The sequence below is a fragment of the Lynx canadensis genome, chromosome D3, assembly GCF_007474595.2.
Source record: "Lynx canadensis isolate LIC74 chromosome D3, mLynCan4.pri.v2, whole genome shotgun sequence".
Lineage (NCBI taxonomy): Eukaryota > Metazoa > Chordata > Mammalia > Carnivora > Felidae > Lynx > Lynx canadensis.
The window spans coordinates 56,163,243-56,235,331 of NC_044314.2; the positions used below are offsets into that span (position 1 = coordinate 56,163,243).

The 72,089-nt window shown below is 43.1% G+C and overlaps 1 protein-coding gene across 1 annotated transcript; it reads right to left on the reverse strand.

Annotated features, from left to right (window-relative positions):
- Window positions 1–26,386: 26,386 nt before the first annotated feature.
- On the reverse strand, window positions 26,387–30,672 carry TMEM200C (transmembrane protein 200C). The gene has a single exon (XM_032595395.1). It carries the CDS (start codon window positions 30,583–30,585, stop codon window positions 28,675–28,677), a length of 1,911 nt encoding a protein of 636 aa, XP_032451286.1. The 5' UTR covers window positions 30,586–30,672; the 3' UTR covers window positions 26,387–28,674.
- Between the last annotated feature and the right edge of the window lie 41,417 nt (window positions 30,673–72,089).

Consider the following 72,089-nt stretch of genomic DNA (forward strand, 5'->3'; position numbering starts at 1 on the left):
TGACATCAAACAAAGGTGGTATTCAAACCCAATTCTCTTTGCACAGGACTGTGTCGCCCCTCCTAACACACAGGCTGGCCCGTCATAGCATTCTTGGGAGTGGGCGTTGACAGGGAGTAAGAGAGGCGAATGTTTGGAAGAGGGTGTTTTCTGGAAGTGTTGGGCTGCATGGCTGCCGTGTCTATGGGGCACACGTGGTATTTAGACCAACTGCTGACAGAGACTTTGGGTTTGATGACAGAAGGAGTGAAGGATGAACACGAAAATGAAACTACTGAAAGGGAAAGAATGGGTCCTGCAGCCAACGGACAGCCTGGAACCGAGAGGAGAGGGATAGAGGAGATGGGGGACAGGGCAGTGCCCCCCAAAGAAATTTCCCTAGGTTGATTTTCTTAGCCCAGAGGGTCTCTAACTTTTTGGTCTCAGGAATCCTTTCTTAAAATTACCGAGGCCCTAAAAAGCTTGTGTGTAAGTGTGTGTGTGTGTGTGTGTGTGTGTGCACGCACTGTATTAGAAATTAAGGCTGAGAAATTTTTGTAAACACAAGAATATACCAGCACACATCCCCCTTAGCCTTCTAAGTAGAGCATTTTTGGAGAAAAGTTTGATAATAGATGTAAAACCATTAAAATGCTTACCATAAATTCATCCAGGAATTTAGCATAAGGGGTAAGGAAACAATCTATGACCACAGGTGTGTGTGTGTGTGTGTGTGTGTGTGTGTGTTACACAATACAATTTGTTACCCCCCCCAAAAGGAAACCACAAATATGACCACAGGAAGGAACATAGTTAATACCTAATACCTGGCAACATAAAGTAAAATATTTATGCCTGATTCTGGGTTCCAATTATCAAAACTCTGTGACATCATAGCTTTATCTATAAAATGGGAATAATTATAATATCCACTTCATAGGGGTGTCGTGAATATAAAACAAGACTATCCACTTCCAGTATTTTGAGTGGTTCCTGGCATATAGTAAGTGCTCCATAAACATTAAATATTTTTCCTATTACTGTGTGCGAAATTAAAATCAGATAAATTTCACTTCATATCAATGTAGCAATTGAATGTATTTGCTTAAATGCATCCATAGTATATTAAGTAAAGGGTTAACAAGACGGCATATGCAACCTAGTTCTATTTTGGTAAAGAACAAATTTTTCAAAGAAATTCTGTGAATATGTACACAAGTCAACATTGAGTAGTTTAGGTTATTTGTGTATTTTTTTCTTCTGTGTATCTGTATCTTCTCATTTTTCTTTCTTTAATCCTTAACGACCAGCATGAGAAACTGTTTTCTTAGAACTGTACAAGGTCCTGGCTGCCACCAGAGGGCGCTGGCGCTTGTGAGATTCTTCTGGCGCCAACGCTGAGGCTGGAACCCAGGTGGGCTGAAGAAGGCAAGAGCCTCAACCCCACAAGGCAATGAAATAGTAGATTCCTTCCAAACTACAAACAAATACCTGCACATTAGGAGCTACTGATACCAGGATCCCATCCCAGACAAATACATTAAAAAATAAATACATTTCTCCGATGATTCTAATGCCCAGCCAGGGTGGCAAATCTCTGATACCGTAAGGAAGCCGAAAGCGACCTGATCCCAGGTGCCATGCAGGACTGGGAGGAGATAAGCTTGTAGTTCTCACTCCCTCAAAGATGTGGTCCACTTGCTGCGGTGGGCCCCCATCCACCCCCTAATCCACATCATTGGCTCTTCTTCCCTCCTTTCCCACCCTTGCCTCGCCTACCCTGGGAAACACCTATTCTGCTGGGTCTCCTCCACCAGCCCCGGAGCACAGGGCAGGCACGGAGCTGACGGGGCTGATGCTTCCCCACAGACCACAGTCAATCCTGCTTCCTTCGGACGCTGCACACAATGAGTTTTTCCCAATGCAAAGGCATCCTTCTTCCTTACCAAGCCCTGGAAGATGCTGTGTTCAAGACAGAGAGCTTTACCCACAGATTCCTTGGCAGGGTGGAGTCAACGAGCCCTGCTCCTGTGCCACAGAGAACAGTGCCAGGAGGTTGGGGTGGAGGGACCCCCGCAATCGGGTTTCTTGTGCTGCACACTTGGGCGTGAGCTGGCTGGCTTAGAGAACTCTGCTGCTCAGGAAGCAGGAAAGGGAGAGCATTCCTCAGGAATGCAGGCCATTAGTCCTTCCACCGCTTGTGAGGAGAACTACGTCTCCTCTGGGGTCTTCCAGAGGACGTCGTGTGGAACTCAAGAAGCATGCAACCGCCTAGTGGTTTAACTGGGATTCTCATTTCTGCACTGTGTTCTTTTTCCCCTATCGTCTTCTCTTCCCCTCAACGTGCTTCAGATGACGCTGACTGCAGATGAAGGAGGGAAAGCAGGTAGTTAGAATGTTTGCACCAGGAAAGGCTGATTTCTCCAGAAATGCCCAGAATTTCATTGGTTTGGTTGTGTCAGTGGAAGCGAAGGAGCCGTAGCTTTAGATGTGCCCTCTCCGGAGCCTGTTGTAAAGATCTGAGGGACCGTGGCTTTGGAGAACGCTGGGGAGACTCGGCTCTCTCGACAGCGAGGTTAGCTCTCCTTCCGGCCATGTCGGTTACCTGTGGCTGCCTGGCCTAACAGCCCAAATGTTAGTAACCTAAAACAGCTGTTTATTTTTTCTTACCACGCCGTGGAGTAGCTGGGGGTGTTTGCCTGTTGACCTTGTGGGTGTAGCTGAACAGCGGGGTCTTTCTGTCACCTTGATCTTGCCTCTTGGACTTCTTTCAGGCTTCATGGTCTCGGGGAGCACAGGCTCAAAGGCCTCTGGACACTTAGTTCTGGAATTTGAACATCGTGTCCCCTGCATCCAGTCAGTCAGTGCAGGCAGGCCCCAAGTGGGGAGAGAGATTCCATTTCTTGATGGAAGAAGTGGCAAGGCGTCTGTGGCCACGTTTAGCGTATCACAGCATTTCTTACCGTGGGCACTGATCGGCGTTTGGAACCAATTAACTCTTTGTTTCGTGGAGCAGAGCTGGGGAGGGGTGCCCGTGCATTAGAGGATGCTTGGCAACCTCCCGGGCCTCTCCCCACTAGAGGCCAGTAGCGCGCACACACCCCAGTTGTCACAACCCCAAATATCCCAATATCCCCAGGCGTGGCCAAATGTCCCCTGGGGGTGGGGAGGGATCACCCCTATTAGAGAACCACTGACCTACTGCAAGTGTCGATTAAAAACTAAAAACGGAGTCTTGGTTTTTAGGACTTGGTATCAGCACCTACTATTCTGGAACAACGCTGACTCAAATCCGCTTATATAAATGGATATCCCCATCTGGACTAACTCATTTGGCCCGAACAACAAGTTCACAGGCCTGTTTGCGGACGGACTCAGTGACCCCTCTCCTGGGCCGTGTCAGGCGCACCATCTGATACAGGCACTCCAAGCATCAGGAAGCAATCAGCCTTCCTTTTTGTCATTTCCCACGGTGAGGTCACTCACCTGTCGTGGGCTTTACGCAGGCAGGACAAGCTAGTGGTGGCCGCCTCCGAAGAGAAGGGGAGAGGGGTTCAGCAGACGGATGTGAACGGAGAAGTCATGTTACAGTTTGTTGGGAGTTACTTTTATTTTGTTCTCACATAAAAGGAAAATCTACCACCTCGAATGTTCCTAAGCTGCGGTTCGGAGTAATATTTGTGGAGTAGCATTCCTTATGGCTGCCTTTTATTATTTAAACAGAAGTTTCTTCCCGAGCCATTATGAATTTCCAGATTTTTCTTATGCTTCATTGTTCCCTGCCCCCCCCCCAATACCTGAGATTCAGTAATCATTACAAAATGATGCATTTCTGGCTTGAAAATGGCATATATACCCATGCTATGACAATCTAGTTTTTTTCCAGCTCCTTAAGGCTGTTTGAGATGATGATGATCTTGGCTGAGAGGTGTTGCTGACACCATTATTTCTTGAGAGAGACTGAAGGACCCAGCATCTTTATGTTCAGAAAGCATCCCATTTTGTTGTCTCAGTTCTTTGATGTTGCCAGGAATCATTGAACTGTGAGAGGCTGAGAGGAAATTCATATTCCACAGGAAAAGGAAAAAAACAAAACAAAACAAAAAAACAAAACAAAACCGTGTTTGCTCCATCAAGGAGGAACAAAACACTGAGGTAGAACATTGTGCTTATGGAATGGAACACATGGAGAGGCCGGTAGTGAAAATCACCACCAAGCCCATTCCCTGCTTATCTTTGATTTTTATTTTTATTTGAGTAGGCTTCGTGCCCAGGGTGGAGCCCAACGCAGGACTCAAACTCATGACCCTGAGGTCAAGAGTTGCACTGAGATCAAGGGGTCGAATGCTTAACTGACTGAGCCACCCAGACTCACCCTCCCCCCCCCTGCTTATCTTTTAAATAAGAGGCTCCAAACGTTTATTTCTCATCATAAAAGAAACTGATTTGGGGAAGCGGGAGCCAGGTTGCGTGAGTTATCTGCGACACGAACACAGACTTAGCGCTACCTTCACAGGGCTGATGAACTGCTGACAGATTTTAATTGGAACCTACACATGAAAAAGAGAGACTCCTTTGACAGTCTATAAATAATCACAACACGGCGGAAATGTAACAGCTATAGAAATAGTTACAGCAAATAAGCGCTTCCTTTTGGAAGCTGCAAAGCCTTTTTCTCTTTTCTTTCTCTTGTTTCCTTCACCCCTCATCAGCTCCTTCTGCTGATTCATATATCCCTGCCTCCTTAGACCTAGAATGATCTCCTAATCTAGGTTTGCAATTCGGTTAGTGCGATATTTGGTCACTGCTGGTTTTCTTCAATACTGGGCCAGGGTAGTAGTGGCCTTGGCTTTCACAAGTTCTGGTGTGTAGGATTTAAAACGTCATTGTCAATAATGCATTGCTTTAGTTTCTTAAGCTCTATGGGGCAGGAGCATCCTCGAGTGTTGAAATCACCAAACAGGCCTTCTTTACCTTCTCAGGGGTGGCGTACCATTCCCGAACGTGGTTCACCCCAGTGGTAAGGTCTGGAAATCAGGGGCACACTAGATCTTTGATTTACATGTGTGATGGTAAAGGGGTGAGGACTGGCTCTTCGAAAGCCACATACCTCTTATAGTACTTGGAGAATCTGAGGACCTAGTGCCAGGGAACATATGTTGATTGAAAATAATTTAACATTTAAAGATGTCCCAGGAGACCTGGAGCCCTAATCTTTAAGCAAAACATGGGCTTCACTTTTTAAAAAAAATTTTTAATGTTTATTTATTGAAAGAGAGAGAGAGTGTGCGAGCAAGGAAGGGACAGAGAGAGAGGGAGACACAGAATCCGAAGCAGGCTCCCCGCTCCGAGCTGTCAGCACAGAGCCCAACATGGGGCTTGAACTCACAAACCGTGAGATCACGATCTGAACCGAAGTCGGGTGCTTAACTGACTGAGCCACCCAGGCGCCCCTGGGCTTCACTTTTGAACACCTTGCTTTTTGAATGGTGAAGGAGTCTACCCTTTGGACACGTGAGGTCATTTCACCAGAAAGCAGTGGTCTCAGAAGGTGATGAAGAATCTGTATGCAAATCCTCGTCTCAGGCTCTGTTTTCAAGGGGTTACTGAGGCCAGGATAGTCCCCCTGCCAACCCAAAGCACCCCAACCCCCACAAACAGCATAAGATAGAGAAAGCATTTAGAGTGACATCCAGACAGAGGGAGGCATGCTTCCTGGGTGATAAGTGACTGACAGCAGGCATTTTGCATTCTGTCCACTGGAGGAAGCAGTTTCCTGGTGAAACAAAACTTCCTAGCAGTAAGCAGGTATGAGGATTTACAGTCTGTAGTTACAGCAAAGAGAGGCCTGAAGCAAGGTGCTTTTTTGCAATTTGTGGTGGCGGCTCTAATAAAAGGCACAGAAAAAAGACGACAAGAGCTGGCTGCTCTATCTGAACGATGACCTAAAGAATCCAGAGAGGGGAAAAAAAATGCACTTAGCCACAATAGTTTAAAGATTGACCTATTTTTATCAGGTTGTGTTTTTACTGGAACTTTACTGCACAGCCCTTTCAAATGTATATATGTAAGTATAACTATACCACGTAAACTGAAGAGCCCATTTCTTACTGAATTATATGAGATCAATCATTTACAGTCTTTTAATTGTCTTGATAAAGCCCTGAGTTAAAGAGCTCCTTCCGGTTTTGTTGTCAGCATGTGGCAGGACAGGGAGGCAGTATCTGGAGTGACAAAGGTACAAAGGGATGTCACTGAAGGCTGCCCGGTCAGCACTTATTCTCTGAGTGTCATGGGCTAAATGCTGTTCCCCTTAAGTCATAACTGAAGCCCTAACCCCTCACAGCTCCGAATGTGACTGTATTTGGAGATTGGGCTTGGGCCCTAATCCAATCTGACTACTGTCCTTAGAAGAAGAGGACCCTGGGACACAGATACAGAGGGAAGACCACGTGGAAGCTTAGGGAGAAGGCGGCCTCTAAAGCCAGAGCGGCCTCAAAAGAAACCAAGTGTGCCAATACCTTGACCTTGGACTTCCAACCTCCACAACCGCGACAAACCAAGCTTCTGCTGTTGAAGTGCCCCGGTCTTCGGGGTTTGGGGATAGCAGCTCTAGCAAACTCATACAGTGGGAAAGGTCTGCTTTGTATTTTCCCACTCAGAGCAATGGAAGAAAGTCGCCGCGGGGGCTGTGATGAGGCTGTGGTTCCTAACCTTGAAGCAAGAAGGCAGGGATGAACTTCAGCATCCCGAAATCCCTTTAGCATCCTAGCCATTCCAGTAAGTCTGAGTTTCCCTTGAGTCATCGTGATGGAATAATAAGGACCTTGGAATTCAGGGGATTCTGGTAACAGCCCCCCCCTACAACCTTTCCCTCCCCACTCCCCCAAACCTGCCCTCCTTTCCCCCCGGAGAAGGCATACAGGTTCAGTTTTGTCCTTGATCTTGCTGCCTCCTCAGAGGGGACTGTTTCTCCACCCACACACATTCTCTTGTCTGAGCCTCCTCAGAACCAAAGGGTAACTTACCTGAAAGGAGCTTGAGCAGGCTTGACGGTAGGTAGAGCCTGGGGCAGTGGTTCTCAAACCGAGCGTCCGGAATCAGCTGGGGGGCTTGGTAAACTCGTTAACACACAGATTGCTGGACTGACCTGAGTTTTCGGAGAGTCAGGAGTTCTAGGGTGGGGCCTGAGAATTTGCATCGCTAACAAATTCCTGGATCGTCTGCCGTTGCTGCCTCAGGGGTCTGTATATCTGGGGGCTGGCACAAAGGGAAAACAGATCATTAGTCCTCACTTCTCTGGCTCCCGTCCAAGCCGCCCTTGCTCAGCACAGCAGATGGGATAGACTTTCTTTTTTAATGTTTGTACCTATGTTTTAAATCAGGCTTCTGTTGAGGTAGATGCTGTCACAGAGGGTATCAGGAAAGAGTGTATGCTGTGATGACATTTGCCTCAAACGAAGTCGCTGACAGGCCAGGTGTATCCAAGATGAAGATATTCGAAAATTCCATTTAGCAAGAGCTTTTCTTTGAGGTCAGTGAGCTATCACGTGACTTCTTTAAGTCTTAAGTATTTATTTATGTTTCTCCACGGGTGAGAGTAAGCCTTAAGGGAAGGAAACTATGTACCTACTACGGTGATTGATAAACTAATCATGATAATTACATTTTTGTAGGGTATCTACTCTTCACTTTGAAGCCTTGAACTTCTGTGGAGCCACTGAGAGAGACAAAGAAAGTGCTCGTAGTAGTTATCACAGGAAGATGGAAGAGAGTGTTCTGTAAGAGTTATTATGTCAGTTGCTAACTGAGTGCCCTTTGATTGTGACTTGGAAGTTTTGAGTGTGTGTGTGACAATACTTAATATATTAGTAAAAGTCTATGTTGTAAGAATGAGTGGTATCAGTTTGTCAAAAACTCTTTGTTAGTTGGGATTTGAGTGTACTCACCGACTGCACCACGTACCTCCCTTCCTGACATTGAAATGTGAGGGCGGCACAGGTCAGAGAGAGAAGGCCCCCTGACTGCCGCGATCAGACTCCTCCGTGCCTTCCCGTGTTAGTTTAAGTTCTTCTGGTTGTGAGTGCAGTAGCCGATGCTAGCTAACAAGAGAAAACAAAACAGAACAAAAATGGGAAATGAAGGCAAGGGGGACTGGAATGACCCTGTTGGATCTAACCCAAACCCAAACCAAACAGGCTTACCACTGCAGGAGCCAGGGGAACCCCAGGAACTTCTGTGACTGGACCATCCTGGGGACCCTCTGTGTGTTGCGTTGCTGATCACGTAATGTGATCCAGCCTCAAGAGCTGCTGGTCTCTGATTCTCCCCGTTCCACATTTTAAAATCTGACTGGCAAGCTCAGGGCAGGTGACTACCCCTGGGTCAATTAGCTATGGCCAGGAAGCTAAAGTCATGTCATGTAGGTGTGGACAGTGGGGACTCCTGTTATCAGTGGTGGCCTCATGGAGGAAGGAATTGCTGTAAGTGGGGCAGCTATCCCACAATGTATCCCCTGCACACCGTTTTCACGTTGCATCCCAAGACTTCCCAGGTAGTCTTTGGTGAATTACACTTCCTTTCGACATCATCACCTTTCTTAAGGTGCTGTTCCAGAGTCAGTGTCCTACACTCCAAGTTTACAGCCTTTGTTTTCTCCTCATCAGTCATGACCGCCATTCCTAATGCTCAGTACGTATATGAATGTGCCTGGGTTAACTTATACTGAGCAGTGAATAACATTGCTCAATAAATTTTTATTATTTTTTTACAATTGTGGCAAAACATAACAAAATTTACCATATTAATCACCTTAAGTATACAGTTCTGTGGCATTAAATACATCCACACTGTTGTGCAGCCATCACCACCTTCTATCTCCAGAATTTTTCATCTTCCTCAATTAAAACTCTATTACCTATGAAACAATAACTTCCCATTGCTCTCGCAACCTCTAATCTGATTTCTGAATCTATGGATTTGACTATTCCAGGTACTTTGTATAAGTGGAATTATACAGTATTTGCCTTTTTGTGACTGGCTCATTCATGTCGCACATTCATCCATACTTACTTAGCATGGGTCAGAATTTCCTTCCTTTTTAAGGCTGAATAATATTCTATTATATGTATATGCACAAAAGTTCATCTGTTTAATCTGTTGATGGACATTTGGGTTGCTCCCACCTTTTGGCTGTTGTGAATAGTGCTCCCTACAAACATGGGTAAACGTTTAATGTATTTTTTGAGTGTGCCATGTTAAGAAGTTAAAGAAAATAATCTCTACTCATGAAATCTCAGGACAAATGGAGGGTAGGAAATGAAAGAATTAAACGTTCCCTTGCTGCCAAATAATACCGGTAGTATCTATCCCATCTCTTCAGATGGGGGATTCTACGTGGACTTGTTTGCATGCTTTTCATCTGATAAAATACTAGGTAACACAGCATCCACTGTAGTTGGGTTTGTTTTGTATCACCGCAATGATGGCACAAGGGAGAGACCGTTTAAATAGCTCAAGATACCTAGTAATAATTTCATGTAATAATTGTAATTGCCGTCTGAAAACACATCACACCTGCCTTACTATGTAATTCCTATTTATCCACCTCCTCCTTTCCTGCATGTTAACTAAACGCTTTGCAAATTTAAAAAATATTACAAGGGATTTTCTTTTCAAGGAATATTTTCAAACTGTTCATTGACTCATTTTATGTGTTATGATTGATGACAAAAAAAAAAAAAAGATGGTTCTTGCCAGTGCCTTCAAAATTGCTCTTGAAAACATGGACTATTTCTTCTGGTGGAAAAGGCAACAAGACTACATGTCTCCTAAGACAAGAAGAAGTAAAAATCAACTTGGTACAAATTCTAAAATTAGGTTTTTAGTAGTTTTTAGTAAGGACTGTCATCATGGTCACAAATTAATACTATGTCATGTCAGTAACATTTCTGAATGATATTTCAGGATCCTCTCCCATGTATGGTTCCAGGTGAGAGTAGCCTAAAGAGCCATGTGCAGAAGGTGGAAATAAGGCATCCACAGTTACTCCTGAAGGTCATTAAAGTTATGATGACAGACAGATGTAGGGGTGCCAGCAGGTTCCAGTTTGTCTGTGATTTCCTCCACTCCATGGTCAGCTCTTCTTCCCAGCTACTGACCCTGTTTTCCAACAGTGGCCCCAGGTGACCGGTGGCAGACCTACAGAAGCAGTAACTAAACAGAGGTCACAAGCTTTCCGTAGACTGTCCCAAGAGCCATCCCTCCTCAGTACCATTTTGGCAGCTGAACATGCTTGGTTTCTCGGATTGACCGGGGCTCGTGACAATCGGGGGAGGGGCAACAGGACTACCTGCCTCTTTGCACCTCTGTGTTCAGAAGCAGCAATCAGTGATCAGAACAGAGATCTCTGATAATCAGAGGAACTCGCCATGGCTCCGGCAAGCTCTTTGCAAGTTGCTCCAGGAATATGCACACGGGTGCTTGGGGGTGGGAAGTGTGTGGACCACCAATGCCCCCTCTACTTCTGGAAACATGTCAGTGATGCATTTAAACCTAATAGAGTCAGAGAACTTATTCCAGATTCTCATCATTTAGGTTCTCCTCCCCTGAAACCACTTCCAGTGCCAATAATCATCCGTCAGGATTCAGTGAGAGGAGCAGAATTTCCACGAGTTATAGAATAAGGTATTTATGCAGAAAGTCGGTTGTACATAATTGTGGGAGGAGCTGGGGCAAGTAAAGTCTTGCAAGCTAAGTTACAGTCAGAGAAGTCACCAACCAGTCAATCTGAGAAGCCAAGCATGAATTTACTCCACTTACAATACTGGATAGAACAACCAGACAGAAGATAAGTAAGGACATAGATGACTTAAACAGTGTAATAGACTAACTAGATCTGACAGACACATACAGAACACCCAACAGAAGCAGAATACATATTCTTCTCAGGTACATGTGGAACATTTTCCAGGACAGACCATATGTTAGGCCACCAATTAAGTCTCAATATATTTTACAAGATAGATATCATACAAAGAATCTTTTCTGGCCACTATGGGATGAAGTTAGAAATCAATAGCAAAACTGGAAAATTCAAAAAAAAATTATAGAAATTAAACAACACACTTTTAAACAACTAATGGATCAATGAAGAAATCCCAAGGGAAATTAGAAATACTTAGAGACAAATGAAAACAAACACACAACACTTCAAAACTTATGTGATGTAATGAAAATGATGCTAAAAAAGAAAAATATAGCTTTTAACACTAACATTAAAAAAGAAGAAAAATCTCAAGTCAACAACCTAACTTTACAACTTAAGGAACCAGAAAAAGAAAAACAAACTAAATCCAAAGTCACAGAAGGAAGGAAATTATAAAGATGAGAGCAGAGATAAATAAAGCAGAAAATTTTTTAAAAAAAGAAAGAAAATGAAATTAAAAGCTTATCCCTTGAAAAGATCAACAAAATAGACAAATATTTAGCTACATGGACTAAGATAAAAAAAGCGAAGTTTCAAATTACTAAAATAAAAAATGTAAGTGAGGACATTAGTACTCATTCAACAGAAATAAAAAGGATCATAAGAATACTAAAAAGGAGTGCTATGAACAATTGTACACCAAGAAGTTGGATAAACTAGGTGAAATGGGCAATTTCTAGAAACATAAAACCTACCAAGATTAACTCATGAAGAAATAGAAAATTTAAATAGACCTATAATCAGTAATCAAAAATCTCCCAACGAAAACAACAACAAAATCCTTGAACCTAAATGGCTACACAGGTGAATTCTACCAAACATTTAAAGAACAAATACCAATTCTTCTCAAACTTTTCTAAGACAATTGAAGAGAACACTGCCTAACTTATTGTATTACTATATCTTATTACTGTGATACCAAAACCAGACAAAGACACCGAAAGAAAAGTACAAACCAATACCCTTTATGAATATTGATGCAAAAAATTTCAACAAAATACTAGCAAACCAAATTCAGCAGCAAATTAAAAAGATTGTATAGCTTAAGTAAGAGGGATTTCTTGTGGAATGTAAGAGTGGTTCACCATGTGAAAATCAAAGTAATACACCAACCACATCAACAGAATGCAGGGAAAAAACATGGATCATCTCAATTGATGCAGAAAAAGAACTTGACAACATTCAATACCCTTTAATGACAATAAAAGGGTATTGTGAATAGAAAGGAAACCACTTCAACATAATAGAAGACATATATGAAAAACCTACAGTGACCATCATACTCGATGGTGAAAGACTAAAATCTTTTCCTCTATGATGGGGAGTAAGGCAAAGGTGTCTGCTTTCACCTCTACTTAACATAGTACCAAAAGTTCTAGCCAGAGCAATTAGGCAAGAAAAATAAATAAAAGTCATCCAAATTGGAAAGGAAGAACTAAAATGATGTGTTTGTAGATGATTTTATCTTATCTGCAGAAAACCCTAGGAATTCCACGAGAGAATATTAGAAGAAATGAATTCAGCAAAGCAGCAGGGTACAAATTCAACATAAAAATATCAGTTGTATTTCTGTACATGAACAATAAACAATTTGAGAAAGAAATTATAAAAACAATTCCATTTACAATACCATTGCAAAGAATAAAATACTTAGGAATTAACTTAACCAAGGAGATGAAAACTTGTACAATTAAAATTAAAAAGCATTACCAAAATAAATTAAAGATGTAAATAAATGGAAACACAACCCATGTTCACGGATTGGAAGATTTAATATTGTTAAAATATCAATACTACAGATCTAATGCAATCCCTCTCAAAATCCCAATGACATTTTTTTCACAGAAATACAATAACTGACCCTTAAATTAATATGGAATCTCATGGGAACTTAAATAGTCAAAACAATCTTGAAAAAGAAAAACAAAACCGAAAGATTCATGCTTCCTGATTTTAAAACTTAGTACAAAGCTATAGTAATCAAAACAGTATGATATTGGCATATCTCAACCAATAAAATAGAAGAGAGAGACCAGAAATAAACCCTGACATATACAGTCAAATAATATTTGACAAGGGCACCAAGAAAATTCAGTGGGGAAAGGACAACCTTTTCAACAAACGGTACTGGGAAAACTGGATATCTACATGCAAAAGGATTAAGTTGGACCCTTACACAAAAATTTATTCAAAATAGATCAAGGACCTAAAAGTAAGACCTAAAACAATAAAACTCTTAGAAGAAAACATAAGAAAAAAAGCTTCAAAACATTGGATTTAACAGTGATTTTTTGGATAGGCACCAAAGACATGGGTAACAAAAGAAAACATAGATGTATTGGAGGACTTTATACAAATTTTAAATTTTTGTGCATCAAAAGACACTATCAGCAGAGTAAGAAGGCAGCTCACAGAATAGAAGAAAATATTTGTAAATCATATATCTGACAATGGATTAGTATCCAGAATATATAGAGAACTCCTAAAACTCAACAACAGAAGACAAAAACAAAAAAACAAAACAAAACAAACAAACAAACAAAAAACAGTTCAAGAATGGGCAAAGAAATTGAATAGAATTTCTCAAAGGAAGTTACAGGAATGGCTAATAAGCACATGAAAAGGTTCTCAATATCACAAATAAGTAGGGAAATGCAAATCAAAACTACAATGAGATCTCACCTCACACCCACTGGGATGGATACTATACTTTGTTAGTTTGTTTTAAATTTTTTAGTTTTGGGATGGCTACTAAAGGGAGAAACCAACAACCAGAAACCAACAAGCTTTGGTGAGTACGTGAAGAAAGTATAACCCTTGTTATACTGCACTGTTGGTGCTAATTTAAAATGGTACAGTTGCTACGGAAAACACTATGGTGGTTCCTCAAAAAAAAATTAAAAATAGAATTAACATATGACCCAGCAATTCCACTTCTGGCTATATACCCCAAATGATTGAAAGCAGGGTCTCAAAGAGGTATTTGTACATCCATAGTCATAACAGCATTACTCGCAATAGCTAACACATGGAAACATAACGTCCATTGATTGATGAACGGATAAGCAAAATATGGAAAATGTAAACAATGGAATCTGGTTCAGCCTTAAAGAGGAAGGAAGTTCTGACCCATGCTAAACATGGAAGAATCTAGAGGACGTTATGTTAAATGAAACAATCCAGACAAATACTGTATGGTTCCACTTATATGCGGTACTGAAAAGTAGTCTAAATCATACAGATATATAATAGAATGGTGGTTGTCAAGGGTTATGTGGAGAGAATCGGGAGTTATTGTTTAACGGCTATAGAGTTTTGGGAGGCCTGGGTGGCTCAGTCGGTTAAGAGTCAGATTCTTGATTTTGGCTCAGGTCATGATCTCATGGTTCATGACATGAGGCCCTGCTTGGGTTTCTGTCTCCCTCTCTCTCTGCCCCTCCCCTAGTCACACACACACACACACACACACACACACACACTCTCTCTCTCTCTCTCTCTCTCTCTGTCCAAACAAATAAACATTTTTAAAAAATATTAAACAACTGGCCTGACAGAACAGTAGAATGGCCTTTTGAAGACTAAGCCACAGCAATAGCTATGTGGCAATACTTTATAGGCCTGGAGAATATACTGTAGAATGTGTCCTATTCTCTGAGTTAGCAGCCAGTATGCGTTGGTGTTTCTCCCATAGCCATGATTCATGTGTCCGATAATCAAGGGACAGAAATGGGAGTGATTCCTCTCACTATCATCCCTAATGACTTACTAGTGACATGGTTGCTTCTGAGACGTTGCAAGTTTGGGTTCTGCTGGGTCTAAAGATTTTAGTGCTCAAGGAAGGAATGCTTTCAACAAGAGACACAGTTTTGGTTCCAGTCAGCTGGAATTTAAGATTGCCATGCGGGTTCTTGGGATCTTTGTGCCAGTGAACCTGCAGGCAATGATAAGAGTTAGGTGATGCTGTTGATTCTGACTGTCAAGGGGAAATTTGCTATTACACAATGCTAGCAACGACGTTATCTGGAATGCAGGAGGTCCTGATGGTGCCTGTTCAAATTCTTATGTCCTCTGATGTAAAATGACAACAGCCTGACGTAGGCAGGAATGCTCCTGGCACAGAACTTTCAGGAATGAAGGTTTGGATCACCCAAAGAGAATCACAACCAGCCAGTCTGCTTGCTGAAAGGGAAGAGAATATGAAATATAAACATTGTCCTTGTCTTTTTCCCCCACTTCAGCTCTTCATTTGTCTAATTTAAGATAGGGTAACAGTGGTTAACTTTGTCGTATCTCGGTATTTAAGCTACAGGATGGCAGAGGGTTGGCTGTGAGAAGAATGAACATCACTCAAAGAAGAACGCGCTGAATTTATAGTCTTTTTTAGAAAGAGCCTTCGTGTGTTTTCAGTTGTGTGAGAGATCGTTGTATCACGTTAGGTGATTTTCTCATGTCTTTATTTGTAAGTTAAATATGGCTAAAGGGGTGTGTATGGATGCCAAGTTAGTGACAGATGAACTCTGGTGTGTGTGTGTGTGTGTGTGTGTGTGTGTTTAATGTTTATTTATTTTTGAAAGAGAGAGAGGGAAAAAGAATCCTAAGCAGGCTTCATACTGTCAGCGCAGAGCTGACGTGGGGCTCAAACTCACGACTGCGAGTTATGACCTGAGCCAAAATCAAGAGTCAGATGCTTAACCGACTGAGCCACCCAGGCGCCCCAGACTCTGGTGGTTTTTTTTTTGGTTTTTGTTTTTTTAACTGTGTTAACTCAGTTAAACTGGATCTATTTTTCTCGGAATATATTGCCTTGTACGCTTCTGAGTTAGAGGTGGCCAAAAGACCAATTTGCAGAAGGGGGAAGCGAAGCAGCAGTGGGGTTACAGCAGACATAGAGGGGCCAGTGGGATCCAGCTTACCTTCTCCCTCCTCTGTTCCATGCCCAACTCTTCCTCCCAATGGATGACCATTTGGAACAATGGCAGCCCCGGTCCCACCCCCGATGCTTGGTGGTGGACCCATGGAGCGTAGTACCCGGAGACATAGCTTCCCACAGCAATCCCGGGAGTCTCCCATTCTGGTGGTTGGACATGCTTGGCTTCCCACGCTGCTGACTCCTTCTCCGACACTCTGAATTCCTTTCTGGAACTTCATTTGCCCCACCTCCTTCTCCAAAGTCCTAGGTCCCATTCCTGTACTAAATCCCTTGCCCTAGGACTCACAATGATCCACCTTTCTGATTGAAATCTGACTGGTTCAACATGCTGTACCAAACCTGATGAAGGCATTTCCGAGTAGTACATGATTGAGAGAAATGCCTTCTCCGGGAAACCTAGATAGCCCTTGATGCTTATAGCACTATCACTGGCCAGTAATAGTAATAGCATGCGTTTACCCAACATCGACTATGTGTTAGACCCAGGGCCTTATCTACCTTACATTACTTATCCCTCACACAGACCTTCTGAGGTAGGTTACAATTGCCTTCCTATTTTGCAGGTGAGAAAATGTTTGGGGCTAGCTCAGAGCTGAGAATGCATGTTCTCAAAAACTACGTGCATAATTCATCTCCACTGGTCATGCAGAAAAATTGTCCCTTTACATATCAGTGTCCGCCACTAGAATAGGATATTTCAAGGTCAAGAAGTACATCCTTTTACTATCTTCACTGTTAAACATAAAATCTGAAAATTAGAAGGTTTCTGAAAAATGTTTGCTGAATAAATGCACACATAGAAGGAACATGAGTAGAAGATGCGGCCAGCATAGTACTTCTGGTCAAGAAAAATTGGCTGTGTGCCTGGTGATGGATTTATTAACATTTCTAGGGTGTGAGCCCCTCTACATAAAAGAATTCAGAAAGAATACAGTGAGATTATGCTATTGATGGAATAATGATGATAGAAATATTTATTATCTGGGTTGCCTCACATTTTAACCAAGGGGTGAGGGCAGCCCGGAAGGACATTCATTTTATGTATAAAAGTGTATGCTTTGACCAGGGCACTTAATTTTACTTTAAGGAGTACATACATCTACTGAGCAGTAGGGGGAGTAAGATGCAGGGAAATCTAAAATTTTAGAACACTTCCTATAAAAAGCATGAAGATATCTGAGTCATGGAGGGATAAAAGCATGAGAAAGTGATTTTACACAAAACAGTCGGAAAGTGGGGTCTTGCTATATTTTATGTTATTATTTTATTATTTTATTATTTTTTTATTTTTTTTGGTCTTGCTATATTTTAAATACTGGCTTGTGTTTAAAATGTTTTGAAATTGCTCACCAGAGCTTTGACATCGTAGCACACAGTTCAAGGTAGATTTGGCCACGATCAGGTGTAGGTGTTCAAATAAGGATAAAACAGAATGGATTGTTTTTAACCTAAATTAACTGATTCATTCTTTAAGGGTGGTAAAAATTCCCACCATGGTTTTTGCTAATTAGGCCCAGACTTGAACCCTTTATCGTGGTCTATGGAAAACCAAAATTGGAGTGAAAAATGACACTCTTTAAATGAGCTTCCCTAGGCATAATATAGCGTAAGATAAAATTTGCGTCGCTATTGCTGTGTTTTACTTGTTTTGTGAAGAAGGATTATATTCTGCTTTGAAATGCAAGAAGAAATTCATAGACTAGTTCTATGAAGTCTAAACTAGAGAGAATCTAGTTCACTTCAAGCGTATGACATCGCTACAAGTGAATGCTTATGGCGTTACACTTCCGGAAGAGTCCTTTGAACACTCTCCACAGCAAATCTTCCCTAACAAATACTCCCAGCTGGCTTCAGAACAAACATAAACTCTTTCAAAGTTATTTTGACCACATCTGAATTTTCTAATTAGAGTCTAGGGAAAAAAAAATCCTGTGTATTCAAACTGAACAGAAGAGTTGCATAATGAATTATTCCTATTTTAATTTAAATATGCAAATTTAGTCTGAAATCAATTCCAGTGCTTGTACAGTTGACGTTTGTTTGGTTCAATTTCACTTTCAGGTTTTGTTTTTTGTTTTTGTTTTTGTTTTTTTTTTAGTCTTATGAAGCCCACTTGGCAAAGCCCAGAGCTCTCCAGCGTCCAGGTCTTTACTTAGCTCATAATATTGACATTAGCGGGCATCAAGAGGACGTAAACTATGCCATATGACAACCAAAACATAATCTAAAGACCATAGGATTCTTCACTGAGTTTTACGTATCTACTCTGCTAGCGTAAATATGAACAAATTCATTTCTAAACCTGATCTGTAACAGAATTCTGTGGCAAAGAAATCAACTTTGGGTGTTGGTGGATTGTGTAAGACAGTCTATGTCGGAGGCTTGAAGCAAGGGTTTTCTGACTGTGCCATACTTTCTCACCAGGCAATTTTTCCTAGACCTCAAAACAAAGTAGTGTGTCGCAAAGATGACCTTGCTCTATGTTGCCCTGGGTTTACTGATGCACACGTGCACATGTCTGTGATGTCCTCTGGTCTGTAAGTTTTGCAACTCAAAATCCAAGGTATCCTTCCGCTTAATGCTTCCATCATCAATCCCAGTTTTTATTTCAACAGCCTGATTCAACAGGCCTAATTCCAGGCCAAGATCTGGAAATCAATCTCAGGCATTCAGATCAGTTTCAGGACATTGTGGCAAAAATGGTCCAGATTTTAAGAGTTCCTCTGGCTCATCTTCTCAACAATCTCTCCTTCCTCTCTGTCTTTAAGATGTTTATGGAGTGCTTGTGAATCAAAATTTCCAATGGCTGGAGTTTTCATTCTGACCCCCACCAAATATCTTACTGCTGTCTTTCCATAATTCAGTGTGCGAGTCGATACTCGCTCGGCTCGCCACTGAAGTTGTTCTTCCTAACATCCGTAAATGAAATCAAAGACGAATGAGGTGGACACTCCTAGGACCTTTTCATTTTCAGTGGCTAGAAAGGTTCTTCATTCAACCACCAGCTCCAGGGGCTACAATCCAAAACAGCCTTGTGGAACTGGAGCTTACAATTGCCTTGCTCATGACTGTGGGAGCATGGCTAAATAATTATACATCTCAACCATTGTGTAAACCAGTTTAATTAACATTTTCCAGGCATGTCACATTTATACAATCACTAAATAATTTTCAAAAATTATGTTGCATTAGAAATTGCTACACATCAACTCGGATTGTTTTTACTCATGGCTCTAACCATGCCTGAAATACGTTTTTGTTTGTTTTCATATCACCTTATTTATTTATTTATTTATTTATTTATTTATTTATTTTACTATTACTCGGTACTTCCATTGGAGATGATTCATACTTACTGGCTGGCCAGATGCTCTATTCAATTTATTTGTAAGTGTTATGTTTAATTGCCATCAACTTCATCAAAGCTGGCATTTTTTAAAAAGCAGCTATAGCATTATTAAGTTTCCTTTCCATTCATGTTGTGATAAAAAAAATCTTGGAAAGCATTCACCCCCATATCTCAACTTAGAACGCGCCATGAAAATAAAGTTTTCTCGAGTCCAACGTTCATGGGATTTAAGAAATGAGGAAGTTGCAGAGGCACATTTTTGTTGTGTTTTGGCTTTTGGGCAGCACATGTTTCAAGAAGATATCGTCCAATTCACTCTCTATTTGAAAAGATATCAAAAAACTGGGTGCAAGCGACTACTATAGTATTAGTAATGTACTCAAATTATTTTTGTTCTCCTGTAAGCCCGTTGTTGTTGTTATTGTTATTATTATTATTACTATTATTATAAATGTATTCGTTTTTTTCTAAAGTAGTAATCTCAAGCAAGTAAGACTAATAAATCAAGAAACGTTCTCAGGCATGAAACTGAAATGAATACAGATGATTCTGAATGATTAAGAATACAAGTGGAAGAAATTGTACAATCAAGTGCACAAGCACTGAGGTTATATTTTGTGCTCCATGTTTTGCGTGTGTTTGTGCTCCAAACACATCGAGATGCGTGGTTATATAAGCTGAAGGATTAGCAGTTAGGTCACCAAATTAGTCTTTTGAATTTTCTTGCTCTATCAAGAATTCAATTTGCTTCCTGACATCATTTACCATGCTGTATTAACCATAGTACTTTATCTATCAGTATTTCCAAATTATAAGCCTCTTACCCATAAATATATCTTCTATGAAAGATTTATTTGGCGGCTGTGACAATAAAACCGCAATTGACAGTATCTGTTGGACTTTATGCGCAATGGAAAGTGCTTTGGCAAAATTCTCACTTTGGTGGATTAGAAAAAAGAAAAAACACATTTCATACTTTTGCCTTCACTGCTTGAAGCGCTAGAAAGATCTTGGAGAAAACAAAATATGGGGAATTCAAAAAAACAGAAGAAAACTAATTTTTTTTTTTTTTTTTACTTTAAGGGAATATTTGTATTGAAAAGTAGATTATTCTTGGAGGGGAGGTATCTTTTAGTTGGAAGCTTTGTGAGTAAATGAAGTATTTAGGCTGCATACAGTACCAAACAATTATTCTGGCTGAATTGGGTTTTGTAACTATCCCCAAAAGATTGCCTGTTTAGGGGCACCTGGGTGGCCAAGTTTGTTAAGGTATGACTTTGGCTCAGGTCATGGTCTCTCAGTTCGTGAGTTCGAGCCCCACACTGGGCTTTGTGCTGACAGCTCAGAGCCTGGAGCCTGCTTGGGGTTCTGTGTCTCCCTCTCTCTCTACCCCTCTCTTAATCATGCCCTGTCTCTCTCTCTCTCTCTCTTTCTCTCAAAAATAAACATTTTAAAAAAATGTTTAATTAAAAATTTAAAAAATTATTGCCTGTTTAGAAATTAGAAAGCACAGTCTTTTGGTGCCAATTTGTAAAGAATGCTTGTACAGGTCTTGTACACATTCATAAAAGGATAACTAGGCCTGAACTAATCTTCATTTTTGCTAGGAACATGAAAGTGAGGGAAAAGATCACGATGGGATTCTTTATTAACAAAGATAAATTATTTTTGATCTAATACAAGTGACGTTGCAAATTGCTGTAGAAATACATTCAATTATCAGGTCTAGATTCTGCAAAAATGCCCTGTAGCCCGCTAAAATATCCTCAAGTTTATCCAATCCTCACAGTACATGGATCAATGCAACATTATCCACCATGCCGGAAACATACAAAGCATTCCCAAATAGCAGATTCCCCACCCAGCTTTATCCCTTTATACTACATCTCGAGAAATGGTTTCCCACACCTGAACATTTAAATTAAACTGTCATTTTAAAGCAGTATATAATTCAGCAAAAATCATTCTTGCTCATGAAGATGGTGTGGGTCCAATGAGAATATGGTTCATTCGTCCATGTACCGATACTTCTCAGTATTCAAGAATTCTTGCCAGTTGAAGTCAGTTATAAATAGGGAGTAATTAGATATCTAATGGTAAAGAGTATACATTTTGAGTCTTTTAACACCCAAATCACTTTCATCTTAATTCCAAATATGTTTCTACTACTTATAAGAGGAGATAGAGAGATGGACAGACAGATAGATAGATATGGGTTTTGTTGGTTTTTTGTTTTGTTTTTCAAAATAAGTATTTCACTCTGAGATTATGGGGGTTCTGGGGAAAAGTCAAGTGTAAGCTATCTTCTGAAAGTCTAACTTGCTGAAGTGCATTTTGCATCCACGTAGTTGCTCATGCTGATTCCACTGTTCTCCACCTTTTTGCACCTCGCTGACATTTTCTTCATATCTCAAGATTCAGCTGTAGGGTCCACATCATAACTCTCTCGTGACACTCACATTGTATTGAAATTATTGGTTATGTGCCTGTGTCCATGAGATCTGCAAGATCCTGTGGTCTGGAATTATGTCTTATAAGGTTTAATCCTTTCCACCTAGCACAGCACCTGCCTGACTTATGATAGGCAGTTAAAATGGATCTTGAAAAAGAAATAAAGCAATTTAACCCAAAATGAATTATGTATTTTACTGAAAGGGCAGCTGCTTCCAACAAAGCTGTTTACTCCTACAGGTGAAATTATTCTCTTGTAAGTTATGTCTGTACAAAATGGAGTGATGAGGCAATTGTAAAACAAAGCCATGGCCAAAGTCCTACACAAAGACAAAGCAGATTTTTGGCCTGCTTTGCTTCAGTTGTCCTAATACACCATTACAACTAATAACTGGCATATTTTCTTTCTTTGACAGTATAGACATAAAGATCCTCAGATTTTTCAACATAAAAGCAATTCTTTGTAAATTTGACCATAAGTTTCTTCCCTGCTATTAAACATTTTTAGATGTTCAGCAGTTCTTAGACTCGAGTGGATTTGTGTCAATAGCACAATGTTATGTTGAATTTCTTAAATACTGAAAAATACGCAAATTAATGTCCAACTCTGCATTTGCTGAAAGATTTTTTTTTAATTTTTTTCAACGTTTTTTATTTATTTTTGGGACAGAGAGAGACAGAGCATGAACGGGGGAGGGGCAGAGAGAGAGGGAGACACAGAATCGGAAGCAGGCTCCAGGCTCTGAGCCTTCAGCCCAGAGCCTGACGCGGGGCTCGAACTCACGGACCACGAGATCGTGACCTGGCTGAAGTCGGACGCTCAACCGACTGCACCACCCAGGCGCCCCTGAAAGATTTTCTAAAGAATAAAAGTTACTGTAATGTTTCAGTTTAAGACACTTGTCTACAAACAAATGATCTCCAAGCTAAATGATCACGTGCTCATTTGCGAAACAAAAAGCTTTCATAGCAACTCTAATCTGACTTCATCTTTTTCTTCTTTTCTTTCCCCAGGATTCTCTTTTTCTTCCACCTCTGGGTTTACTCCCCGTTTTCTTCCCATGTGATTGACAGTCACCCTTCCTGCCCTTAGTAGGGCTGATTCGCAGTGTGGTGTCCTAAGCAAAGGTAAACCTCACACGTTATTGCAACAGACACATGTTTTGTGACATTCCAGGTGAATCTGCATAAGCTTTTTTAGTCTTTGACTGGCAACATCCTGAGCAAAAAAACCTTTGTTATCTTAGCAATGAATCAGCCAAATGTCCTGTTTGTCATGCAGGGCCATATCACAGGCTAGCAATTACTGATGGGGTAAGGATTCGGGGTGAGTTTAAAATTGAATAAATGTATTTTCAGATGGTAGAAACCCTAATGTGCCCCCGGCTCAGTAGTGAAGGCAAAATTCCCAGGATGGCAGGCTTTATAATTCCTACTGTGGTTTATGACCATATTTAGACCCAACACCAGCCCAGTGCTTCTCTGACATCATAAAGAAATAGATGACACACATAATAAGGAGCTCATCTGGTTTTAGAGAGTGATAGGCAGTGTTTGACTGAAGTTGTTAATGCAAATGGATCCACCAATTTGTAGTGACTTAATATTTTAAAAAACATATAATTTGCCATCCATTTAAGGAGATTCATCCCTTTTTGAAGGAAAAAAGCTCAAAGATGATTTCCCTGGAAAGAAAAAAAAAGTCTCAAAATACTTTTCAGAGTGAGTCATTCAAAAACTTAGTCTAAATATTCACCCAATGATTTTTAGCCAAAAAATACAAAATAAATAGTCTGGGTCTACAGAAAACAACCTCCACAAATATCAATCCTATCCTTTATTTGACCATAAAATGTATTTTTGCATTTAGACAAAAATGCTATTCCCATCAAATACAAATTCATAGATTTAGTTTGTTCTAATCTTACGTTGTTGGAGGGCTTTTAAAAAATTTTTTTTCGTCATTTATTTATTATTGAGAGGCAGAGAGAAACGAGTGTGAGCAGGGGAGAGGCAGAGAGAGGAGGAGACACAGAATCTGAAGCAGGCTCCAGGCTCTGAGCTGTCAGTACAGAGCCCAATGTGGGGCTTGAACTCACAAATGCGAGATCACGACCTGAGCCGAAGTCAGAGGCTTAACCGGCTGAGCCATCTGAAGGGCTTTTTTTTTTTTTTTTTTTTAAAGTTCCTTAACCCAAAAAGAGAATTTCAAAACTGCATCTTGAAGAACCCAAAATGATGAAAGAGAAAACTAGTATGGAAAAAACTTTCGTCTAGAAATGTAAATAGATGAACAGGCACCTGGCCCATGTTGGGCACTCCTCGGACAGAATGGGGCCCAGACTACGTGGCTAGCCTGGCCTTTCTGATGGAACCTGCCTCAGTAGCGGAAAAGCAATACTCATGACCAAGTGCAGCCATGTAAGCAGTTTGCGCTCGCATTTGTTGTTACATATTATGATGATGGGACCCTGAGGGGCACACACCTGTCATTAGTTCTACGTTCTACTGGGGACCTTGCAGTAGCCTCGATTCTCATTTCGTAAGGTCTATTTTTTCTTTCCAATATACTTAAACTATAAAGACTTCTCAGCACAGTAAGTTTATGGCTGTCCCTAACAACTGAGTAATAAATTTAGCCTACTAATTAATTTTCTGTATGTTGCCTTAATAGCAGTAATTCACAGTGACTGAGGTTTATTTGTGCCAGGAGTGGTTCTGAGTTCTTTGAGTATATTAGTGTATCTAGCCCTCATTTAAATAATGAATGCCACGAGTCGGATGCTATTTATTATCTCCTTTAACAGATGTGGAAACCTAGGTGAAGTGTTATGTAACCCTCCAAGGCATACTTTGAGCCCCTATGCTATGTTGCCTTAAACTTTAGACTTTTAAATCTGAAATTATTCTGTGAATAAAAAGGAAAGTCATACAAAATGATTTGGTTTAACAGTTTAATTCTATTTTAAATAAAACTAAAAAAAAACCTTTTTATGACACTCTCCACGTGCCACGCCTGTTGCAAACGCTCTTACACAGAAGGTAATTCATTGAATCTTCAGTCCGGTCCCCTAGAGGTAGGGAGCATTATTATTACCATTGTATGGAAAAGGAAATTGAGACACAGAGAGGCTAAGCAGCTTGCCCATTTCACCCAGCTAGTTCATACAGGACAGAGTTTTGGTTGGTAGAGGAGGGGGTATGTGTACGCCCACTGTTGCAATCTCAACAGTCTTAGCTTTCTAGTCCTGCCACTGCTATTTTATTTGCCTTTGAACAAATTGTCATCTTTCTAATTCTTAGCAATCTCATTTATAAATAAAGGAGGGAAGGGTTCCATGATGTCCAAGATCCCTTCAGATAGTCCTGTTGATTTTGGTACAACAAACCCTGCAAGTCGCACCGAGAAAAGCTTTGTTGATGCCAGCCTGAATACTTAAATGCAAATTCCAGCTTTTAAACTGGCTGTGCACCCTAACACTTCTCTGCAAGTCTCTAAGAATAGTTTCTGGGAAAGGATCTAGCAGGAAGCTAAGAAGGTAGGGGATATTCTGATGGTCTCTAGAAATGCCAGTTTGGGTTCAGGTCCAGAGAATCCTCAAAACTCTGTATAAATCCTGGCTCCTCCATTTACCAGCTGTTTGAACCTGGGCAAGCGCTCCACCATCCTGACCTCAGTGTCTTTCTCAGTAAAATGGGGATAATAATGTTACTTCAACAGAGCTGCTGCGAGGAGTAATTGAGATAATATACACAAAGCATGTAGAACAGAACATGGCCCACAGGAAGTAGTGAGCAAAAATCTAGCATTATTATCGCAGATCTCCACTCCCGCAAAAGGGAGGATTGTAAATTACCATTGGCATAATTGCAGAGGACTCCTTCTGAGGGCCGATGAAAGCCTGGGCTCCTCCCAAGACTTGAAAAACTGAGCTTAGCCTTTTTTATCTTCAGGGGGAGAAAAAAGATCCAGTAAAATTGCTGAATGGTTAAGATAGATACGATTTAATACTAAGATAAATTGCTCAAGTTATTTAGTTTATTTTTTAATGTTTATTTTTGAAAGAGAGAGAGAGAGAGAGAGAGAGACAGAGTGCAAGCGGGGGGAGGGCTAGAGAGAAAGGGAGACAGAGAATCCTGAAGCAGGCTCCAGGCTCTGAGCTGTCAGCACAGAGCCAGATGCGGGGCTTGAACCCACACACCGTGAGATCATGCCCCGAGCTTAAGTTGGACGCTCAACCGACTTAGCTACCCAGGCTCCCCTGAAGTTATTTAATTTCTGAGCTACAAGTGTCTGTTTAATCTGTTTTATATAACCAGGCACTTGGCATTGTTGAGTCTAGTCAATTGGTTGGATTGAACTTTCTAAAGTTTGTAAGGGATAAATGTTATTATGCCCACCTCTGTTTAAACTAAGAGGTAGGGCTTTATTATTTGCTAAATGTCTTACAGTACATTTTCTGAGGACTAGAAACAGTATTTCAGAGCACTGGAGCCTATTTTCCTTTTTTTTTTTTTTAATGTTTATTTATTTATTTTGAGAGAGACACCAGGAGTAGGGAAGGGGCAGAGAGAGAGGGGGAGACAGAACCCCAAGTAGGTTCCATGCTTAGTGCAGAGCTGGACTCGGGGCTTGATCTCAAACTTGGATCATGACCTGGGCCAAAATCAAGAGTCAGAGGCTCAACAGACTTAGTCACCCAGGTGCCCCTGTTTTCCCTTTAAAACAGCCCATCAAACCCAGTGTATTACACAATATGCAAGATGATGGAGAAAAGAAACTAAGGAAATTAGAAATTTGGGGGGAGTGTGATAAAACAATAGAGACGCTTGAAATTTAACACTGCCTGGAGGTATCATTACACTTGCTTGTCACTCTTACCAGTGGAAGCTCATGTATGCTATATAGAAGAACCAAATATATTAGTCCAGAGCTTTAAAGTGAGTTAATAGCTTAATGCAGATCCAATCTGGAAATAAATTAGGTCCTTTCAAAGTTACACTAAATGGTAGTTTATGAAGTATATTCACTTTGCAAAGTTGTATGTACAAATATGATTATATCTAGGACAAAACAAATACCCTGAATTGAAGTAAAGCTTCTAGAGCTGAAGGCAATCAGAGAGATTCTATCATCCACCTGAAGCCCAGAGGGATTAGTGATTTGTCTAAGGTTATGCAGATAATAAGTGGATATTCCAGATTTTAGCCAGGCTTTCTTGAGCTCAAGTTGAAGGAAGGGTTACTCTTCTATAGTGCATGCAGACAACTTATTATAATGATAATAGTAATTACAGGAACAATTTACCAAGTACACACTCTGAGCCAGGTACTCTGCTCTGTACCTATAACCCCTTGTCCAACACTCTCATACCTTTATGAGGTATGTCTCATTATCCCCATTTCATAGATCGAATGACTGAGACTCAGCATTTGTTTCTGTTCAAAGTTACACAGCTAGCAAATGCTGAGAGCTGGGGTCTAGTCTCACTCCTGAATCTGCACTCTTTCCACTGGACCCACTCACTGCTTCACCCAGGGAGACCAAACATGACATCTTTGGCTGTTTTTTCCTTTAAAATCTGTATTTTAACCTCCTACAATGAGGCCTCATTTCCAAATGGCCCAAAGCAAGTAATACCATTCTGGAGATTCTCGGCTCTCACATTCAAAGGAAGAGGCATCCAAATGGTACCTCGTCTACTATTCTTAAAGAATAAGTAGCTGACTTTTAATAAAATCAACTGTAAACAATCTCCCAAATTATTAAAACATTATCTTTTTAGCCTATGTAGGCCATGGATTTGAGATCATGAACTTAAAATCAAAACCAAATAAGTCAAATCCAAGAGGATGAAAAGGGGCCATTAAGCCTGGTGCTCCATAAATTAATACTTTGAGGTAAACTAGAAGTATTATAGAAAATTACTATTTATTTAATATCTCATTCTATTTGAAAGAGAAACTCCCAAATGTTCAATACTACCCTGTATTTAAAAGTTAAAAATATACTGGAAATGGATGGAGTCATGATAGCACAGAGCACTTTGGGGGCGGATACCTACTATCATAGTACAGTGTCATAGCAAAATATTTTAGATTTTACCAGCTGAACTGTTAAATGTTTAATGTGTTAGAAGCATTAGTTCCAAGGCAAAAGGAGGCAATATTATGGTTAACTGTTTGTTTGGAAACTTCTTTTATTAAAAAAAGATTTTTAATAACACTATTGGCAATACACGTGTGATAATACTCAAGAAAGTATCGTGTACTTGGTAGAGTGAATTTGGGAATGTAACAGTCCATCTAGATGCTGCCCCTCCCCTTCTCCATCAGATACCCTAGTAGCAAAATGTAAATACCCTTTTAAAAAATAAAGAGGCCTTTGGGCTATTGGAGCAGTGTGGGGTAGGGCAAGGAAAGTGCTCTTTCCTGACATACTCTTGCTTCTGGCTTTGACTTCCTCTAGTAAGGTCAGTTCTAAAAGAACTGCGGACAACCCCTTCCATGCTCCACAAAAGCATAAGAGAAAGGAAGCTTGTCATTCACAAGCAGCTATGGACAAAACCAGCAGCAGAGTACAGGGTTAGGGAAATGAAGGGGGGGTGGGAAGTTGGAGTAAAGTGCACAGTTACTGTCAAAAATATATTATTTTGATCCTAAGAAAATTAAGAGAATTTTATCTAATGAACTAGATTGCTGACTTTTTAATACATTTGGTTTTCATGGAACGTACAATCACCATCGGACATGAAAGACTAGCTGGCTTTAAAAAAAAATTTTGCTTGGAGTTATCTACAGGAATCTTGTGAACGCAATTCAAGGATAACATTCTGCAGCTCTTTGGGTATTGGACGATTTCCTCGGATGAGTCCACAGGGAAAGAGGGAAATGTTAAATTCGCCGATTGGAGTGGGCATTTCCCCAGTTTTCTCACTCCTTCCCCCCCCCTCCCCCGCCCCCTTGCTCTCTCTTGCCCTAAATGCCAGTACTTTCCAGCTCTCCATCCTCTACCCCTATGGCATGAGACCGGGAAATCATAAAGAGTTTCTCCTTGTTTGTAAACTGCCTCTGCACCGGCTGAGGTGGCTGGGCCTTAGGTGGCCCTTGGCTGGGATCCTCCGGGGGGCTCGGCTCCGCACCCGGGGCCGTGGCGGCCTCACAGTCTGGACTTTTACTGGCTACTGCTTGCACAACTGACTCCAAAGAGGTGCCAGCCTCCCGCAGGGGGCTGTAGCCCTTATTGCAGCAGGAAGGGTCGTCCGACTGGGAGCTCGGCGAGTCCGGCCTGGCGGGGGGCGAGTCCTCCAGCCGCAGGGGCGGGGAGGGGGAGGCAGCTTGGGCCAGAAGGCTCGAGTCCAGCTCCGCGCAGCGCGGGGAGGGTGGGGGCTCGGGGGACGGCGGCGCCCGGTAGTCCGGGAGCCCGCTAGTGCTGCGGCGCCGCAGGGCGGCGTACCTGCCGGTCCTGGGCAGGCGGCCACCCTGCCCCCTGGCGGTGCGCGCCGCCGCCGCCGCCGCCGCCGCGCCCTCGGGCTCCTCCAGCTCGCTGGGCGCCCAACGCGAGCAGCCCGGGGCGCCGCGGAGGTCGGTCAAGCTCAGGTCGAGCTCGCCCCTTGGGATCTCCCGGGAGCCGCGTTCCCCAGGCGGCCTCTGCCAGCTGCAGCTCAAGCCCTCCGCGTCCCCGTCCCCATCCCCGTCGCGGTCCCCTTGCAAGGGTAGTAACGCGAAGGCGCTCAGCGAAGAGCCCACGAGGGAGCTGGCGGTGCTCTGGCGCCCCCAGCTCTCGGGTGGGCTGCAGGGCGCCGGGCTGCCGCCGCTGCTGGCGGCCGCGGTGGCGGCGGCGGCAGCGGCCACAGCGGCGGCGGCAGCAGCGGCGGCCCGGCGACGGCCAGCCACGCCCGAGCGCTCGCGGTAGATGCTGTACACGGCCTCCGTCAGGCTCGGGGACTCCCGCGGGCAGCGCGGAGACGAGGCCAGGTCCGGCGGGGACGCGGCTTCCTTGGCCCCGCCACCGCCCCCGCCTAGCGCCGCGGGGTGAGGCCACGAGCCCCTGGCCAGCAACGCCGCCGCCCCGAAGGCGTCCCCTGAGCCGCCGCCGCAGCTCCCGGGCTTCAGCTCCAGGCCCCGCGACTGCACGTAGCTGAGGAAGCCGTTGAGCGGCGCGGTTCCGGGGGTCGCCGAGGTGGGGGCGGAGGACGAGGAGGCGGCGGCGGCGGCCGCAGCCGCGGCGGCCGCCAGGTCTTTAGCGCGGAGGCTGTGCACGTCGATGACGGTGGAGTAGAGGTCCCGCAGGTTGATGATCTTGGTCTTCTTGTCTCGGTTCTCGTGGAGCACGGCGTTGGCGCAGATGAAGAGGAAGATACCTATGCCCATGATGAGGGGCCCGAAGACCTTGAGCTTGTCGGAGTGCAGGTATCCGGAGAAGATGCGGAAGAAGAAACCCACGGACGAGGAGGAGGACGAAGGGGAGGCTGACCGCGCTGGAGGGGTGCTTCGGGGCGCACCCACCGAACTGGAGTTGACACCCCCCGGAGTCCCCAGGTGGCTCCTGGACCGGTTTTTGCTCCCACTGCTGCTGCTACTGGCCGTGGTCGGGACGCGGTGGCCGCTGGCTGCGGGCGGCAGCTGCTTACCCCCTTCCCTATTGGCCCCGTTGGCCTTGGGCCAGTAGCCCACCACCGCCATGGCTATGCCCACCAGCAGCACCAGGATCCCGCAGAGGGCAATGAGCCCCGAGATGGAGCACAGCTTTAGCTTGCCTTTTACCACCACCACGTCGTTCTTGCGCCTTTTCTTGGCTTTCCGCTTGCGTTTGGGGACCTGGCTTGGGGGCCGGAGGGGATCCTGCTTTCTGGCGGAAATCCTCAGTAGGCCACCGGTGGCGATCATGGTGAGCCGGTGCGGTGCGCGGCTAGTTTCTGGGGCGGAGGCTTGAGTAGTGGGGGGCGCCAACTGCCCACTAGCTGCTCGGCCACCTCCTCCTGCTGCAAAGCAGAGGAAGACAGTCAGAGGGTATAGGCTTGGCTGCAGCAACATCCCACGCGTTGCGACTGTCCCGCTCCCAGGTCTCGCCACATGTGTACCCCCCCCCCCAGCCCAGGGCTACCCACTAACTGGAGTGCCTAATGTAGAGGCCAGGGGGTGGGATAGATGGATTAGGGCCGACAAACGCTGTTGCAATCACTGATAGGAGGTGATAAAACAATTTGAGAGAACGCCTTCTTTCTTCCCCCTCCCTCATCCCACACACTCTGTAGGTGATATTCCAGCAAGGCTCATTTCAAACCCTCCCAGCTGGCAGCTGAAGGAGGGCTGACCATTAGTAGAAACTAAATGTGGGGGCTCAAAGAGGTGGTTGAGGACTTTCGTGGCAAAAGCCTTTCCCTTTGTCCTGTGGGAATAGGAAGATTGCCCAAGGGAGCAGTTCAGGAGGTTCAAGTATCTAAGCAGAGGAATTTGTCAATGTTTAGCTCAAAGTCACTAAAACAGTCACAAAAGTTACTGTTTTATAATGACAAAAGCAATTTTCATCACTGGATGAAAATGAAAGGTCACATACTGGCAAGCAGACGGCTTATATACTGCAGATAATTAATGGAGAGTTCATTTCGGGGAGAACACCAGAACTACGTCAATCCTCTGATAATAAATCCCTTTCCAAAGTTGTCTCCCACCTCTTGATGTTCCTACAGCTAAAGACAAGCAGCCTTTTCCTCATCACTTTTTTTGCAACATCTGGACAGCTTCTTGGGGTGGAATATTTAGTTTTAGGTAACTGGTTATGTAACTGAGCTCTTCCTTCTGGCCTCCTCTCCTCCCTCAGAGGAACTCCCTTAAAGGTATCATGTGCTAAACCTCATCAGGGAATTTAAGAAGTCCCCTAGAATCTCTAAGAGAAAGACCTTTTTTTTTTTTTCCTCCTGTGGGAAAATTACAATCTTAAAAAGAAAAAAAAAAATAGCCACTCTGCCATAATAGCTTTCTGACCCCTTATTAATGTGCCAACAGCACTCTTCAGATTCTCAATATTCAAATGAATAGGCAATTAATTAGGTGCAGCAGTCTACATAATAATGATGATTTGTAGAATGACCTCTCCCCAAGTGAGAGCTGTTTTCTTCATCTTTCTCTCATGAGGTCGTGTTTAGGAAGGGAGGGTGGCAAGAATCCATGGACTATCCTATAGAAAGTTTGGTTGTTTAATATAATAAAGCCCAGGTAGGTAAATGCACAGATGTGTCTTTGCAGATATCTGTGAGCTTGAAAAATTTCAATCCTGCTGGATCCCCAGAGTAAAACATTTTCTGTTCCATTGGTTGTGTTCTCTCCTATAATAGAGATGCTAAAATTAAGGGCATTGTATGAATTTGAAAGGCTCAGATACCACTCACAAGCCTTTTGGTATTTTGCCCTTTATGAAATAATTCATGTTTTCGAATAAATTACCCTTTGAATATGTGGGATTACTTAGGAAGAATTTTGCTTTTAATTGGTGCCTGGGTAAAGAGCTTTGGCCCTTGATCCCCTCCATTACATCAATATAGGCAGAATCTTTTCTCCACTGGTGGAAAAGCAAATGGTAATCAGCTCTTTGCAATGTTTGCAAATCAATGTCTCCTTGGAACTTAGTTGGTTTTCACTAAAGAGAAATACTAGGTAGGTTAGAGGGGTTCGTAGAGAATACATCTATAAGCCTTTACAATTTTGTTTTAAAAAGAGGCTGCACCAGTAAGTACAAACAGATTGTAAAAAAAAAAAAAAAAAAAAAAAAAAAAAAAAAAGAGTAGCTACTGTTCATCTGTCATCCCCCAAAATAAGCACATTTATTGTGTAGTTGTAACATAGAGACTGCTGTTTTAAGTGATCCCTAGACTACAGCATCTTTAATGCAATAATCTGGAGATCTGCAGTTATTTTAAGGTTTTAGCAGCCAGACATTTTAGAAACAAACCTAGACTCAGTTGGCACAGTGGCTCTCCAAGAGGAGAGAAGGGCTAACGTTTTGTTGGGCATTGCTAAGGTACACCAGAATGCTGAGCATCTTTGAGAAAGAAGGTATCCACATGTTTTTCTCCCCAGTAAGGCGGCTTTGGCTTTGGGTAGACAGAATGTAAGGAAAATTGGAATGGATTTCAACAATCGTTTACAGATCTTTAAAATTAGTTTAATAGCTAGTAATTAACTCCCTAGTTTATTATTCCTTCAGCTCTGTTGAAAGCTGAACTCCATTGTAATGTATTGCCATCTGAGGTGAAATACTGACAAAAGTCAGATGGCAAGGAAGACCCACCTTTGAGGCTTTTCTTCATACATAATGAAGGGAAACAAACTTGGCAGTCGAGGTTGGCTGCCCTCGCAGTTTACTGCCTGGTGCTGGTCTTTTCCGTGGTTAAGGAATGGAGCATGGGGGAAAGCAAAGGAGGGATGTCTAAAAATACAACTGCTTCCAAGAGAGACATTCAAGTTTCTCTGCTCATGATGGATTAAGCTCCACTTGGCGTCTGAGGCTCCCAGCCCACAGGCTGGGAGCGCCCTGCCCTGCCCTGCCCGGGACTCAATCCAGGTCCTCGACCCCCACTCCCTAATTGGCTGGACAGCGAACCCCTTGCCCTGCTTTTGGGTCTGCTTATTTCTGTTGGAGTCACATGAGTGCAGCAGCTGGGAGTCCGCCTCTGGAAAGAACAGGCAGGAGCGAAGTGAGGGCAATCCCGAGCTCGCTTTTTCTGGGCAGCGCATCCCGTGCAGCCCGCCTAGGAAAACGACTGTCCCCGAACAGCAGCAGCCCGGGGACCGGGGCTTGGGGCCGCAGGGGCGGGGAGGGGCGGCTCGGGGGCTGAGGACTCACGGAATTGCTCAAAATGGCAGCACTAAAAGCAAACAATATCGCTCACTTACCCGGGAAGGCTGGGGCAGCTCAGGGCCGGCGAACGGGCGCTAGGGCGACACAAAGGAACCATGGAGAAACTTTTTCAGCCCGAGCCGACGGCGGGGCGCAGGGACAGCGCCTCGGGGCCCTCCAGCCGAGCGCGGCTCAGCAGCCCAGCGGGGGCGAGCGCCCGCCCCAGGTTCGCAGCTCCCCCCGCTGCCGTGGCGGGAGCCATTTCCAAGAGTTTCCAAGAAGTGTCAGGTCCTCCGCAGCCCGCATCCTGCCTCGGAGCCGTGCTCCCCGCCGCCGCTCCTCCTGCGCCTCTCGGCGAGCCCCGCCGCGGCGCTCCCGGGCCGGCCCCAGCGCCTCTTTTGTGTGGCTGCGGCGCGCCGGGCTCCGCCGGGTGGAGTTGAGCCCGCGGCGGCGGCGGCGGCGGCGGCTGGCGCTGCTCGGGGCGGCCGGACTGGCGGCTGTTGCTAAGAGACCGGAGCCATGACACAGGGAAATTGCGGCAGGATGGCAGTCGGTACCCGGCCCGACTCCGCTGCTCAGGGGCGCACCCGCCCCCTGCCCCGCCCCCCGCCTCCTCCCTGGCGCTGCCCCCCCCCCCCCACCTCGCCGCGCCGCCCTCCCTGCGCTCCCCCCACTTCCTCCGCAGCCGGCCGCCGGTGCCTTCGGGGGAAGCGCTTCCCGGAGGACCCGGAGGCGCGAGGGGAGGCGGATGGGGGGCCGGCGAGGGGCCCCGGGCACGGGGTGGGAGGCGGGGGGCGCCGGCGGGGAGCGCGGGGCGCGCGGCGCCTCGGCCTCTGCCTTCCCCGCCCCCGGGGCGCCCCGGGACCGCCGCCCGCCTGCACCGGGAGCTTTGTTCTTTTCCCTCCAACTACCTGTCTGAGCAGCGGGCCGGCGGGGGCCCCAAGAAAGGGCCGTCTCTCCTGGAGGGTCTCCCCATCAGCATCCGAGGGGCGCTCTGGGTGAGAGAGGGGGCAGTGCCCGCGTCTCCAGCCCGCCCGCCCTCCCTCCTTTCCTCCCTCTCCCCTTTCCTCTTTTGTTGCCTCTACTCTCGGACACGACACAGCCTTGGCTGTTTCTCCCCCTCCCGCTTGGGAGTTTGCAGTGTGGACGCACAGCGAGCACAGTAAGTTGTCCCCCAGCGAACTCGGGCCGGCGGAGTGGAGCCGCCCCCGCCGCGCTGGGCGCACCGCGGGCCCGGGGCAGCCAGTCAGCCAGTGTCTGCTGCTTTCGCGCTCCGGCAGAACCGGGCTTTGTGACCGGCCTCCTGGGGACCTCAGCGTCCCCCCCCGCCCCGACGCGGGGCAGCTGGGGCTTCGCAGAGATTAGAATCGGCTCTCCGGGGCGCTTCCTTGGGCAGCCGGTCCTGCTCCCACCCCGTGCGTAATCAGCAAGCATTAAAAGGAAAACTATAATTCTCCAGGAATCAGGGTTAGGATCAAAGAGGGGAGATGGGGGTAGAGAGGATGTCCAAACTCCCTACGTCATTTTAAAAATGCGAGAGGGAGAGAGAGATCCTGTTTCCTAGCTCATCCCTGTCCTCCCAACTGTAAAGTAAAAATGACAGGGAAAAGAGAATTTCAAAGTGGAATTTCCCCACGGAGTATTGAGAAAGTAAGAAAGATTTTAATTATCTATTGAAGTGAGGCAGCCAGGATTCAGGAAGAAAGGAAGAGAAGAGCAGAGGACAGACAAGGGCGGTCTGAACTTTGGGGTCCAGACAGAAATCTTGTGACGATGGTGGTTTTGAGTGGGTATTGGATATACTGAGTTTTGCTGTTTAAGGATCCACAGAACCCACACAGGAGGGCTTTGCTGGCCACAGTTCCGGTGACAGGATTGTTCCTCCTCACATACACAGCATTCACTTGTGTTTAAAGCTCAAGCAGACACTTTCCCAAAAGAACACTAAGGATACTAACACTTACAGATTCAATGATATAAATGTGGACCATGTTATATGAGGTGGAGATTGTGGAGTGACGGCCGGACTGAAGGAGAAGTGTTTCCTTAAAGGAAACCCTGCACCTGCCTGTTTGAAAGGTGACCTCTGATACCCTTTCCAAGCAAGTAATGCATCTGGATGACGATCAAAGTGTTCCCAGCACACCTCTTTCCACCTCTCTATTCCTGCTCAGATTTTGAATGCGAGAAAATAAGCCATATAAAGGGAGAGTTTTAATTCCATACTGGATTGTTTCCCTTTAGAGAAATCACTGCAAAGGAGAAATAACTAAGTCTAGCTTGTCATCTTTAAAGGGTTTTGGGCTCCAAGCTTCCAGATTTCTTGAATGTCAATAATAAGCTGGTGTTTTGTACAAAGACAGGATCTGAGATCTCATTTTATTACACAGCTGGCTGCCAGGGGACCACGGGTGGTGACTCCTATCCTTTGTGGGCCTCCGTTCACTAAGCTGTATACAGAGAATAATATTGCAGAACTTCATTAGGAGTTCAGAGGGATTAAGTCATTAACAGTTTCTAATTTCTGCATATATTATAGCCATCATTTGTACCTTGAAAACTCATTTGAGTGATCTGGAGAAGAGAAGAATCCTTTTCTAGATGAACAGGCCTTGGACATAGCTAGTTTTTCTAGCTATGTTGGTGACTGCATTAAGATTTATGCTTTCTTACTCAGAGGCGTCCTTCCAGACCGAGTTCTTTGGAACTTCGAACTGTTCTATTTAACCCGAGTGTTACCACCTTCAGTAATTTTCTTTGTTGTTAGCTCAGGGTGTCAGAGGAAATCAGATAGATCCCATCTGTTTCCAGCAGGGTCCTTTAACCTCTGTAATAATATGGTATCAGCATACATTCCTAGGGGTTTCTGAGTTACGTAGAGTTCTTTTTAAAGCAACAGTGATGATCTTGGCCCTTCTGGAGTTATTTTCTCCCTAAGTCCACTGGCCATTTCAGTAGAGATGATTTCTGGGATTGTGGGATACCCCTGTCACCCTGCTAAGGACTAACAGGCTAAGGCTACCTAATCGTGGTCATTCCTTGGCTTCTCAAGAACTCGGAGCCCAGGACGATATTTGAAACATGTTGTAGCAAGAGGGCAATGAAGGCCTTGGGGAAAAAAAAAAGAAGAGGAAACAGATGAGCTTCGTTTAGTTGGATTAAACTCTGACCTGAAACCTGTCATTTGCTCTTGCTTTTTTTTTTTTTTAATTTTTTAATTTTTTTATTTAAAAAAAATTTTTTTTAACGTTTATTAACTTTTGAGACAGAGAGAGACAGAGCATGAACGGGGGAGGGTCAGAGAGAGGGAGACACAGAATCTGAAACAGGCTCCAGGCTCTGAGCTGTCAGCACAGAGCCCGACGCGGGGCTCCAACTCACGGACCGTTAGATCATGACCTGAGCCGAAGTCGGCTGCTTAACCGACTGAGCCACCCAGGTGCCCCTGCTCTTTCTTAAAAACAATCCTTATGTAATTCTTTCAGTTTCATCATTTATTCACAACCCATTTGCTTCCCCTGATCATTTCATCAGCCTGGCCTGGCTCCCCTATCTGGGCTCCCGGGGCTGCTCAGTGGAGAAGATGCCCGGCCAGGGGTCCACACAGGCCCCTCTTGGTCTCCGGAAGCTTGCAGGGGGAACAGGTTTGCTTGTGTCGACAGCTCAGCAGCTGGGACCTCTCCGCACACCCTGCTGTCACAGATGGCTCAGGCTGAGGAAGGAGATTGAGGTAGTTTGGTGTAGTGGGTTCTGGAACGAGTTTGTATCCTCCCCTAACCAGCTACTTCATGTAAGTAAGTAAATGACCTGATCTTGGCTTCCTCGGTTTCCTCATTTGTAATGGGGATAATGACACCAACACCTACCTCACAGCATTATCGTGAGGAATCAACAAGTTTAGTTCCTGTAAATTAATGCCTAGCACGCGGTAAACACTCATTAAATTTAGCTTTCAACCTTGTTAGTCCTAACGTCTTCTCCCAGTTTGTTTTCCTCACTCTCCCATTCTGTTCCTATTCGCCAGGATCCACGTGGGACCGTATCTGCACTTAACCTCCACGGAACGGAGTTACACAATCAGCTGCCGTGTGTGAACTGTGGCATCCGTGTGGCATAGGACCAGTGTCACTCACGAAAGCCTGCTGTGTCCAGGAGAACGGAGACACTTTCTCTGTGGCTGCTTTCCTCGCTTTGCGGTTCACCGGGACCCTTTAATTTCACTTTGCTGGAGAACCCAGCTTTCAAACTCACACCACTCTACAGTCAAATTCGAAGTCTGTGAAAACACGACCAAGAGAACATTGTTTGGCCTGAAGGGTTGAGGATATCACAGGAAGGCCTCTCAAGCCCTCTTCTGGCATCGCGAAAGCAGAAGAAGGAACCTGTGATCCCAAGGCTGGACACGGGGCATAAAATTCCTCCTCTTTCCTTCTTGCTCCTTCACCCTCCTCGTACACCTGCCAGTAAGAGGCAACATGACAGACTAAAGCGTGACAAAAGAAAGCGATAAGCTAAGCAATAGATTTAGCAAATAAAAATATTGCTGGGGGCATAAACCTGAAAATGATTTGTTGTTTATCTGAAATTCAGATTTAACTGGGCCTCCTGCCTTTTAAGTTTATTTATTTATTTTGAGAGAGAGAGAGAGAGGGAAAGAGAGGATCCCAAGCAGGTTGACAGTGTGGAGCCCAGTGCGGGGCTTGAACTCACAGCACCATGAGATCACGACCTGAGCCAAAACCAAGAGGCGGACATTTAACTGACTGCACCTCCCAGGCACCCTGGGCCGCCTGCCTTCTATCTGCAACTCCAACACAACATACCTTGGTAGCCTCACAGGTTTTTTTCATGGCATGTGTAAAAGATAAACGAGCCTGATAGAAAATGTGAAATGCGACAGTACGTTAACGCCTCGTTAGATTTCTTTGGGAACAGAAGAGGCAGAAAAAGCTTGAGCAGACCCTGGAGGGAGCAAGAACAGCATTTCCACAGCCAGGCGGCCCTGGCTCTTGGGTTTTCTCACAGTTAGAGGCTCCGCGGTTGGCGTTTCTAGCCCTTCCCCATGCAACACTGCCCTGGGGGAGGGACGGGTGCCTGCCTCCGCCTCCGCGTCCCACAGATGAACCCCCGAGAGACTGGACTCAGCGCCACTTTCTAGAACTTCAGTTTGCAAACAGGTAAACTCATGCTAGTGTCAAGGTCACGATCAAGCCTATTTCTTGTGTGTCTGAAGGGTGTCAAAGAGTTCAAGCCCAAAAGCTTTCACTACAGAGGAAAGGAAATGATGATCAGGAAAAGTCTATAGAGCATTCCTTAGAACACAGGAGACGGGGTCTCTACCTCCGCTGCAGATAGATGGCACATGGCAATAGCAGCCTTCGCTTCTGCCTTCGGCTTCATTCATTCTTAACATTACAAATCACTAAGCTCTTGATTAGAGACCAACTGGGGAGGTTTTCTCTAATAAGTGGGTTCATTTTTGCACATTCAGATTTCCCCCTGCAGCCTGCGTTTTCTACCGTTTTCCATGTACACTATCAAAGGCAGATTGTATGTCTTATAAAATAATTGAGGTCTGAGATGAGAAACGGGTGTGTTGGCAGGCCTGAGAGCAGATCAAAGCTGAGCTAGGAAAGGGCTTTACAGAGAGGGCTCCGTCAGTGGAGAAGCCAAGGAAAGATGACATCTAAATTTGCCCTGTGTTCCCCAAACGGATCCTAAATGTCCACAGGTATGTCTCTCCTGTTACTTCTTAGAATCCACAAGCTCTGTGAGAGAAGAGATTTGTCCTGCTGGAAACTTACTGGAAACTGGTAGGAGCTCACGTCTGGTCTCCTTTCAGAATTAGTTGTGATGTGGGCCGCTGTGAGTACCCAGCAGGAAAGAAGGAACACAGACAAGGAAGTGGTTTTCAAGAATAAAGAAACGCGAGAGTCCCAAGATTAGTGCTCCGGTGACAGGTCTCTGATGGATCCACAAAGCATTTTCTGTTTTTTTTTTTTTTTTTTTTTTTAATTAAAAAAAATGTTAATGTTTGTTTTTGAGAGAGAGAGAGAGAGTGCGTGACTTGGTGGGGTGGGGGGCGGGTGGCAGGCAGAGAAGGGGAGACACAGAATCTGAAGCAGGCTCCAGGCTCTGAGCTGTCAGCACAGAGCTGAATGCAGGGCTCAAACCCCTGGACCGCGAGATCATGGTTGAGATGTATAGTAATTTAGATTGGGCATTCAGGGAAGGCCACCAAGGAGTGTCATGTGTGTGGAGAACTAAGACTGAAAAAAAAGGTGACCATTTGAAAGCATTCTTACTGAGAGAAAAGAATGAAGGGACGTGTCCTTACTAGCCTATAATTTAGTTAGATCTCATCCAGAAATCGTTAGTGACCAATGCAAGGCAAGAGAGTAAACCTCTAATGCTGGGGTCTTTAGAAGAAAATGACCACTGTGGAGAAAAAAAGGAGTTAAGGAATACCTCACGGATGTGGAGCCCACCCCAGGCCTGGAAGAGATTTGGATATGTGGGTAAGTGGAGTGAAGGCTTGCAGCTGGGCAGGGGAGCAGTAATGGGCATGATCCCTCTGATAGGTGCCGGGACCAGGGAGTAGGGGCCGAGAGGCCATTGGTAGACATGCCAAGACGCTTGCGACAGGAAGGGGCCTCTTCCATGTATCATCTGTGGAGCGGTAGCAGCAGCACCTTGCTTGCTAGAAATGGCAAAATCTCGGGCTCCGTCTCAAACCTACTGAATCAGAATGTGCGTTTTCACAAGATGCCCAGATGATTTCCTACGCACATCAAACTTTGCGGGACCCTGCTCTGGTCCAGACCTCCCACTTTAGGGATGAGGGACCAGATCCCCATCTTTGCCCGTGTGTGTGCATACGTGAGTGACACAGAGAGAATTTTGCTTTTAACTGATATTTTCAAATAATGAACCCAGAGGTGTATAACATCTGTGGCCAGATATGCATTTCTTACCGTAGGGCAGCCAGCATGGTGTTTTAGCTCACACTGAAGAGGAAATTAGACTCCATCACATTTCAGGTGTATGCATCTGTGTAAAAAACCACTTTGGTTGGGGCGCCTGGGTGGCGCAGTCGGTTAAGCGTCTGACTTCAGCCAGGTCACGATCTCACGGTCCGTGAGTTCGAGCCCCGCGTCAGGCTCTGGGCTGATGGCTCGGAGCCTGGAGCCTGTTTCCGATTCTGTGTCTCCCTCTCTCTCTGCCCCTCCCCCGTTCATGCTCTGTCTCTGTCTGTCCCAAAAATAAATAAAAACGTTGAAAAAAAAAATTTAAAACCACTTTGGTGGATTTGAGTCCTGGATCCGGCTTTGTAAAAGGCCAAATTACTCTGTTTTTGGATTACCTGTTGCTACTCGAGTAACTTGGCCCCTTCTGGCCATGTGATATGGAGCAAGTTACTTAAGTGTCTGGATGTAATTGTATTGTCTGTAAAGGGTGATTTATAACTCCTCTCTTTTCAGGTAGCTGTGAGCGAGAGACGAGATCATCGGTGGCACTTTAGAGGAGTAGTTGTGAGGAAGAGGCGCTCTGGTCCCATTACCTCTGCTACCCCAGAAAGTGCCCCTAAGTGAACATGTAGAAGCAAAATAGGAGTACTTGCTACCTCAGTGTTCCTTGTCACACCCTATGACTCTCCCTAAGCATATTCTGTGCCGAAATTTTGGAGCCGCCACTGTAGGGCTTTCTTGGGATACAGGCAGCCAGGCTTGTGCTGCTGTATTCAGATGTTAGCGGTCGTGATCGTAACGGCGAATAGTTACAGAGTCCTTATCATGTGTCGGGTACTGAGCTGGGTACTGGAGATGCGACGGAGGGTAAAGGCTACCTATGAAGTTTGGGTCAGATCCACAAGAGACAGGGAGATGTTTCTCAAATTGCTTTGTATTCTACATGGCAGTGGCTTTCTGGCCTCCACTCTGTCAGCCCCTTCCCTTCTTTTAAAAATTTTTTTTCATTATTATGTTTATTTATTTTGTGTGAGAGAGAGAGAGACAGAGTGTGAGCGGGGGAGGGGCAGAGAGATGGGGGGACACAGAATCCGAAGCAAGGCTCCAGGCTCTGAGCTGTCATCACAGAGCCCGACGTGAGGCTTGGGCCCATGAGTGTGAGATCATGACCTGAGTCGAAGTCGGATGCTCAACCGACTGAGCCATGCAGGCGCCCCACCCCCTTCCCTTCTGAGCTCCTAGGTAATTATGTTTTGAAGTAAGCGTGGGTTTCCTCAGTCCCCCAGCCATGCCGTTGTGACCATTGGGTGAGTCCCACAATGTGCTCCACTATTAGGAATTTGGGTAGCGGGCCTCTCTGAGCCTCACAAGTCTCTGGCATCCCCACCGCTGAGTTACTGAACATGGAATCTTAATGGTCGGGGCTCAAGATCCTTAGGAGTCAGAGGGCCACATGGAGAATTAAATCTCACGTCTGAAGAGGGTGCCACCCGATTATTTTTTTTTTTTGACACATATCTTTCAGATGACCTCATCGTAACATCTACAATGCATTTTTATTCTTCGAGGTATTAAGAGTCATAGCAAAAGAGAAAACCGAATCACCCAGGTTACCATCACAAAGCGAACATATGTCTAAATACATAAAACCAGTAAATCGGCACTAATAGCATATTTGTACCTGATGGAACTTTCCTGATCTTATGAGAACCACAAAAGACATGTTAAATGATTAAAATGGGCTCAAAAGAACTTTAATGTAAGTTTTCTGTCTGACGGTGAAAATCATGCAACAGTTTTTACACTAAATTTAGTTTTGAATTTCTGTAAAGTCTTACTGATAACTCTCTAAGCTGGCTTCTTTATACTGAAGAAGATTGAAGTATCATTACCTTAGGAAAGCATCACAAATATTTTTCTGTCAAGAAAGATGCCAACATCACTTCTTGACAGGCACAGTAAACTGATTACACAGCTTTTTACAGAGGTGAAATATTGGTATGGTATGTTGGAAAATGATACGTAGAAAAAGCAGAGATAATGTTTCAGAATATACCTGATTTTTATTATTTTCCAAAGCCGCTTTCTCCAAAGATCAGGGTTTGGCTACAGAAAGGTGGGTGGAGTTCTGAGTACTTACAGCAAATTGTATAAGAGCTTAATATATTCACCTCACAAAAGTGAGAAGGCTTTGTCACACATTTCCTTTAAATTCCTCCCAATCACTTAAAACTTCTGGCTTTGATGACATTAATATTAATGACATGATAGAAAATTTTGATATCAATCAGTGTTAAAGCTCCATTTCCCCCCTACAGCCCCCCCCCCCATGAAATTATGTTTTTCCCATTTACAGAGATAAATATATTATGATGAAGACTGAGCATCTGACCCAAGGGAGGGGAATTAGAAGAGACGGTAATTTGCAGCCATCACTCTAAGAGCCCGCACATTAGAATGTATGTTTAATGGCTTACTTTAGAAGTCTTAGATTTCAGAGACAATCTGCCAGGTCCTTCTGTAAGCCCTGAGGGAATTTCTGCAGGGTGTCTGCTAACGCAGAGGGCACTGGGGAGGGGCAGTGGTTGGGGGGGTGGGGGGCGAGAGCACTGCTTCTCAGCTGGGAGGAAGTTAAAAGGCTCCAGGACTTCATCAATGGAACCAGCTCTCTGATTATCTGGGCCCGTCTCCACTGGCATGTGGAGACATCAAAAGTCGCTGTAGTCTTCCAGCTCTGAGCAAGATGGCTTCTAAACCACCACAAAATGGTAATTATCGTCCTCTTTTCCTGGGTGATGCTTCACCTCGCAAGGTGAGGTGGAGACTGAGAATGTCCTATTTATACAAAGGATGTAGAAAGTCAACTAGATAATTTGATTCCCTCTTTGTGTTTGCAGCCATAAAAATCTCAAGGGCATGTTGCATAACCTCTTGGACACAATACATATTAATGCGCTATTTAAATGATGCATAATGTTGAATAGTTGGTATTGAATGATGTGATTTGAAGGGAGTACTAGATGGCTTTGAAAGATTCCTTCTTGTCTTCCGATCCCTCATATTCTTGCTTAAGGCCATAGAAATTGGAGACAGGTCCTTTACGTAATGTCAATAGGCCACTGTGCTTTCTACTTCTCTTGTGTAATCAGGAACATCGTTTTGTACAAAACAGTAACATTAAAATGTCCCAAAACATCGAGAAGCTATTGAGTTTGGCTTTCTACTGCTCTGCACTTTGCCTCACTTGGATTAGTGACTCGCAAACTTCTTCAGGAGGTGGCATATTTGAAAATCTCAGAGCTCTTCTTGGGAACATTTTGAGATACCGAACTTAAAATAAAGATGATTTTGGATTGCATCACAAATCCTCTAACATAGATTCTCACATAGAAATATAGCAAGCAGCAAATATTTTCAGGAATTTCTTAGGGAAGAAAACCTTGAAACTAGGAACCCTTGTGTGATAACATCCTAAAAACTGGAAAAGAACACACTCGTTTATTTGAGCCAGGGGACAACTTGACCTAGTTATGGACCAGTATTCTTCAAGAATATAATTTTTCAGAGATGCTCTTAGCTATCATCATGGTTGGCCAACCCAGGATCTTTGTCTTTGGAACTTATTTTTGCTTTTGCCACTTAACATGTTGACCTTCAGGATCACACAGCAAACACCTACCTGCTTATTCTCTCTCTGTTCTGGCCTCTTTCAGCAACACAGCTTTTCAGGTTTCTCTAGCTCATTAATTACCTTGTTTCTCTGGACAATGCCCCAGAGGTATCAGCTGGCACTTTTCCCCAGTTGAACCTCGTATTTTTCACCCTAGCACGTTTTCCTTATCCAAGCAAATCTTCTGCTATCGTGCTGTATCCTTATGGGTGTCTATAATACTTCCTTCGCTTGTCTCAGCCCTAGTTAGGGTACTGTTTACTCCCTTCTCCTGATCATTAGTGAACTCACAGAAGGTTCAGGATCACCAGGGGAATTTCTCCTCTGGTTATTTGTATTCAGAACTTCACTATTCTCAGAGGGATCAGTACCTAGAGACCTATATTGTTTTAAGACAGAGCAAGAGTTCAACCCACTTTGAGTCCGTTTTTGAAGAAACATTTCATGCAATATTTCTCTCCGTAAATCAGCTAATAAACTCACGTTGAATTCAAACACCCCTCTGCATTTCCATCCTGAGTGTCACATCGGAAGTGTTCATTGTGCAGATTATTTAACACTTTCTCATCACAGCGTCTCTGTATGAGGTTGATGGTGATGGACTAGCCGTTTGCAAAATCCTCTTGGCGGTTTTCCAGGTGGGTCCTTCTTCCACCCCGAGTCTCCTCGGATTTTCAGGCGAAAGGGGCATGAGCCCTGTGCCTCTGGAAGGAAGTGCCTCTTCTCCCTTTGCTGGAGGCCCTTCCTCATCTATACAGCCTCTCTGGGCTTTCCTCGTCATCTGCTCAGCAGGGCTCGGAGATCCCGCCAACCACCACCACCACCTTCTTCTTCTTCTTCTTCTTCTTCTTCTTCTTCTTCTTCTTCTTCTTCATGTTTTATTTATTTTTGAGAGGGGGGAAGAGAGAGAGGGAGGGAGAGAATGAGTGGGAGAGGGGCAGAGAGAGAGGGGACAGAGGATCTGAAGTAGGCTCTGCACTGACAGCAGAGAACCCAACGCGGGGCTTGACCTCAGGAACTATGAGATCATGACCTGAGCCAAAGTTGTGTGCTCAACTGCCTGAGCCACGGAGGCAACCCATGCCTTGTTTTCTACAAGTAGCCACTGCCATGTCTCTTCTCTCCTGCTTGGGATATTTCTCTCTCCAAACTCATGCTCAGAGAGGGATGTTTATTCCTATCACATTTCTCACTCCCTCCAAAGAAACAGCCCAACATTTCTTTAGAGTTTTGCCGTCAATCCCATGGGCCAATAGCCAGCATAATATAAATAATACACCTTAGGAATTTACAGGGATTACAGGATCCTTCACACTGATGAGATTGTGAATGCATGTCCCATTGGCTATGTCACAGGTCATTTTATATCTGAGAGTCCTGATCTCCTGCCCTACAACCAGCAAAGACTGCACTTACCCATTCTTCCTGACAGGCCTTCTTCCTAGCGCTGTAAGCCTGACAGTTTGGGACAAAATCTCAGGGGTAGGTTAGTCTAAAAACTGTGGGTCATTTGCATCTCAGAGGCCTTCTGGATTGGAAAGATGGCCCCAGACTCTGCCTGGAACACTAAGTCCCCCACTTCCCAGTCTTGCTCACTAACTATGCTAACTTGTGCTGCCATTCTGCCAGCTATTTTAAGATTTCAGGCAAGTCGTCCCTTTGTTTGACTAGAAAGTACGCTCAATGAGAGCCGCTACTTGATCTTTTTGCTGCTGCGTCCTGAACACCAAAGAAAGTGCCTGGCAAGCACCTGGCAAGCACCTTCCATGTACAAGACAGTGAATGGATTTGTGGGCAAAAGGGAGGTCTACAAAAATTAATTAGAAGTATTGAACAGCATTCCATTAGTCGAGGGGCCTATATAAGTGGAAGAATTGGAAGGAGGTTCTGACATTTGAATAAATGAAGTAACACACCATCTTTCTGGATGTAAAGACTGAATATTGCAAAGATGTGAATCATTCCCTTAGCTTAATACAATTCCAGTACAAACCTGACCATATCCACAATTATTCTAGAGATTTACCCAAGGGACATGAAAATATATTTCCGCATAAAACTTGTAAATGAGGGACGCCTGGATGGCTCAGTTGGTTAAGCATCCAACTCTTTGATTTTGTCTCAGGTCATGATCGCATGGTTTGTGAGTTTGAGCCCCACATCAGGCTCTGCACAGACAGCGAGTTGCCTCCTTGGGATTCTCTCTCTCCTTCTTTCTCTGCCCCTCCCCCTGCTTGTGCTCGCACGCTCTCTCTCTCTCTCTTCCAAAATAAGGAAAGAAACTTAAAAAATATTTTAAAGAACTCGTACACGAACATTTCTAGCAGCGTTATTCATCATGGCTAAAAAGTGGAAACAGCTCAATGCCCATCAGCTTGTGAAGGGATAACCAAAATTTGCACCCATACAAAGAAATACTGGTGAGCAGTAAAAAGGAATAAAGTGCTGCTGCAACACGGATGATCTAGAAAACACTATACTCCGTGAAAGAAACCAGGTGGAACAGATCACATATTTGAATCTTCCATTCCATTTGTATGAAAAACCTAGAGAAGATAAATCTGGAGAACCAGAAAGTACAGTTATGGTTGTCTAGGGCTGGGGCTGAGGTGTAAATGCGTACAAGGTTTCTTTTGGGGGTGAAATATGTTCTAAAAGGAGCCTGTGGTGATGACCGCACAACTCGGTAAATATGCTAAAAAAAAAAAAAATACTGAACAGTACACGAAAAAGGGATGAGGAATATGTTATGTAAATAAGAGCTTATGAGTTTATATTGAGAATAAGCAAATAAACCTGGATCAGAACTTCACTCCGTACATAAGATGTAACCTAAGATATAGTAGATTGTAAAGTGAATCGTAAATTATAAAAATGTTTAGAAGAAAACATGAGGAAAACTCTGTGGGCCAGATTTGGACCTGGTGAAGAGTTCTTGAATACACACAATCTTTACAAGAAAAAAAATCCAGGGGCGCCTGGGTGGCTCAGTCGGTTAAGCGTCCGACTTCGGCTCAGGTCATGATCTCACGGTCCATGGGTTCAGCCCCTTGTCGGGCTCTGTGCTGACAGCTTGGAGCCTGGAGCCTGTTTTGGATTCTGTGTCTCCCTCTCTCTGACCCTCCCCCGTTCGTGCTCTGTCTCTCTCTGTCTCAAAAATAAATAAACGTTAAAAAAAAAAGAAAAAAAAAAAGAAAAAGAAAAAAATCCATACACTTGACCTCATCAAAATCACTATATATTTTTTTCTCTGTGCAAGACTGACTCATTAAGAAGATGAAAAGATACGCTACAGGCTGGGAGAAAATATTTGTAAATCACATAAATCACATGTTCAGACAAAAGACTCCTATCTATGATGCATGAAGAACTTTACATACTCAACACTTAAAAAAAAAATCCAATCAGAAAACGGGCAATAGGGGCATCTGGGTGGCTCAGTCGGTTGAGCGTCAGACTCTTGATTTTAGCTCAGGTCACGATCTCGGGGTTATGAGATCAAACCCTGCATCATGCTCTGTGCTGAACATAGAGCCTGCTTGCGATTCTCTCTCTCTGTCCCTCTGCCCTTCTCCCCAGCTTGCGTGCTCTCTCTCTCCCTCTCAAATAGAAAAGAAAAAGAGAACGAAAATGGGCAACAGACATAAACCGACATTTCACTAAAGAGGATGTATGGATGACAAGCCCAAGAAAAGATGTTCAACAACATAACCAATAGGAAAATGCAAATTAAGATTATGATGAGCATTCACTACATTTCTCCTAAAACAGCTGAAATTAAAAAAAAAATCACAATATCAAATGCCTCTGACATGGAGGAGACACAGCGTCTCTCATGCATTGCAGCTGGGTATGTAAATGGTGTAGTCACTCTTAGGATAATTTAGCTGCTTTTAAGTAAAATTAACATAGCCTTGCTATATGACCTAGCATTCACACGTCTGGGCATTTATCCCGGAGAAATGAAAACTTATATTGACACAAAATCCTGTACACGATTGTTCATAGCTTTACATGTAATAGCCAAAATTTGGAGACAACCAAAATGTCCCTCAATAAATGAATAGTTAAACTGTGGTACATCCCCACCACGGAAGACAACTCAACCATAAAAGAAAACAAACTATTGATAGATGCAACAACGTGGATAAATCTCAAGTGCATTGGGCTGAGTGAAGAAAAAAAAAGCCAGTCTCAAAGGGTTCATACAGTATAATTCTATCTCTATAACGTTCCCTAAATGTCAAAATTATAGACATGGAGGACAGATTGCTGGTTTTCAGAGGTTAGAGATGGTAGTCAGGGGTCAGGCTAGTGGGGAGGGAAGGAGCTGGGGTATAACTATAAAGCAGTAGAATAGGGGAGATGACGGTGGTGATAGAATCGTTTTTCAATTTGATTGCGGTGCTGGTTGCAGAAATCTGCACATCAGCGGTGATTATAGGCATGTAAACATGTGATAAAATGGCATAGAATTACATACACGCATTGTACCAATGTCAGTTTCCTGGTTTTGATCTTGTACTAGAGCCATGTAAGATGTAACCGCTGGGAAACACTGGGTGAAAGGTACATGGGAACCTCTGTCTACTATCTTTGCAACTTCTTGTGAATCTATGACTGTTTGAAAATAAAAAAGTTAAAAAATTGGTGAAGAGAAAATAGCTACACAGACACAAATATATTATAAAGTTATAATTAAATTATTAAAGTTCTATTAATTAATAGAGAAGATATATACATATATATGTATATGTATATATACATACATACATGGGTAAATCAATCAAAGAGATTTAGCGTACATGAAAGGTGATACTTCTTGTCAGCAGACCAAGATTTTAAACAAATCCTGTGAAGTTTGATATTCAGTTAAAAAAAAAAAAAGTTAGGTTGCTGCTTTACACTATATTCCAGAATGAATTCCAGGTGAATTAAACATTTAAAAGTCAAAAAATTAGACTGTTAAAAAATTAAAGAAAATGTGAGTGAATACATATTGGATCCTAGGATAGTAAGAAGCTTTCCAATCAGGAATTAAAGACTAAAATCATAAAAAAAAACCGATAGTTTGTACTCCTTATAGTTTAATATTTAGTTAATGAATATCAAAAAGAAAATTCAAAAACAAAGACAAAATAAGGAATAATTGAAAAGTCTAGGTACCAAAGAGTTGATATCCTTAATGTCTAAAAAATTTTTCCAATACCTAAACAAGATCTTAATTAGAAATAATGGATAAAGGAGAAAAAACAAAGACAATTCACAAAATAAGAAATTCAAATGTCAAATAGGCAAAAATCGATTAATTTCACTGATAATGAAAGAATAACAAATTTAAGAATAACAGTTGCATTTCAATACAATTAAACATCTCTCAATATGGCAAAACAAAGCAACAAAAAAACTCTTCTTTCCAAAAGGTAATACGCGCTGTTGCTCAGAAATAGGAAAACGTATTTCCTTCCAAACTTGTACAAGTTTTAAAATCTGCCTACTCTTCGGGCAATTCCACTGTTAGGGGTTTAACCCATGACTACTAATGATACTAAGGACAAAAAATTAACATCAACAAAAATAATAACTAATAAACGCAGCACTTAGTATGTACAGGCATTTTTCTAAGCACCAGGCACATATTAACTCATGTAATCGTCACAAGAGTTCCAAGGTAGGTTTTGCAAGTGAGAAAACTGAGGTTCATAAAGGTTAAGTCCTGTAGACTCAAGGTCACACAGCTAATGATAGGTATACCCAGGATCTGCACACAGCAGTCAAGCTCCAGAGAAGATGCTGTTAACTCCTACACCATACTTTCTCTCTTCCTATGACAATAAGAAATAGGAGTTTTGCAAAATTATGTGCTTGGATGTCCCTCGCTGCTTTCTCTGCATTAGTGGAAAGTAGCACAACGTCAATATTGAAAGGTAGAGAACTGGTTTGATAACTTCGGGGCTATCCATCCACTGTATTGAAAATCAGCATTCATTAAAGATGCTGTGGAGTTAGGTAGGAAGACTTTTTCTGTCAAGGGCCAGATAATAACCATGTCAGGCCTTGCCAGCCATGTGGTTGGTCTCTGTAAGAGTACTAAAGCTTGCCCTTCTAGGGCGAAAGCAGCCATAGGCGGTGTGGAAATGAATGAGCGTAGCTGTACTTCGGTGAGACTTTGCTGGGAAAAGCAGGCAGTGGGTGGGATGGCTTTACCCTGCATGCGTGTCATAGTTTGCTGACCCCTGCTGTACAGTAACTGCATGAGATTTTGACATGAAATATATGGAAATATATGGAAAGTGAAAACGGCAGACCAGAATTTTTTTTACGCACATGGAAACATGTATTTAAAGTTCAAATGCAAATGATTTTGGAGTTTGATGAAAGGTGACAGATACTGCTGTTTAGCTGCCTGAAAGTGGATGCTAACCTCCTTCTCCTTGCTGTTTTCTCTAGACGCTGAGAAGACAGATATTCATCCTGCCCTGCTTTGCAGCCCGAAGTAGCTGTGTAACCCAGTTCTGGCCTACTTGATTTGAGCAGAAGTCTACAAAGGATGGTTAGTGAGAAAACTTTGAATGTTACTGATTAAAGGGTACTTACAAGCTTGGGGATGATATCCAACTTGCTCAGGACAGTGGGACACAAAGAGCCTGCGTCCCTGGTGCATCCCTAAGCTAGTGCCTCATTCCTACCCTGCCACTGTCTTGTATGTGAGAAACAAACCCCCCGATATGATCAGGGCATTACTGGTTGGGTTTTTTATACCGTGAGTCCAAATGCATTCCTTAATTCATACAAAATGGAAAGGAAATTCTACATTAACAATGCTGCCTCAGACAAGCCCTGACTTCTGAGAACTTTAGTTTTCCATCTGATGAAGCCAGAATCTAGGAGAGTGCAGAAAAACATGTTAAAATTGCGTGGCACTTATCTTTTGAGTGATGGGATTCCAGAGGTAATATCTTTTTTCATTTCTTTTCTTTGCATGTTTTATTTATTTATTTATTTATTTATTTATTTATTTATTTATTTCTGCCACTCATGTTCAAAGTGACCGTGGATACTTTTTATAATTATATATAGTAAACAAGAAAATATTAATAAGAACAGCTCTGGTGAAGGAAATCTCGAACTAACCACCAGATACGAGATGGCAAGACCATTTACAAATGAAGAAATGGGCATAATTATAGAAATGGAGAACAGATTGGTGATTTCCATGGGTCAGAGATGGAGTGGAGTGGGGGTGGGTATGGCCATAAAGCAGTTGCCCCAAGTAACTTCCTGGTGATGGTCAAGCATGTTAATTGTGGTGGTGGTTCCATGAAGCTACACATGTGATAGGATTGTATACAGATACACACACACACACGCACAAATAAGTACATAGAGAACTGGTAAACTTTGAGTAAGCTCTGTGGATTGTCCCAATGTTAGTTTCCTTGTTTTGATATTGTGATATAATGACGCGATTGGAAACATTGGGAGAAGCTGGGTGAAGGGTTCATAGGACCTGCTGTCTATATATTCCTTTGCAACTTCCTGTGGATTTGTAATTATTTCAAAACAAAAAGGTTTTTAACCACCTCGTGCCCCCGGCCCCGCTCACAAAAACAGAAAAGAAAGAAAAGAAGAAGAAATGGAGACACATGGAACTTTGTAGTTTAGCCAAAGTCATTTTAGGATTCTAAATCTGGGAAAGAAGCAAAGCTTACTTATCCTGTGCCTAAAACTTCCAGAAAAGAAGTAAGTTCTAGCAAAAGCGTTTTTCTGGAAGTTCTTTTTTTAAAAGATTTTTTTTTTTTTAATGTTTATTCATTTTCGAGAGACAGAAAGTGAGCAGGGAAGGGGCAGAGAGAGGGGAGACACAGAATCTGAAGGAGGCTCCAGGCTGTCAGCACAGAGCCCGATAAGGGGCTCGAACTCACAAACCACAAGATCATAACCTGAGCCAAAGTCAGATGCTCAACCGACTGAGCCACCCAGGTGCCCCTTTAGAGGTTCTAACCAGTGCCTCTCTCCTTACTTGAAAGTATGTTAGGAAGCACATTAAGATCACCTCTTTGTTTACCTGAGGCTCAGAACTAGGAGATTCTCAGAACCACTATCACCTGATAGAACTGGCCTCAACAAGTTAACATCTAAAAGCCACCTGGAGGGGCGCCTGGGTGGCTCAGTCGGTTGAGCTGCCGACTTCGGCTCAGGTCACCATCTCACGGTCCGTGAGTTCGAGCCCCCCGTTGGGCTCTGTGCTGACAGAGCCTGGAGCCTGTTTCAGATTCTGTGTCTCCCTCTCTCTGACCCTCCCCCATTCATGCTTTGTCTCTCTCTGTCTCAGGGGTAAATAAACGTTAAAAAAAATTAAAAAAAAAAACAACAGCCACCTGGATTATTTATGGAAATAGACTGAGGTACTTTTCCATCTGAAATTCTTGGCTTCTTCTTCTTTTTTTTTTTAATTTCTCTTAATGTTTATTTATTTTTGAGAGAGAGGGAGAGAGAGAACGAGCGGGGGAGGGGCAGAGAGAGAGGGAGACAGAATCCGATGCAGGCCCTCGTCTCTGAGCTGTCAGCACAGAGCCCAACACAGGGTTCCATCTCAGGAACCTTGAGATCATGACCTGAGCCAAAGTCGGAGGCTTAACCAACTGAGCCACTCAGGCACCCCGGAATTCTTGGCTTCCTAACCAAAGAATAGAAAATGAAAAATATACATCACTGTAAAAATAATCTAAGTGCCAAGCACAGCATGAAGTGGGGATTAAAAATAACAACTGACAATATCATCTATCAACGTAAAAGTTTTTGAGACAGTTATGGATTCAACTCTGTATACATTCTATCCTTATTATTTACTTATTTTTTGAAGTTTAATTATGTATTGTGAGAGAGAGAGCAGAGGAGGGGCAGACAGACAGAGGGAAAAAGAGAATCCTAATCAGGCTCCACACTGTCAGCGTGGAGCCCGATGTGGGGCTCGAACTCAGGAACCGTGAGATCGTGACCTGAGTCGAAATCTAGAGTCAAACGCTTAACAGACTGACCCACCCAGGCACCCTTTATCTTTATTTTTTAAGAATATTACATAGTTCTCTCGATTCTATGGGGTTCTTTCCAAGGCTTGCTTTCTTCTAATCAGTTATGGGGTTTTTTTGTTGGTTTTTTTTTGTTTGTTTGTTTTTTCCCTGTTACTTCCTTCTTTGTTCCAGTGCTGGTGAAAACAAATTGTCTTCTGAGGTCTTAGATTTTTAAAGTAGACGTAGAGCTGCTTATTTGCCTTGGGACCCATTTTCTAAACTCTCCTTCCAACGTGCCTTCCAGTAATCCACCAACATATTCGGATGTGTAGTTGGGTGGGTCTTTCCTTTGCATCTACTGAACTGAAGCTCAGCTCGATTAGGATTCCTGATGAGGAAAAGGGTGCTGAGATCCCTCAGAGTTGAGTTCCTTGCTTGTCTTAGGCAAACATTGCAAAGTAGGAGAATACAGGGTTCCCCTCAAACATCTATAGCCTTCCTGGCTTTACCCCCATAATTCGAAAACAGGAAAATTAAAATCCCACCTCTTGTCCACTTGGGTCTGGATCTCTATGGCTTCCTAGTCATCCACCTAATTTGATCAATTAACTGATATTAATGGGAAACATCTGGAAGCTGCTCCTGGAAGACTTACCAAAGCCCTTCCAGAGACGATATCCCTTCCACTTCTCCCTTTGTTTTCTGATCTGAATTTCAGATAGTGGATGGAGGGGGGATCAGGCCAGTGTGGAACGTATTTAAAATGTCTACAGAGATAGCCTGTCCAATGGGTCTAAAGAGCTGAATTTTTAGCAGAAAGTTCCCTATGCCTCAAAGGTGCCAGATGGACAATAAAGTGATCAGTTTTGCCACAGGAGAGATACTGCGTGAATAATAAGTTCTCTGTACTCTCTGTCAGCATAAACATCATCTTGTCAATTTGTTAGGATAATAATGCCTACTAACAATTCTGGGCATTTGTCAACTTCAGAGACCTTCACAAACCTGTTTATTCTCAAGACAATTCTGTTAGTATGGTTTGATTAATTCCATTGTACACATGGAGAAACTGAGGTGGCTTATTAGAGAAGATGAGCCAGTAAGAATGAACCCAGGGGACAGTCTCTATAATTCTTCCCTCTGAGTTGGCTGCAAAAATATTATTCAGGAATTGTGTGAACTGATTATCCCGCCAAATCTCCCAATTCAACCAGGAAACAGTGCTGATATTGTAACTGCATCTGTTTCTCTTTTTTTAAAGTTTTTTTTTAATATTAAATATAATTTATTGTCAGATTGGTTTGCATACAACACCCAGGGCTCCTCCCAACAGGTGCCCTCCTCAATGCCCATCACCCACTTTCCCATCTATTTGTTTTTGAGAGAGAGAGAGAGAGAGGGGATGAATGTGGGGGAGGGGCAGAGAGAGGCACACACACACAGAATCTGAAGCAGGCTCCAGGCCCTGAGCTGTCAGCACAGAGCCCGACGCCGGGCTCGAACTCACAAGCTGTGAGATCATGACCTGAGCGGAAGCCCGAAGCCCAACCAACTGAGCCACCCAGATGCCCCTCCATCTATTTTTCACTGGCCAAAGGTAGTTCTGAGGTAACGAGTGAAAAGGTGAAAGGTCACAACTTCCATTCGGAATCTCTATGGAAAACAAAGTGTGGATTTATCCTTCTGGCGCCTTGGTTTCCGCTCACTGGCTTTGAGCCTCTTCCCAAAGGAGTCCTGCTTGTCCGCTCAGAAATCTCGGAGAAGGCATGGGCGGCCATGTTTCTTATATGAGTTGCCCAAGCCCCAGAAGGTTATTTTGAAACAAAAATACACATCCAAGTCATTAAAGTGATGTCAATAGGAAGGTAGGGCTGAAGACTAGGACTGGGAACTGGCTGTTACCATGGTAACAGCAGGGTGGGTGGGGCTAGCTGGCCCTTTAGCAGTAGCTCTCAAATGTTAGGGTGCATCAGAATTACCTGGAGGGCTTAAGACAATTAGCCCCACCCCCAGATTTTCTAATTCAGTAGGTAGGGAGTAGAGCCTTAAGATTTGCATTTTTAGCAAGTTCTCAGGACTAGCCCAAGAGCCAAATCTGTGTTGCAACCTGTGTTTGTAAGACTCACAAGCTAATCTTGGTTCTTTGATTCCACGATAGGCAACACTAGCTTTGAGCCGCAATGAAGTGAAATGTCCCCTACAAAGAGAATTACATTCTTCTCATTAGCAAATCTGTATTACGAAGAAATTATACTCATTATAGTTTGAATTTCATCAACAAAACTGTGGAATTTTGACTTCCCCTCTGGTTCTGTAAGTACCTACACAATATCCTCAATTTTGCCTCTTGGCCACAAAACTTAAAATATTTACTCTCTGGCCCTTTACGGAAAAAATATTTGCAGACCCCTGCTCTGGGAGGTGCCGCTTCTCTGGGGGTGACTTTGAGAACGACTGCTCTCAGTGGCTCTCAATTAAACACCCCTCCTACTCCCACACTCCTCAGTGTTAATGTTTCACTACAGGCCTGGAGTCTGTGGAGTGGAGTGGAATGGGGCAAATGCCTGAGGATTTTTTGGGAAGTATAGAGAAAAGGGATTTTCTGTGTACGATAACCGTACGATAAAAGTATACGATGATTAGCCCCCAGCACAATTTTAAGGGGGATGACATTTGTTTTGGGTGTCATTCCACCTCTCTTTAGCTTTTTGTCTCCCTGCCATCCTGAGGGCTCTGGACTTTGGAGGTTCTCTGACTGTCCCCAACTTTGGCTCTGCACACAGACTTTCCTTCCCCAGCACACCGGCAGCTCTGTAATCAGCTCCCAGTTTCAGTGCTGGGGTAAATAATCTGAAGAGGGAATCTTCAGAATTTACAAGTCTGTGACTGATGTCAAACATCGTGATCCAGAAGCCTGCTTCTTTTGTCATTTAACTTAGAATTGTCTACTGCGATACTACCTGGAAATTAACGCGCTTGAAAAAAAAAAGTCACTTTAAAAAAAAAATCTTGACCTGTTTTTGGCCCTCACCCTCCGATTCTGCTGTCAATAGCAGATTCCCTGTATTAAAAGCCGCTGAAGGTGAGGTTTTCTGCTGCAGCTTGTCTTGAAGAGGGAGTGCCACCTGACTTCTGTCTGGTCATGAAAATTAGAATTCTCTTCGAGGTGAGCACTGCCATCTTGACTCGTCTAGCCAATGGATGAGTCGGCTCGGGTCTTCTTCTTGCATTTTCCTTGAGCTCAGGCTGTGAGAAAAAAAAAAAACAAACCCGAGTTTCCCCCGAGGAAAGCAGAGCAATTTCACAACAGGATAGAGATTGCTTTTGCTATCATGTTGAGCATTCCCATGGCAGAAAATTACTCACACTTTTCCTTTTTTCCTTTTTAGATTTGGACCCACAACTTGGAGGCTCTTGACTGTCTGAAGTTGGGAGAGAGAGCAGTGCAGGGCCGCAGTTAAGAATTCTAGGGTCAGCAGACCTGAATCTGAGTTCTCTCTTTATCGCTAACAGAGTAGCACCATGCATGGCTGTTCCTTTGCACCAGCTCCTTACGTGTGCGGTGGTGTGCTGGTCACAGCTACTCAGAGGTGATTGTAAGGATGAAAATAGATCATGTGCAGAACTGATAGGAGAGTACCGGGCCCGGGGCTTAGTGGAGGCTCCGTAAATTATAGTTTTGGCATAATTTTATGCAAGGTACTCCGTTAACCATTTATACATCTGAGCGCCCCCACCAAACCCATTCATTCACCCATCCATTCACCTGAGAAATATTTTTTGAAGCCCTATTGTAAAGCAAGCACTCTCCTGGATTTGGGGAATAGAGCATGAGCGAGCCAGATAAAGCTCCAGCCCTCTCGGAGCTACATGTTAGTGAACGACAAGCTCGTAAAGACGGAGAGTCTGTCCCTGTATCTCTATCTAGAGCCGAGCACTGTGCTTAACCTAGAATAGACGCTTTGAAAGTGTTGATTAAAGAATGACTGACCGGGTAATTGACACTTCTGAAAAATGAAAAGAAAAGTCAGCTGTGGTTACACTTCCTCTCAGCTGTCCCTGCGACCGGGCCACCCCTTGGAGCAGCATCTCCGAGATCCACCGCTGGGCAGAGATCAGAGCTGGCCATCCTCATCGTTCTGGAGCAATCTTGTCTGGCTGCCAGGAACCCTGTTCCCAGTGAGCACAAAGGGGGAAGTGATGGCCCCTGGAGAGCCGACTGTCATTTCAGACAGTGGTCTTCGTATTAATTGCAGTATGTAATTCATACTGAATTCCAAGTGGCAGCCACACATAAGTGTTATCCCACACAACTAGATGTTCTTTTCGCTGCCATGATGTATCGAACAAACTGTTCAGCTGCTGGTGAGTTCTGGGGAGGGAAGTACGATATGAGGCTGCCATGCATACTGAGAGGCAGAGAAGCTTTCAGATTAGGGAGCAATTAATTAAAGAATAATCATGAAAATGTTCCCGATAATTCACTTCAAGCAGCTACTCACTGTTACTTTATTATTTTGGATAATATTCATGATTATTGTTTAATTTGTTTTTAATATGGATTTACAGTTTTATGTAATCCTTTTGTAATTGAGAAGCAGTTAGAGGGTCCAGGTGCTCTGAAATACTTCTTTATTCAATTATCCAACTTTTAGAAGAATCTTGTTTTGCAATTAACCCAGGTTGTTAACACAGATGTACACATTCTGTGTCTTTATTACATGTAAGTATGACTATAAATCTATCTGATTTCAATTTTAGACTTCATAGAAAAAGCCATATTGCTATTTCGGTATGAGTCTAGCTAATGCTAATGGGTCCCTCCCTACTGGGGAAATCCATTAATCAGTCAACAAATATTGCTTGAGCCATTACCTTGTCCAGGTATGGAAGTGGAGTTTTGGGGCCAGTAATAAAAAAAAAGAAAAAATGACAGAGATGTATTCTTGCTCTCTATGCACTTTTAGTTTTGTTTGGAAAATAGGACAGCATAGAATGATAACCAACAACGTGGTGATAAACACTGGTGTCAAATGATTAAATCAGAAATAACTGCTGTTGAAGTCCACAGGAGACAAAAACATCACTGGCCACACTTGGTTGTGGGAGCCTTGCCTACCTGATCATGTCCATTTCAGAACAAGTTGCCTGATGAAATAGAAGATGGTAGGTTGAGTATATTTCCTTGCTACTCAGAGTGTGATCTGAGAGCCCACAGCTTCAGCAACACCCGAGAGCTTGTTAGAAATGAGGAATCTCCAAGCACGGCCCAGACTGATTGAATCAGAACTTGCCTTTAACAAGACCCCCAGGGGCGCCTGGGTGACTCAGACGGTTGAGCGTCCGACTTCTGCTCAGGTCATGATCTCACGGTTTGTGAGCTTGAGCCCCGCATCGGGCTCTGTGCTGTTAGCTCGGAGTCTGGAGCCTGCTTCCGATTCTGTGTCTCCTTCTCTCTCTGCCCTTCCCCCACTTGTGTGCTCTCTCTCTCTCTCAAAAATAAATAAATGTAAAAAAAAAAATTAAAAAAAAGACCCTCAATGATTAATAGAATTATTTCAATTCATTAAGGTCTGAGAAACATAGGTCTAGCTTGCAGACCCATAAATATATATATATATTTTTTTTTTACTTGAGGGAAAATTAGACTCATATTTGCTAACCCCAATAAAAAGTAAAGACATTACAGGAAACCATTCATTCAACAAAACTTTATGCACCCTCTGTGCGCTAGACATTTGGTAGTTTGTTTCATTACACCTTATACATAAGTCCCCAGTCACAGCTTTGGGTGTTCATTAATTCTGGGGACCACCGCCGACTCTGAGGTCTAAGAGGCAAACACATTCTTAACAACTCAGGGATGTTTCGTCATCAAGAAGCAAACCTGGGTCACCTGAAGAAGTGGGGATAACTTGGTTGGAAACTTCTAAGGGCCAACAGTGGTGCCTGGGGAAGGGCAACCCTGTCATGGAAGATAGTGCTACAGCCAACACAGCTTTGTGCTCGCTTTCCTCCAGTGCTGAGGACTCCCCATCCAACGGCCTACTTGACATTTCAACTTGTGTATCTAGCAGGCTTCTGAATAATAAATATCCAACAGGGAATTCTTAATTTTCTCTCACAAACCTGTTTTGCCTCTGATTTTCCTCTCCTTGATGTCACCACCATCCATCCAGTTAATAAGCCAAAAAGAAGGAGAAATCATTCTGAACCCTTTGCTTTTCCTACCCACCCCATCTAATCCATGATGCCTTCCTGTCAATTCCACCTTCAGAACATGATCTTGCCATTTATCCCCTCTGGTTCATCTCCTGGACACCGCCCACCATCTTGCCCAGGGGACTGTGCTGGTTCCCTGAGTGGTCTTCCTGCTTCCATTCTTGTTCTTATCCTATCTAATCGCCATACAACTGTCTTAAGAGCTTGTTTGGAGGTTTTAGCAGGGGAGCGCAGCTACTCATATACCCTTGATCGAAGAATGGTCCTCCTCTATTGGGGAAAGTGGTCCTCTTCGACAGAGCACACATCTTCTGGAGGGACGCACATGGAACGGTGAGGGAGGAAGGGGACACCCGCCTAGCCAGCCAGATCAGCCGAATCAACGCTGGCGATCAATGGGGTGACAGATGTCACAGCCAGATCGCCTTCACATCCTCCATACAACTGTCTTAGAAAATGTCATTCTTCACATTTGCCTGAAACTTTCATGGTTCCCCGTTAATCTTCAAATAAAACTGAAACCAACAGGCCCTGTTTGATCTGGGTCCCATAACCCTTAGCCCATCACACACTGTACTCTAGCTGAAATGACCTTGTACTCATTCTTTCAACTTGATTGGCTCTTTTTCACCCTGGGGGTCTTTGCATTGTTCCTTCTGCCTACAGCCATCTCCATGTGGTTGCCTCCAGATCTCTCAGACCTCAGAGTAACTATCCTGCCTTCGGCTTTCCCCGAGGTTCAACTAGCTGACAGTCTCAGCCGTGTTTATTTTATGGTCCTAATGACAATCTCCGATCACATTAAAATTTTTGTGTTTGTTTTGGTTATTTGAGCCTGCCTCTCCAAATGAGAATATAAACCCACTAGGGGCCAAGACTTCATCTCTCTTGTTTATCTCTATTTCTCAACATGCAGATGTGTGAATAAATGGAAGTATGTTTCCAGATTTGTGTTGCTGAACTTCTGTCCTCTTTCAGAGTAAATAGAAATATTTTTTTATTTAATTACCCAACTTTTATAAGAACTTCATTATTCATTTAACACAAGTATACATGTTATATCTCTGCACGACATGTAGGTATAACAAGGAGCCAGATATATTTTGAATATAGGAGACAGCTGCCTCTGGCCAGCTGCTCATCTGAAGGACGGAGCCCGTGCCCAGCACCCAATTCTCTCTGCAACGCAGTCAAGGGTTTGCTTCTGGAAACCACTCCAAACAGCAACGTGGTCACCTGTGTGTAGATGAGCCTCCCTGATTGGACATCTAAGGATCTAAGAGAGGTAAGAGAGCCCTCCGAGTCCCTACAGTTGACTGGAAGTGTAGGTGAATTCCTATCCCTGCCAGGAAGGGAAGGGGAATCTCTTAGCCCTGACAGCAGGTGTAATTGAATCCCCACATCTTGACTTAAACACAAAGGGAATAAACCTTCCAGTTTCCTTACATGGTTTAGATTGTTAGATCCTTGTAAGCTTTAAGGAATTTGGTTATTTAAAGAAATGATAAACAGCCTCCTGTTTCCATGTCTAACACCATCCTAAAGAGACTCAAATTTGGCGACCTGCCAAAGATGTCCATGTCTTAATCCCTTCTTGAACCTGTGATTATGTTACCTTACAGGGCAGGTGCAGGCAAGGACACTGAGATGGGGATGCTCTCCTGGGTTATCTGAAAGCACCCAATGTCATCACAAGGGTCCTTCAAAGGGTCAGAGAAGGAGAGGTGATAACAAAAGTGGAGTGTGGGAGTCAGAGAGAGATTTGAAGATGCTTTGCTGCTGACTTTAAAGATGGAAGGAAACTATAAGCCAAGAAAAGTGGCATCTTCTAGAAGCTGGAAAAGTCAAGGCCTTTAGAGCCTCCTCTCCAGAGTCCAGGAGGAACCTGCACTGCTGACACCTTGACCTGAGCCAGGAAGACCCATTGGGACCTCTCATCTCCAGAACTGTAAGATCATACATTTTGTTGTTCTCAGCCAGTAGGTCTCTAGTCATTTTTTGTAGCAGCAATAGGAAACTAAGAGTTTGTCAACTCACTGTGAGAGTGAGTGGCAATGACAAATCCTTTCTCAGTTTGCTTTTTCATTTACAATGCCATGCCAGCGTTCTAGTCTTCCACATGGTCCCAATAGAGACAATAAAACTCAAAACCCTTGCCCTCAAAACAGAGCAGCCTCATCTCCTCACTTCAAACCCCTTCCCTTGTTATTTCACACAGAATTCTCAGAACTTCAGTAACTAAATATCTGGCTTGCAGCAGATTAACAACAGCAAATGAGGAGTCATCAGAGTGAAAATAATAACGGTTCCAATAGCTGGCTTGACTGTAAAACAGAAAATCCCCCCCCACCCCCCAAAAAAGCCACAAAGGGCAGACCTTTTAATGAATGGCCACTAAGGAATGTGGCAGGTCCTGTTAAGTATCACTCACTCACAACACAACATGGTATTCATTGTTGGAATCATGAACCTAAAAATGCGGAAAAAAGATTAAGTCATACTGAACACCTAGCCCTACATATAAGAAAGTGCGCCCTACATTTAAGAGAGATATCCATCAGAATGAGTTACAATAAAAAGGATTTGGTGCTTTGAGGTAGACATTTTCTGGAAACGTTTATTCTCTAATGATATCGAATAGTGTGGTATTTCTATGGGCATCTAGTCTTCTCATAAAAATGACCCTCTGACATGGTTTTCTAGAAGATAATGAAGAACCTCTCCACAGGACTTGATTCCTACATCCTTTCTGGAAAAGAATGTGAAGTGATAGATGGACTTTTGATTGCAGTTAGAAAAAGCTGCTCCTACCTTCTTCCCATCCCTCGAGAATAGCTATCGGTTTAAAGAGGAATTCTCAGCAAGCTTCGGAGCTAAGTGCTTACAATACAATTAAGCAGAGTCATAGTTGACATTTAAACATTTTCCATTTTTCATTTTAACCACCCTGTAAGCATTAACTAATTAAGCCTCATCAGGCACTGATGCGAAAGAATTGCCTCCTATATTCTGCAGATGAAAATAGTTCATGTGATACTTCTGAAAGGTCACCTACTGATGCAAAGGAGCAAATGGGGCTCCCACCATGCCTGCTGCAATATTTTAGCACAGTGGTTCTCAAGAGGGACCTGGTGTTATTGAAAGGAGCTTATGTTTCCATACAAATAACCAGCGACATCAAATGGATAGTGGTTGCTGCCAGGCGTGTGGCATCATCATGGCGCACGTTTGATTTGGTGCTGGTGTGGCATGGTACGCATTTGTAAGGCATATGTCCCCATTCTGCCCTCCTCCCTGGTCACCTCCTCCTATGGGCCAAGCCCCATCATTTCTTCCCTGGACTAGGGCAGGAACCTCCTTTTAGACCTCCCGCTTTCTCCCTTGTCCCCTACAATCTTTATCCTCACAGCAGTGAGACCGATCGAGTAAAACCTAAAGCCAAACTGCCCTGCTTCCATCCCACTATGACTTCCGACTGCACTTAGAGTCAAGGCCAGCTTTCCTACCTTGATTTCACAGCGCTGTGGCGCCTGGTCCCTGCCAGCCTCTCAAATACTGGCCCTTGCTCAGTACACCAGCCAGTCTGGCCTCTTCTCTCCTTTCAACATCCCAGTGTGTTTCGCCTCGAGACCTTTACGCTTGCCATTCTTCCGATCTTCCCATGACAGTCTCTTCATGTCTCAGCTCAAGTATCACCTCCTCAAGAGGGCCCTCCTGACAATCCAATGTACCGAGACTGTGTAGCTAATATAAATACCATTGTGATTAACCAAATTCACATCAACTTGAAAATGTTCCTAAAGGCATAATAAGGTTTGATCATTTGGATATTTTTTTTTTCCCAACTAACAGTCATCCATGAAAGTGTGTGACGCGGGGGCAGCTGGGTGGCTCAGTCAGTTGAACGTCCAACTCTTAGTTTCAGCTCAGGTCATGAAGTCATGAGACCAGCCCCACATCGGGCTCCACACTAGGCATGGAGCCTGCCTGGGATTCTCTCTCTCCCTTTCTCTCTGCCCCTCCCTCACTCGATCTTTCTCTCAAAATAAATAAATAAATAAATAAATAAATAAGAAAGTGTGTGACATTAAAATTTAGTCTTGATACTTAAAAAATTACAAAAAGGATGAATTCCAGGATGGAAGAAAAATAATTATTAAATAGGGTCACTTAATTTTTTTAAAAAAGGCTACTTGGTACTAAAACTGATCCCATTCATATATCCTGAGATAGTTATTAAACATATGCATTTAGAACATTTCTCAAAAGCAGCTGCATACTGAATTTAATAATGCAATGATGTAAATACCTAGCACAGGGTCTGGCATTGATTAATCGTAGCTCCTTGTCCCCCAACTATGGAAGCGTCCGTTTGTCTAAGCTTCTCCAAGCCACGTGAGACTCTGAACTTATTTGCCAAGACCTAAGAAAGCTTCATGGCAACACGATCAAGACATATAAACAATAGAAAATTACTGTCAGTCTTACTGCAGGCAATTTAACTAGCAGTCAAACTGTGAAAGAGAGAATGTGCTCTTCTATAAAATTTCCATTTGAGGAGCAAATAAGTTTCTTTGTTATGTCGATAAACTGCAAGACTAAAGCCTTATAAGCTACAAATGTATTTCATGATCTCTGACAAAAAGTGAAGAAGATGTAAAATGTGTTAAAAAATTGTTTAAAGACACAAAACTTAGGGGAAAGGTATGCTGTATACTGGGGAAATGATGTGTGCGACCACTTTGTCTTTCTAAGGGAGAGGGGGCCTGTAACCCAGTGGTGCTCTTGTCTGTCCAGCACCTCAGTGCATTTGGGAGCAGGACCTGGAGGGGACGGAAATGTCCTGCAAATGAGCAGGAAGAGGCGGGGGAAGGATTCAGAGGGCCGTCTAGGAAGTCCAGGGAATAAGGAAAGGAGGCATGGAGAAAGTCAGTGAGGAACCTCCTTGATGAAGATGGTGGACAAAGGGAAGCCAAAAAGATGTCCAGGGACAGGAACATGTACAGGGAGATGCTGTCATTTGAAATGTGTTGGATATGTGTCCCTTGCTTATTGTCCTTCACCTTCACGAAAACTGATTTTGTACGAGTTGTGTGTGTGTGTGTGTGTGTGCGTGTGTTGAGGAAGAAGCTGAATTTCCTATCTATCCAGCAAAATAACAAATGAAAAAGTGGCCCTGAGAACTCATGAGTGTCAGATTCACAGGTTTCTGGGCTTTGAGCTTCCACAGAGAGTTTAACCTATTCTAATATCGTTCCTAAGCGTCTGGGAAAGCCACAGTGACATCTGGGTTATGACTCCTTCGAAGCTTCCAGGGGGGCTGTGGGTGGGAAGAAGTACTGAAGGACTTATTTTTGTGTATTCTAATAATGAAAGTTGTTGGCACTTAGCCAAGGGTAATATTTAACTGGGAAGCCATAGCTTTTCTCTTATTGTTACACACGTCTTCATCTGGAGGACAGAGTGTCAATGCTGCTCGCCAATACTAGAACACTTTGCGTTATCGTTTTACAAAATTTTACAAAAGTTTGTTCAGGGATGATAGAAACATAAATTTAGTTTTACGGAAGAAAATTCCTTGAGATGTGATAGCATGGTGGTTTCACAACCACTCGAGAGGTAACAGCAAGCACCAAGTGGAAGGATGTTAGTTAGTTTTTCAAGACCTTGCGGGAGTTTTCAGTACTGTGCCAAACTCAGAGTAGTATGAAAGGTAGCTACGACAGATATAAAGTCATCATGTTTTAAATGTGATGCTATTTATTCCACACAACACATGTTTATTTAAGTGGGAAAAAAAACTAGTTATGAAGTAACCTGGTTAAAGGTTCTTCCCTGGGCAGCACCTGAAAATACTGGAAGTCAGGTGTCTAAAAAGTGAGAATTCATTCTGGGCTTTAGTCTGAGTTTCTATTCTGGCAGCTACTGTGATTCTTTATGAAGCCATTCTGTTAGCTTGAGGCTTGTAATGCTTGCAGTTCTCAATGACTTTATTTCATATACGTTTCATATATTTTAAACGTGACCTTTGAACACTTTATTACGAAATGTTATATGAGAATGTCAATCTCCTGATAAAAAAGAAAAGAAGGTTTCAGTTTTGTGTCTGGGAAGATATGACTCAGTGACTTGGAGAGAAATCTACTGTGCAAATAAATATAGTTATGAAAGAACAGGCTGCAAATATATCTTCTTTCCTCTAGGAAGAAATTATGCTATCTCCTATAGTACACAATAACAATAATATGAATCTGTGCAACTTTCTGGAAGCACGCACTTAGCAAGTTAGCTTTAAAAGGTCCCACTGCTTATGTGGCGAATGAAGCTTTCATGTCTGTTGGAGTTTGAAATGAGTCATTAGCTACCAACATTGAAAATTAGAGAATTCTGCTGCCTTCTTGAACCTGACAGTGCAACTTTCTGGAAATACACAGAGTTAGCAAGGTAGCACATACGTGGTGATGGGGAAACTTGTTTAAGAGGAAGGTGAATGGAGACTCCTTGCTCCCCGTCCTCCCTCCTGTCCTTTTCTTCTCCCCTTCTCCCTAGTTGGTTCCAGTTTCCCTGTGCACATGCATGTGTGCGTGCACACACACACACACACACACACACACTTGCATTTACCCAGCCTAGGAAACCTTGAACCAGAAAGTTCCTAAAAGTTCTATTCAGGTTGCAACTCTGCTGCCTCTGGAGTCATAGGTTATGAAACATGCTTGTCAAGTTCAGTGATTCCTCAGGAATAGATTTGCATTTGTCTGGATGTCACATTGCAGCCACCAATGAGTCATGCAAACAGCTTGTCCATAGCTTATAAAGGATATCACTGATGGTCCAGGGCTTGAAAGTGACACTTCTGCAGGTTTCATCACCCTTGCCATCCTTCCTTGGGATCCTACACTTCTTTCCTTTCAGAATCACTGGACAGGGGACCACCAGTTGTGTGGAAAATGAAGGCTCTGTGCTTGTTGGAGTTTGAAATGAGTCATCATTAGCTATTAACATTGAACATTAAGGTGTGTTGCTGCTTTATTGAACTTGACAGTACAATAAAAATGAAAAAAAACAAGCAAGTTATTTGCATCACTGGAGTATGGTTAATGTAGTCAACATGTGCTTTTCTATGAGTTTGCTGCCAGTAAATACTTTCAGGCTTCAGATAGTGATGAGGATAATCTGTATTTATTGGAAAACCCACTGTGTGTCAGATACTCTACTTGGCCTTTGGTATACTTGGTCTTACAAAGTCATCGCATCTTTCCCTCAGGACGGATGTTACCCTCACTTTACAGATTAGAGAAACTGCCACCCAAAGATGCTAAATACCTGGCCTCTATCAGGCTATTAGTAGATGCTTAAGGTGGGTTTGCTTCATAATTTGCTCTTTCCATTACATGATGTTTCCCCCTTGGTAAGAGCACGGATGGTGATGAAAAGCTGTGGAACAGTCAAGACATTGACCACCAATTGGTGTAATGGTGGTAGTGTTTGTTTTGCTGTAGATAAAGAATTCGCTTGATAGGAAATCAAAGATAGAAGAAAATGGTCAATTTTCCAGATGGAAAAATGTTACGAGTTTATTTGATAGTTTTAGAAGTGATTTGGATTGGAGAATACACAGTGAGATCTCCAAAATTAAAGATGGAAGTGAAATGTCAAACAGGAATAAACCATCGTAGAGATCCCATGAGGTTTCATGAGTGGGTAGCGAAATAGAAAATGAGCTCTAGCGTGGGCAAGTGTAAGGCAATATATTCAAGGAAAACAATATAGGCTTTGCTTATGACACTTTTTGGTTTCAGCACAGGGAAAAAAAGCTTGAAACCAATATGAAATATGAACTACATGATATGTAACATTTAAAAAATATTTTCGATCTGTTATATATGTATATATATATATTTTTCCTTATAAGGAAACAGAGAGAAAAATCCATTGTTAATAACCCTATTTTATAGCGAAAATACTTAGCTTCAGTGACTTTCCAAGGTCTCTCTGGTAGTTAGTGAAAGAACCCTAACTGGAAACCAGAGCCACAAAACCAGACCCCACATTCTCCCTCCTCCTGTGGCTTCTTCTCCAGGGTCGTAAAGCTGGTTATGTCAGATTATTATCAGAGACATTTTCTTATCCTTACCATATCAAAGTCAGTAGCTCTGAATTTCCAGTCAGGCATACTTGGATGTGAATACTATTTTGCCTTTTGCCAGAATATGTATCAGAGAGCAGGTTACTTAAATTCTAGAGAGTGTTGATTTCTACTTATACAGAGGCGCAGAATAGCACCTTCCTCCTAGAAGTATTTTCAGAAGTAAATGAGGTAAGATACGAAAATACTGAACACAATGCCTGGCACAGAAGTATTTAATGAATGTTCACGGTTATTGTTGTAAATGGGCGGAAAGTAATGACAGTAAATTCAGTTGGAAGTATTAACATTCTTCAAGCATGTAGCAATAATTGATTTAAAAAAAATAAAAGAAAAAATGAATAACCACAGCTGGCTTTAGGATCAACCTCCCCCTAGACTAGAAATGGAACAACAATGCAAAACAGTAACTAGGCACTGCTGTGGGCCTGCTGGTCTCTGGGACAGGAAGCAGCCAGGGCTGGAGATGTCTGTTTCCTACAGGAGAAAGGAGACTATAGCCTTCCACCCAAGTAGGGGCCGGCACCAGCCAGATGCTAGGAGCTTGGGGTTGGAGCACCACTAAGTCATCCCTTCTGAGAGAAAGCTGTGAAAAACTGTTGCTAACAGAGTGGTTGGCCAAGGAAGAGCACAGACATAGTGGGGCAATGAGTCTCATGAAACCTGCTGCTGGCGAGAGTGAGGCTGAGATCACCTCCTGAGCCGGGGTCTGAATAATAACAGGATACCTAGCCCTGGGCGATGGATGCAGGCGGGTGGCTGAGAGAAGCCCCCAAACTTATGGTCAGGGCGTCTGGAACACAGAGGAAGGAGACATAATAAAACAAACACCAAATAAACAAAATGATCTTACAAATCTATTGGCCTCAAAAGGTTTGTTTTTGTTTTTGTTTTTTTGTTTTTGTTGTTGGTTTTTTTTTGGTTTATAAAATACCCACAAGACATTTGATGCTAAGAAACAACACAAAATCAACAACAAATGTGAATTAAGTCCAGGAGTCAAATAAGCTTTCAATCTGAGAAACACATGAACATAGGTATGTTTGGATACTCAAAGAGATAAATACACAAATGATATTCATAACAAGAACAGAAAGTTGTGAAAGAAAACTAAGCAGCAATAAAACAAGGCCACATAGACATGACTAAGAATTAATTTAAAACTTTGGAAATAGAAGATGTTGATACTGAAACTAAAAACTTAATAAATGATTTAAACACTAGATTGGACATAAAGAGAGAATCAATGGACTGGAGGATAATACTGAAGAACTACCCAGAATGTAGCTTCAAGAGACCAGGGGAAAAATATGAAAGAGAAGTTTCAGTTTATGTGGATACGTTTCAGTATATGATAGATCTAATGACTAAAAACTTCCCAGAACTGAAGAAAGATGTGTGTCCTCAGATTGAAAGTAATTAACAAATGCTAATCCAGTTAACTAAAATAAATCTCTGACTTGACATCAGAGTGAAATCTAGAATATCAGAAACAAAAGGAAAATCATGGAGACTATCAGGGAGAAATGACAGATTATTGGCAAAGGTATGACAGCTAGAGAGACTTCTCATCAGCAATAGATGCCAGTAAACAATGGACTTCAAATACTGATGGAAATAATTTTCAACCTTAAATTTTATACCCATCCAGACTATCATTCTAGATTGAGTGCAAAAGAGAAACATTTGCAGACCTATAAAGACACAGACCTTTACCAATCAGAGGCATTCTCTGTTAGAGGTTGTATCTCATCGGGAAGACAGGAAACCTGAAGGGAAGACATGAGACAGAAAAAAAGCCACACATCAATAAATACAGGAATTAATAAAATTTTAGTAATGTAACTAAATATAGATTACAAAGTACAAATAGCTAAGTAGGGGCTATGATTTTAGTAAAGCAAAAAAAAAAAACAAAACCCTCTGAACAGTTAAATAAGTTACAGTTATAGTTGGTGTGTATGTTATGCATTCAAAGGTAATTACAAAAATGATAGAATCTTTGGTTTCCAAATTTTCCGTGGGAGACAAAAGTGTACTATAGAAAATCTTATCACTTCAATAGAAGGCAGGAAGAGGGAAATTCATCCTTCAAAAAGGATGAATAAAAAAATACAACCTGAGATGTTAAGTATTAGTTCAATTGTAAGAATGATTATGATTACGATTACATCTACTCATTAACTTAAGATAGAATGAGTAAAAAACAGAATTCAACTGGGGCACTTGCTGGACTCAGCTAGAGGAGCATGTGACTCTTGATCTGGGGGTTGTGAGTTTCAGACCCATGTTGGGTATAGAGATTACTTAAAAATAAATTCTTTAAGGGGCACCTGGGTGGCTCAGTCGGTTAAGCATCTGACTTCAGCTCAGGTCATGATCTCATGGTTTGTGAGTTCGAGCCCCGTGTCGGGCTCTGTGCCGAAAGCTCAGAGCCTGGAGGCTGCTTTTGATTCTGTGTGTCCCTCTCTCTCTGCCCCTCCCCCACTCATGCTCTGTCTCTCTCTGTCTCAGAAATAAACACTAAAAAAATTAAAAAAAATTCTTTAAGGAGTGCTTGGGTGGCTCAGTCAGTTAAGCATCCAACTCTTGATTTTGGCTCAGGTCATGATCCGAGGGTCATAAGACAGAGCCCCATGTCAGGCTCCGTGCTGGGTGTGAAGTCTGCTTAAGATTCCCTCTGTCCTTCTCCCTCTGCCCCTCCCCTCCGCTCACACACACTCTCTCTCTAAAAAAGTAGAAACATAAAAAAAAAAAAAATCTTAAAAAAAAAACAATGTTCAATCTTATTCCACTTTAAAGAAACATATGTAATATAAAATGACACAGACATGTAGAGCATAAAGATAGGAAAAAACACTATACCAGGTAATTATTTATCAACCAAATTTTAAAAGACAGCTAGTGCAAAATAGAATTTAATGGGGAAAAAAAGCATTCACAGGAATAAAACAGTAGCAAAATACATAATCAGACCAGATGCTATAACAATTGTGAATTTTTTGATAGAGATTAGAGCTAAAAGAAAGACATCATTAGCATTTATGAAACTACAGCCATGGGCTTCAGTTTTATTCAACTCAACACATTTTATTAAATTTTAGCTGAGCACTCCCTTAATGTTTTAAATGCTGGACAGTAAGGAAACTGTTTTTTTCACAGAGAGTGTTAAAATTTGGCTGATATGGTCCATCTTGGCTGACCAAGATAAATACGGTCAAAACATTTAGGTAAGTGAAATGCAAAGCCAAATTTATTATTTAGGAAAATTTTTTGGCACACCCTTAACCCATAATATTAGAATTAAAGAGGGCAACTGAGCTCTTCCGTATAATATCTGTTTGCTCCATTGTCAGAGGCAGAAGGTTGTCGGGGATCATTTTTCTGGCACAATATTGACATTTCTTATGTCATTCGACGGGATGGACAATGAAAGTATGTAAACTGTAGAAGAAGTTCATTCTGTGTGACCTCTTTGTATTGTTATTAATGCTTATTAATAATTCATCCAGAGCTCCCTGATCCTGGCTCTCTTTTCTGAGAGGCTGAATTTGGAAAATCCAACAAGCTCTGGGTCAAGGACAGACATTGTGAGGTAAGGGTAACAGAAATATGAATTGAATTGGAAATATGAATCAGAATGAACACGTGGGTACAATACCCTCCCCTCACCCAGCTCAGTCCGTGACCTCTTTTGCCTAAAAGGGAAAGAGTATTGTTATAGACCTCATCAGGTTTACACCCTCAACCCTGGAAGCTTTTTTGGTAGCTTTTATAAGAATAACCGTGCAGGAGCCCTAACAATGAAGTGTTCATAACCTTTTAGAGTAGGTCTTTTCATTAATTATTTAGAAAAGGGCCGGTTGATTAGAATAGATGAGAACCTTTAGCCAGCCCTCATCCTATCTCTTCTCCCTGCAGTAGGTACAGGGATCAGGCCGGGGGTTAGGGGGCGGGTAGCTGGGCACTGACGACGGAGGGCAGGTGTGCAGGTGCATCCCTGCTCAAACTCTCACACCACTTGCAATTCACATACCAGGAAGAGATTGCTTCAAACAGACAAAATTGACTTGCAACAAGCTCTCGGTTGTTTTAAGCTTGTTCCCAGTTCTGTGGACCAGCAGACCTGTGCATGTTAGCCCATCTTAGTTAGGCTCTGGGGGAAACAAGCCACAGAAGAGAGTTCTAATGGAGTGTTGGACGCGGTAGGATGTGGGCCAGAGGAGAAATCTTCAGATGATTGACCTAAGTTCAGATGCTGGCATATTCCTTGTTCTGTGCTTATCAGGATGAAATCACATGCCTGAAAGGAGCTAGTTGGATGATGTCTAAGGTTTGAACAGTATATAATTCTGACGTTCCCTACTGGTATGCTCACATTAGCCCAGGGTGGTAATGAAATTTGAGAGGTCTTTGCAAATATAATGCTTTAAGTGGGTATATTTTATTAGCTGGTTGAGCGGACATCTATTTGTATTCCCTCTCTCTCTATTTTTTTCTTTCTGTAATGTTTTAAAAATAATTCTTGGTG

Excerpts from the sequence above, each read along its gene's own strand:
- TMEM200C (XM_032595395.1), bottom strand. The coding sequence starts at position 30,585 with ATGATCGCCACCGGTGGCCTACTGAGGATTTCCGCCAGAAAGCAGGAT.